This window comes from Aulostomus chinensis, chromosome 6 (assembly GCF_037954235.1).
Source record: "Aulostomus chinensis isolate RoL2024-O1b breed Wild chromosome 6, RoL_Achi_v1.0, whole genome shotgun sequence".
NCBI classification, from domain to species: domain Eukaryota; kingdom Metazoa; phylum Chordata; class Actinopteri; order Syngnathiformes; family Aulostomidae; genus Aulostomus; species Aulostomus chinensis.
This window is the reverse complement of record NC_141325.1, coordinates 27,775,522-27,847,610: the sequence shown is the minus strand read 5'-3', so window position 1 is coordinate 27,847,610 and position 72,089 is coordinate 27,775,522. Positions and strand designations below refer to the sequence as shown.

The 72,089-nt window shown below is 42.4% G+C and overlaps 3 protein-coding genes across 4 annotated transcripts in view; 2 read left to right on the top strand and 1 right to left on the bottom strand.

Annotated features, from left to right (window-relative positions):
* Positions 1 to 9,783, top strand: part of lmx1bb (LIM homeobox transcription factor 1, beta b) — a 45,077-nt gene extending 35,294 nt beyond the window's left edge. For both annotated transcript variants that reach the window (XM_086205489.1, XM_086205488.1), the window contains 6 exons: positions 2,530 to 2,762; positions 5,779 to 5,954; positions 6,389 to 6,466; positions 6,853 to 6,919; positions 8,218 to 8,379; positions 9,428 to 9,783. In XM_086205489.1, coding sequence (XP_086061615.1) covers positions 2,530 to 2,762; positions 5,779 to 5,954; positions 6,389 to 6,466; positions 6,853 to 6,919; positions 8,218 to 8,379; positions 9,428 to 9,585 — 874 coding nt within the window. In that variant the 3' untranslated portion in view covers positions 9,586 to 9,783. The remainder of the gene's footprint in view (positions 1 to 2,529; positions 2,763 to 5,778; positions 5,955 to 6,388; positions 6,467 to 6,852; positions 6,920 to 8,217; positions 8,380 to 9,427) is intronic.
* A 32,398-nt stretch (positions 9,784 to 42,181) lies between these two features.
* zbtb34 (zinc finger and BTB domain containing 34) lies at positions 42,182 to 58,282 on the top strand. The gene is made up of 2 exons (XM_086207328.1): positions 42,182 to 42,382; positions 51,609 to 58,282. The coding sequence occupies exons 1-2, from the start codon at positions 42,365 to 42,367 to the stop codon at positions 53,166 to 53,168; spliced, it is 1,578 nt and encodes a 525-aa protein (XP_086063454.1). The 5' UTR covers positions 42,182 to 42,364; the 3' UTR covers positions 53,169 to 58,282.
* A 12,114-nt stretch (positions 58,283 to 70,396) lies between these two features.
* The window catches only part of angptl2b (angiopoietin-like 2b), a 12,000-nt gene continuing 10,307 nt past the window's right edge, over positions 70,397 to 72,089 (bottom strand). Inside the window, exons 4-5 of the mRNA XM_086207327.1 lie at positions 71,936 to 72,089; positions 70,397 to 71,850 (exon numbers count right to left, since the gene is read on the bottom strand). The exon at positions 71,936 to 72,089 is cut by the window's right edge and continues 117 nt beyond it. Coding sequence (XP_086063453.1) covers positions 71,651 to 71,850; positions 71,936 to 72,089 — 354 coding nt within the window. The 3' untranslated portion in view covers positions 70,397 to 71,650. The remainder of the gene's footprint in view (positions 71,851 to 71,935) is intronic.

Genomic DNA, 72,089 nt, shown 5'->3' with positions numbered 1-72,089 from the left:
CGGCTCTGAGTCCAGACGGTGGACACGAGGGCCGTCGGTCACCGGGATCGAGTAGAAGCAGAAGAATGAAAATGTTCCCGTCGTACCTACGTGTCCTTGATGTCGCTGATGTCCCACTAGTCTGCTAATGTTACCAGGAGCTCTACTCTGGTATAAAATCATCATTTACATCCTCTCCCCGATCTCCTGTTGGCATGCCGGCCCGGCAGCCCGGACCTCAGACCACTAATCAGGTAATGTTGGGGAGGTTGAATGGCATGCCTCCCCCTGGTCAACCTTCACTGCTCACACAGTGGTGTTGTTTTAAAGAGCATTCTTTAGCAGCTGAACTTGGAAAGGTATTAAAGTGGGATTAGTCTCCTCCACAATCCACTGCTTGTGTCATTCAGGGAGTTTGTGTTCTCCTCTCCCCACTGCCACCTCCCCTCTCCTCCTCTGTTTGATTGTGGCTAGCCGCAGGAGTGGGACCGACTGTGCCTTTCAAAGGAGAGGGGTAGGGTTAAATCCCTAGTCCACTGCTCCCTGCTAATTCTCCTTGTTCCATAGAGAAGGATTTACTTCTGCTGCCAGCTTCTCAAAGGCCTTCTCTGCCCATCCGAAAAGTCGCCGTTGCCTTCCTGTGGAGGTGTGGTTGCCATAGAAGGGGCGTCATGCATGGCTATTCCATCTGAACCCTGCTGAGAATGGGGACCAGAGGCTGAAAACAGGCAGAAAGTCCGGATTAGACCCAAGGACAAAGCAGGACAGGAAGATTCCAGAAGGGACGAATAGGAATTACAGCAGCAAAAATAATGCAAAGTGACAGAGAGGGGAAATAGAAAAATAATGGCTTACAAGATTAGACTCGGTGAGGAAAAAGAAGAAAGGAAAGAGGGCTGAATGAGAATGTTTTCATCTAGATGAGAAGATTTGAGAGAGCGGTTGAAGGTGAATGCGAAATCCTGGACATATCAAAACCGTGCTAACAAGTCATTTCCTCCACTTTTTGCTTTCTCTCTCTCGCTCTCTTTCTCAGCTTAAGCCGCCAATCATTAGCTAAACATTAGACTTCGAGCTGGGAACTTGTCTTGACAGATTCATCACCTTTTTTCCCTGATCCCAGCATGTAACACTCTAATCCTTCTAAAAATGTGAAACTACTCCTTCAGTATTCAGTTTATCTTTACAGAAGCCAACTTGAGATTTCTCTCCTGAATTTTTTATTATTAAATTTATTTTTTATTAAACCTGTTAGCATTTTGTTTTTCAGCGACCAAACTTGCTGGTTTGTTTAGAGGATATATCCGGGTTGGCAAGTCACTTAAACGAGAACCGTGCTTGTTTGAGAAACATGCCAACATTTCTTTTTCATGGGATTATCCTTGAGGTTTTTCCATAGTTGAATAATAATCTCCTTAACTTATTGTAATAAATGAAAGATTAAAGGATTTTATGAACCCTGCACGAGCTAGTTTTGCTGCTGCATGACGGCTGGAAGGAAAATAAGATGCCATAAGTGCAGTTTGCTGTGACAGATAATGCTAAAATAACCGATTGTTGTGATGTAATTAACGTAACATACGATGAGTAATAGTGAGGCAATTATTTTAAAGAGATGCACTGACAAGAATAGGAACCGCACTTGTTTGCAGCGTGCATACAGCTGCTCTTACAAGTGTGAGTGCATACACACACTCACACACGCACACACACATGCCATATCAGCACTCAATCAGCACCTATAACAACATTACCATAACAAAACCATCTTTTGGTTTCCCTCTCCTCATATTTACACATTATATTCATCACCCTCGCTCATCCCTGTCCCGAACCAGCAGATGATGTCAATTGCTCCTCTCGTTGCCTCCCCGCCTCGCACAATGAAATAGATGTTCACCACAAATAGATAGGCGGCTGCCAGCTGTCTTCCAGACCGGGGCAAACAAAGAGCCCGCTAATAAATCCAGCTTTACGGCTGGACAAGATCAACCGCACTCCCGGCCTTCTTGCTTCATTTAATGTGGCGTCTTGTGAACAACAGAGGACGAATTAAATGCCTCTCAGTCACCAATAAAACAATGCAAACAACTTCCTGAAAGGGTACAAAAGAAGATGGAGGTGTTGTCAAGGAAGTGGTGATAGAGGCAGCGGCAGTGCCATGGAGGCAAGATATTACACAATGAGATGAGATATGAAGGCAGCAATGAATCATGGTCTCTGATATGGTATCTGATGCATATAGAATATTGTGGATATGAAAGAAAAGTGTTATCACCCGGTAAAGATTTGATTGCGGTCATCTGGGTTTGGTGGTCACTGCGCTACAACATGATTCTGCCCCTTTGACATTGGGGGGGGTTGTGTGTGTGTGTGGGGGGGGGGGGTGGCGGCCCCACCCTAGATATCATGCGAAAAGAGTCCACAGGATCAGCCCACTTCATCAAAACCCCTTGATGGCTGATTCAAGCAAGTCCTCAGAAAATCAAACCACACAGCTCCCTAAAGAGCACCCACAGCTAAGTTCTCCCCTTCTCTTGTGTCCGACAGGTTGTTTGCAACCAAGTGCAGCGGCTGCATGGAGAAGATCGCTCCCACCGAGTTCGTGATGCGAGCTCTGGAGTGCGTCTACCACCTGAACTGCTTCTGCTGCTGCGTGTGCGACCGCCAGCTGAGGAAAGGTGACGAGTTTGTCCTGAAAGAGGGTCAGCTGCTTTGCAAGATCGATTATGAAAGGGAGAAGGACTTACTCAGCTCGGTCAGCCCAGATGACTCAGACTCAGGTGAGCCTCCTGCACCCTCTCGCACCCCAGTGAGACCAGCACCAGGGTGCTATCATCACATGGCACCAGGGTGTTGTATTCTGGACACTCTGTGGCAGCACAGCAGTTGCCAGCATCCCGACTGAGGCTACATCCACACTAAGAACGTCTCATTTCAAAACGCATAACTGCTGCAACATTTGTGTCTTGCATCCACATGATTGAGGCCTGAAAACTGAGATATTTGAATCGTGCTGATCCTGATTCAGTTTGAGAACTCCAGGGTTGCTTTGTGGACAAGTAACACTTCTCAAAACAACGAGGCGGTCAGTGAGGTTGGGTCTTATCACACACAGCGTATCCTGCCCTCATCCATGGACAATGATAAAAGCTGCTAATGAAAACATGTGTGTGTTCAGATAGAGCCTGTTCAACGTTAGCTAAACGCTAAAAGCTTCCCGTTGAAAAACCAAAAGGAGGAAATATTAGCAGTCGTGGTCTATCACCTTGGGATGAGGGAAGACTCGCGAGAACCGCCAGCGCTGGTGGACTGTCCTGGGGCGCTCAGGCAACATCCGACGAGTCTGTGAAGACGTCACCAACTTCAACTGATTTTGGAACGCAGCTTAACTGAACTTCACCAGGTTACATCAAGACCTGCACAGAGCCTGAAATGGAGATCTTGTTGGCGTCATCTTCTACCAAACACGTGGCAGGCCTAGGAGGCACCTGGATGACATGTTCTGCTCACACTAGCGCCCCCCTCTGGTCAGTCAGGGATCCACTTTGGATGAAGGTTACAGCGTGATTCTCCCACATACCACATCCACCAGAAATCGTTGCTGTCAGCAAAAGATTTTGCCAGCAACCCCACAAGTATTTGGTTGGTCATGGTGTTCCTTGAGTGGCAGAGGGGGTGGAGCAAAGACCAGTACTGCTGGTGACCTGGCGATGTACAATGAAGGAGGACACAGGGGAAAGAAAAGATCAGAAAAAGCACGTATGTCTTCTCAGGCTGCTTCCCTTTTGTGAGTGTGTACTTTTCCGTTGCCATGGTTTCCTCCGGCTCACGATAGAGTTCTACATACATTGATATATTTGCTTTGCAGTGATGACCAGTCTGTCTCCTCTGACTTGACCATCACAAACTTGTCCAGCTTTTAATTGCGTTTCCACTTCATCATCTTCCACGTAAAGAAATACCTGGTTTCATTAACACCCCGAGCATTTTCTGTCACCAACCAAGAGGCCAGTCTACTCCCTGTTTCCTGCCCAATGTGTGATCATGTGATGGGGGTTTTGTGGCGTGTTGCTGCGGACAGTGATGGATTCTGAAATGCTGGTAAAAAAAAAAACAACAACACTTGTGTGGACTCCACTTTAGGAGAAGAGCTTTTTAAATGAAACCGTATTAGCGTGGATGAAGGCTGAATCTCGCTGCTGGTGTCGCGATTGTGTATGTTAGTAAAGTGAAAGGAAACAGTGTTCATTTATCCTTCAGCTGGTTTCTGGAGGATTCACTGGACCATCTGAGACTTTTCACTCGTCTTCACGCAGTAAAACTACATCTGCAGCTTTTCAGTGGCTCATTTTGTAGCGTTCTCATTGACGAGGGGAGCACAGCTTTATGATACAGTAGGAAGTGGATGCAGGACGGAGCCAAGCCCTCCTGTATTAATGGCTCTCCATGCGTGGGCAGGCTCTGGTGCTGGAAAGAATTAAATCACTGTATCATGGTGAGTGACAGAGGGATTTGGGGCCTTTCTGCAGAAAGCCTGCGCCTCCACTCTTATCAGCTCTAGTGTTCCTCGCCTGTAGCCTCCACACACAATGAGGCATCTCGCCAAGCCTCCCCGTTCACTACCATCTGGCTCACATTTAAACATGCACAAAAGCAGGGAATTTGTCAAATACATCTGTGCCTGTGTCAACTTTTGTCAACTTGTGGGAATATTTGCTCTGCTTCATCCTTGTTCGCTTGTGTCCCAGTGTATTGTGGAAGCATGTCTTTTGTGCACGTCTCCAAATTTCAAGATGGAGAAAATGTTGACAAGAAGAGAGGTTAACCTTAGTGTGTGGCAGGCAGAGTATAGTGTTTGAGTGTGGGGATTTGGAGCGGAAGCGGATGACAAGCGACATCGTGTGTGCTTCAGCCGCTACGATCCAAACCATCAGGATTCATTAGCAGCTTGCTTTCAGTTTCGCATTGTTAGACTGGTAATTACACTCATGGATGTGTCGTTCATGTGCTGCTGACATGTCTGTGTGACCGTTGTCCTTGGTGATATTGTTTCATTGAGCGACATTATTTTTAAAAAGTTGAAGGGAACTTATTTAACAGTTGGTAGATTATAAAACCTGTCTGTTTTCATATGTGTTTTCTTGACATTCATGAACATATATAAGGTTTTTACGCAGACAGAGTATTGAATATGCTTTTATTTGTAATATCCTTTTGTGTCGTGTCTTAGATATCAGTTATTATTTCATTTAATCACACATTGGGTGATAGAAGCATAAAAATCCCATTGATTTTACTGCCCGCTGCAGCAATATCCTGCTGTGGACAGTAAAACTGTATCAATCCATATTGAAGCGGTCATTATTTTTAGGTCCAAAAATGTAATTTTCTTGCTGCGTCATGGGACATACATCTCCCATATGTTCTTGTGTTGCCTTTTTCATGTTGCTCTTGATGTCGAACTCTTATCAGAGATTGATTTAGTGCAAATCGGACAAAGCTGAGTGTAATAAATAACGAGTGACGCTGTGTCCAGCTCTGTGACAAATGCACATATTTTATTGTGCTCTCTGAGCGCACGCCACAGACTCCTGTAAGTCTCAACATACATGTGGTCTTTTCCTTTTGTAACAAATTGATAACAAAATATTAAAAACACATGTGTCTCCTTTGATAATTCACTTGTGGTGTGTGAATCTTCTGGAATAGAGAAGAACAAAAATATATTTATCAGCAGACTGTCAGTGGCTGGAGGGGTGTAGTTTCAAACTCACGCTGATGATACTCTCTCTGCAGAGAAAAGTGACGATGAGGAATTGGACATCAAGCCGGAGAAAGGTATCGGAGGCCAGGGGAAGGGGGATGATGGGAAGGATCCAAGGAGGCCCAAAAGACCACGAACCATTTTGACCACTCAACAGAGACGAGCCTTCAAGGCCTCCTTTGAGGTGTCCTCGAAGCCCTGCAGGAAGGTAGGCTTAGCACACTAACATCCAGTCCTGTTGCATCATAGGCTGCATGTGGACAAATGGACACATGGAGACTTCAACCGCGAGCCCTGCAGTAGTTCCACAAATAAAATTCTCAAATTAAAAAAAAATCCCAGCTCAGAGCAGAGCTTTGAAGTGGCAGGCAGCAGTATTCTGTTCTGTGTTAAGTGAGGCGGGCTGGTGTAACGCAGTCCGCCTGCACCAAATATCATACTGAGATAGGAGAAGTGCCTCCACCGCCTGGGCTCTAAAACAGGTCCAAAGCTTTGAAGTGGCAAGAACCAAAAGGTCCAAGAAGTCCATGGCATTCATTCAATGAAATCAAAGAGGCAACGTGCCTGCTGGGAAATGTTAAAAATACCCCTGCCAAGTGCTCTGTCTTCTTGTTTGATGCTAGAAACCTTTTGTGTCTTCAGGTGAGGGAGACGTTGGCCGCAGAGACGGGTCTCAGTGTTCGGGTGGTTCAGGTGTGGTTCCAGAACCAGAGAGCTAAGGTGAGAGCCGCTCACGCAGGACCAGCGATTCACGTCCACGCACTCAACAGCCTGGTCCCATCTCAGATTTACAGAAACAAAGAGTCCAGCTCATAAATCAGCACAGCTATGTGTGTTAAACTTATCACTGCATTCCTTTGACAAACGCAAAAAAAAACAAAAACGCAAGGAGTTGCAAATCTCGCTCACCCTTGCATTAAATGTCTACGCCCTCCTCTTTGCTGATGATTATCTTGTAAAATCCTTTGATTCTTGACAATGAAGTGCACTAGGATTCAGATTTTATGCAGTTCATTCGAGGGTGAAGAGCGAGGAGCATCCCTTTTAAATTAAAGAGCGCATGTTAGTTTTGGGAGTTCCTCACAACTTTGACTCTTTCATTTCAGATGAAGAAGTTGGCAAGAAGACAGCAGCAACAACAAGAACAACAGAATTCTCAGCGACTCGGCCAAGGTACGATGCTGCTGAACATGACACGCACACACACACACACCACACACACACACACACACACACACAACCACACAACCACACGTGTTATCCCAAAGATTTCAGGCTGGGAAACTTTTAGCTACGCTCTACTGGATTTCTCATCTCCTGAATGCTTTAAAAGAAGCACATAATAAGTTGAATAAAAAACAAACAAACAAGCAATCGATGATTGCTAATGATCCTCAGTGACATTTCTCAGGTTATAATCTGACGCATTCAAACATCCACATCACGCACAAGTTGTCGTCCAAACTAGTTGTGACCAGTGTTTAAGAATCTGTTGTATTTCACCGCGGAAGACGAAAAAATCTCAATGAAGAAAGCAAGAGATTTCCAAAAAGGCACATAGACTTACTGCAGTGTGTTAGAAGGAGCTAGCTTGCGAGATAGAGAAGTAGATTACAGCCCTCTGGTCTCCTTCCTGCTGGATTACACCACAGACTAACTCTCAGATGGATTAACAGTCTGCATCTGTGTTTCTGTCTCACTTCCTTCAACTCTGGTATTGAACACTTCACTTGTTCTGCATTGGTAGCTTCTCTTTCTGACTGTTGGCTGTAAATGCTGCTGATGGAAAGGTTAAAAAAAAACAATAATAATTCAAAGGAAGGGTATTGAGTGCAGCACATCAACGTGCTTGAAGGTAAAACCAAAGAGTTGAAGTGACCAAATGAGGTGAGACCAGGTTTTGGTAAACTGGTCTGTGTGTTTTTATGCTATGAATCTGTCCTGAGGGTATGAAAATGCCTGAAAGCTGAGAAATAAAAAGAAAGATGTGTACTGTAAAGTTAATGTTCATTTTGTTCAAGTGGATATGAATCGGTATGACAAAAAGCCAAAGCATCGGAAAATGTTTTCTCCCCGGCCCAAGATACAGACACAACAAATTCACAGACGAGAACCATGTCACAGTGTAAACATAATTAGGAAACGATGTTGGAATGAAGGTCTTGCGTCACTCCATGAAGCCACTGCAATAGAACGTGCGGGGGGGGGGGGGGGGCTGAAGCGGTGAAGCCACAAGAGCTGTGTCCCTCTCCCCAGCGTCGGGGTGGGGGCTGTGGGCCAAGCCTCAGGGCTGCAGCGAAGACCCAAGTCGGTTTCCATGGTGATACTAACAAGAGACATGCAGACAATTCAGACTATGTCTTCCTGTTTCCACCCCTGTTTTAATGTTCAGTGTTCGAGCTTATCAGGTTCAAATGTAGCGTCACGTGTGATGCATCCCAACCCCCCCATCTGATCTGGTTTTCTTGCAGAAGTCATGTCGAATCGGATGGAGGGGATGATGAACTCCTTCACACCTCTGGCTCCGCCGCAGCAGCAGCTGGTTGCCATGGATCAGAACGGCTACAGCACAGACCCGTTCCAACAGGGGCTCACCCCCCCACAGATGCCCGGGGACCATATGAACCCATATGGTGAGCAACTCCCCCTCACACACAGACACACATGCACGCACGCACGCACACAAGCAGGCATGCCTGTCCCTTGTTCAACCTTACGGCTCTCCCGCGGTGAACACATGCTCCGGCCGCAGAGCCGTACAGGCAGCAGCTCCTCCTCCCACGTGAGATAACCCATAAGCTATCAAGGTTTGAAATTCAAATTTGTTAAATATGGTTTTGAATCTCCGCCTCCGCATTTGAGACACCCCCTGTTATTGATGATGTTTTCCGATGGTGGTAAAAACATGTGGTCAATGTAGACAGCTGGGGAACAATGATGGAGTGCTGTGTGTCAGCTGAAGAATCAGAGTGGGAAAACAACAACTCTCTTATTTCTTGGTTATAATGCAAACACATTAAATTCCAAACTAAGAGGAGGTGGGGAAATAGAAGTCAATCAAGAATGAATCCACAGGATGTAAGTGAAATAACGTAGTTCTGAGTGATGTCCTCAACAAGCCCCAGAGGGACCATTTCCTCAAGTTCATAACTTCCTTATAATTTGCCTCCATTTAGTTCTTCTGGATAGTAAGAACCCAAATCCCCGGTCTCATCACTCTCCTTTGGTTTGGGGAAAAGAACAATATTGGCAAGGCATTAAAAGATATGTCTCCAAACACTGTCCCCATTTTGTGCAACACTATCATTAAGATCCAGAGTGTAATAAAGTTAACTATTCCCTCCAGAGAAATAACATGTTGAGGTTTTATGAAAGGCGTAAACAGTTGCTATTAACCAGATCTTTGAGGACGATGCCCCTTGTTTACATGCGCCCTCGTAGACCACAATTGTCCCAGCGAGGGCAGCAAAACATGAGCTTTGATGATATCCAGCAAAACAGTGATGACACACAACAGCAATATCTCAAAGCGACTATTAGTAATTATAATTTCCCAGCGCCACTATAAATCTCAGCTTTGATTTCACTGCCAGTGCAGCTTCTCCTATTTTTTTTTTTTTTTGTAAGTGACACCTCCGCCACCGACTCCTGACGGCTTTGTCTCTCTTTCTATCTCCACAGGTAACGACTCGGCGTTCCATGACATAGACAGTGATACATCTCTAACCAGCCTCAGTGACTGCTTCATGGCATCATCGGAAGTCAACTCCATGCAGGCTCGCGTGGGAAACCCCATCGATCGCCTCTACTCCATGCAGAACTCTTACTTTGCCTCGTGAAAGAACAGAGTGGGGAAAAAAACAAACAAACAAACAAACAAACAAAAAACAAAACAGCACAGAATAAACTGCCCATCTCAACCTTAAGCGCCACGGCCAGGAGACGCTACACTAACACGGACACGAGAGAAGAAACATGTCCGCGCTGTAGCTCCGGCTCACTCAAAGATAGTAAAACCACTTCTAAGACGGCGAAGATTCCCGGGTGGGAGGGGGGAGGGGAGGGAGGGGGGGGGGGGTGGACTTGTTAATTGTTAGAAATTATTCAGTAGGTTCGCTTAACTGTCACAGGAGATATTACTCTTTTCTTTGTTCACTTACAAGTAGATAATGAAGCCACTGATTACACCTTCTCAAGCCAAATAACAGTGAATTTATACAGTGCATGATCAATTGTAAACAGGAACTTTTTGTAAGCCCCAACTTCCTGGTCAAGACGTGGTGTTTGGACTGTTTCTTCTTCACACTACATGGATTTCCCATGATCACCGTTAGCATTTTGATCACTTTGAATAGGTTTAGATATTGTGTTAATAGTAAATAGGTGCAGCATGTCTGCAAGAGTGACTGTACATTTGTGTATGTTTGAGAGTTTGTGGTGAGAAAGAATTGCGTAGAGGAGAAAAAAAAAGAGGGAGAATTAGGTGGAAGAGTAGGATCCGTGAAGTGTAAATACTATCCCCAGGCAAATTGGATGTGCATGTTAAAAATGGAAAGCATTCTATTTATTTAACTATAACAGGCTCTTGAAGGTACATATTAAAACTGAAAAGCTTTATTTAAAAAGGAGAGCATTTTTTTTTGTTGAGCAATTAGTGAGTATCACGACTCATCTGTATGCCTTTTTAATATGAAGATTAACCCTTTTTGTTTTTGTTGTTTTGGTTTTTTTTTTTCCTCAGCCAAGCTGTAAATGAGCAAATGTGCTATTTATTTCGTACAGACCATAAGCCTTTTGTTGTCATTGTCATATGTGCATTCTCAAAAATGTTAAAGTTGCTAATTGACCAAAGTTGACTGGTTTGATGAATAAACAATGTCTTTCTCCTGATAACATTATATAAATGCCATCGTTCCCATGGTCACAAGTCCACAAATCGAAACACGCCGCGATGAACCCCGGTCACCTGGTACTGCCTCTAACTGAGCTTTATGAAGACCAGATCCCACAGAAATATGCCAAATACAGTAAATACAGCTGGCTATCATTCCAACATTTTCCATACCAGTACCTTCACTGGTGCCTTGATTTCAATACCAAGTCCTGAAAGGTACATTTCTGACACAAGTAAAACCCATTCTGCCAAAAGTCAAATTACGCTACACATCATGTCACATGTTCCTATTCAGTCAATTTGCTGAGTTTCCAAACTACAGCTTCGTATTGATCAGAAATGCTCAATATTAGCACTGAGTTCCATTTTTAAAGATTAAATTATTCATCACATCCCAAATATTTGGGTTTTAGCTTTCAGCTTCTTGACATTTTCACACATAAATTAGTTTAGCAGGTAAGCATTTAAAAAAATATATGATTAACTGAATTTGTATGTTCCAACTCCACTCCTTCAACCACTAAAAGCACTTTTCCACCACAAAAATGATTCACAACTCGGGGATTTACTCTCCACGTACATCATCTGCTTGAGAGTATTGAAGCCGCTCAGTGACATAAAGGTACTGAAGTCCAGTACCCAGCACTTCTGCCAGCACCAGGCGATATTTTGTTGCAGTTATTGTAGTTTGGTAACATCTTCTATGAAGGAAATTCACTTTTGGAAAATAAAGTTCTAGATACCTCAATATAGAAAAGATCCCCCCCCCCCCAAAAAATGCACAATGATGCACGTCTATCAAAACCTGAATTTCAAGGTGCTTTACACATAAAACACTTTTTTTAAAAAAAAGGAGGAGGAATTATAGAATAAAAATAAATTAAAAATAATGAATGGCTTAATATCAAAGACATAAGAATTTTTTTTCTATTCAAGAAAGACATTTGTCTTGTATCTAACTACGATATTGGTGCAGTATTTGGTAGTTCCTCAGATGGCTCGTTCCACAGCAACACTCAACTCTCAGTTGTCCTGAGAGAGAGAGGTGGGGATGGTGGGTGGTGGGGGCAGCAGGCCAGTTACTCTGGAGCCATGGAACTCTTTAAAACTAATGAAAAAAAAAAAGAAAAGTCCTACAATTATTGCTCAAACAGTTGCGTGGTCTTTTATAGGCTCGTTAAAATTAGGAGATGTGCATTTTGCACAATTCTATTAATGGAGTTCTAAAATCTTCCTGCTAGATTTCACAATAGTCCAGTTTATGAGGAAGTGAAAGCATTAATGAGAATTGGGGAGTGAGGTGGTTGTAACCTGATTGAACTCCAACAAAATACTTTAGTGTTTTGCCTCCTATTTGAGATGAGGGAGATTGGGCCCAAGAGAGGACTGGTACTAGGATGCAGATTTGTACTACCAGTTTTAAGGGTTTCACTTTTCTGAGAGTTTTAAAAAAATTAATTTCCATCTATATTTTTACATTGTCACATTCTGTAAGACTTGAGAGGTTTGAAGTCTCTGAGGGTTGCACTGGGTGATACACATCTGCGTAACATCAGCGTGCAGGCAGCGATGTCAATGTGGTCACACAAGAGGTAGAGGAAATAAAATCGGCCCCTGGGGAACTCCACAGCTCCCTCAGAGGGAGGAGAGACATGGTCATCCATAGAAACGTCTTTTTCTTCTATTTCCTATACATTTTCTAAAGTGAGGTTTTTTTTTTTTTAAATAAATTCTTGCAATTACTATTTCAACACACAATTAGACATAATGTTCCCTCTTTTAAAAAAGTAGACAACAACATTTATCGATTCTCGATCTCACGTGAAGTCTCCACCAAAATCAACTGGCCATTCATCATCAGCCCACACAGGCCAACTAAACACGATATCATCAAAATAACGGCACAATGTAGACGTACAGAGTTAGAAACAGAGTCTCAGGAAGCGTGTTGTGATCAAAGCCGTCCCCTTCGGGTCTCACCATCATGAGAGTCTCAAAAGTTTTGGTTAAGATACCTGGAAACTGCTTAGAAAGTTCTTGGATTAGTCTCTTAAAAAGCTTGACAAACTAATTTACTTCCTCGACAGCGTCGATCATAGACGACGTAGATAGATTTGTTGAGCCGAGTTTGGGACAGCTGCTTGTCTCTCGCTTGTTAAATGTAAATCTTGTTCAGCCGGCGGTCGATCTCCTTCTCTCTCTCTCACTCCACCCAACAAGATAAGATGGACAAATGTAGGTTCAGATGAACGCAGTGTTGTAAAAAGAACATTTCCTTTTGAATGTGGCGGAGTAGGAATACTCACATATAACCCCAAATATTCATACACAGATACCTCAACAGTGTACTCAAGTACAGTACTCGAGTAAAAATTCTTTTCAAACATTGCACGTGGGTCAGCAAGATAGAAATATGATTGACAGGTAGATGTCGAATTCACAATAAGAAAGTCCATTTAAAATATTTAAGGGAACATTCAAAATATTTGTCTTTGAGACGATGAGCTGGAAACTGTGAAAGGGAGATTATCAACTGATGTAGTTGACCTTCCAAGCCCCAGAGACCCACCCATGGGCCCAGAAAAACAGGAAGAATAAGAGATGTAAAAGATGAAAACATGTTGGGGATCGAAGCATCCACCTGGTCCTCTCCTTAAAAAAGCTTCATAGAATCCATGTACGCTCTGGTATTTCTATCAGAAGAGGTGGAGGAGTTCATCAGTGGCGTTGCTGCGGTGGGATCACACTGTTCTACTCTGTCTAATTTAGGGGGGAAAAAAGGCGAAATGGACATTTTTCTTTAGTTCGATCCCAAATGACTCAGACACAGTCACAGTGTCAGTGTCACTGGGAGAAATTTACCAGAGGTTTGACCTCCTCAAAGAGTGCAAGGCCCTGAATGTAGACCTGAAGTCTTTTTAGGCCTTAGTACCTGATCTCCAGAAACGTGAGGGCTTAAGAGGTTCAAAGGTCCAACCAGAACTTAAATCTCGGTGTTGTGTCTGGACCCTGGTGTGACGTTGGTGAACCTGGGAATTCATGTGCCGCCCCGTGTGCCGGGGGCTTCGTTCAGCATCCATGGGAGGAGGTACGGATCCCTCGTTTTAAGCCATGTAACAAGATCAACCTGTTCAACTATGGGCAACACTCAATCACGTCCCCACCTTCCTCAGCTGTGTTTTCTGATTAGCTTTAGCATGCTAAGGCCCTAAATGGTTAACATATGTGCTCAACATCAGTTTGTCAATCTGAGGCTTGGAGCGTCAGACCTCTGTGTGAGAACGATGACGTTGAGGCAGAAACATAGGAGGGTGAGGTCGCAGTGACATACCAAGCTGCACGACTAAGGTGCGAACCTCGCCCATATCCTCAGGGTTTGTCGGGCGGCTCTTTGGAAGTGGCACCTGGGTGATCCTTCATCTGCATGACAGCTTGTCAGTGTGGTCAGGTAAGCTTCCACCCACTGTCTGGCTAGTCACGTGACCACACACATAAACTCTTGCAATTTGAATATTCTCCGTTGCTCATTACGATCTTAACATTACTCTGACAGGTTTGGCTCTCTTTTGCTGCTCTTCTTGAGCTGAGGAACACATGACATGAGCATCTAAAGATTTTAAAATATTTACTGTTTTAGCTCGGTGCTGTATACTGTATATCTGTAATCACGTCTCTGATCTGACAGCCAGGTGTTGGACTCGTTGCCAAGGTTATGCTGCAGTAAATCCTCACGTCACCGTGCTAGGCTAGTATCCCCTGAAGCAACATGACGTCACACCAACTCGTTCTGGAAATTCACCTAACAAACACGAGCATGTTCTTATTTCTTTTCCTCTTTACCTTAAGTTACAATTCGCTGAGCTAAGAAGGAAATATCGAGAATTCACTTATATAATTTATGTCAAACAGGAAGCTGTATGTGGAAGGTGATGACGAACAGCTCCACATCAGGTTTCCAGTATATATGAGGATAAATGTGAGATAGATGCCAAAGACTGAGCACACACGTGTGACAAAGGCTCCCATTAACAGTAAACATGGATCGGGTCGCCTCTGCACACTGTGTTTGTACAGAATAGACGGGACAATCAAAGGAGGGGTGGCCAGGTGAGCTGACAGACAGGTGTTTAGGCTGAGAGCACAGCGCTTCCTGCAGCTGACACTGCTGAGGAAATGTGACGATCCCTCCAGAAAAATGGAATCTTTCAGCACTTTTTTCTCTGCTACACTGTGCACCCCTTTGATTGTTAGCATTTGTGGTCGATTCTATAAAATCAAGTGTATAAATTACAGCCTCCTTTCCTGAAGGACACACAAAATTTCTGGTTGAATTTCTAGAATTTCATCATTCATTAACAGGAGCTTCTTGTCGGAAATTATGATGATAATGACTACTATGTGATTGTGTCTCAATCCAACCTGGGCCCTATTTTCTTAAGTAATTTAGTCTAGGTAGGTGATGGTAATAACTATTCTTTTTTCAGGTTGTTAATTAATTGTCAGGCGACATGGTAGACGAAAGACATGAACATCTATTTGTACCTTCCGCATGTTTTTTGTGGTCTGTGTCCAACTCTCGCTCAGGGAGACGTCTTGTCCAGAAATCTCCCGAGAGTTGAATCGTTGGTCCGGACACAGGGAAGCTGGGGCTAGTTGTGCTAAACAGATGTGAACGCTTCTGTTGATACACTGAACCTGCAGTGATAGTTTGACGAGGAGGACTACTGCCAAAGAAGATACGCACCTTTTCCTAAAGCAAAATGCTGTTCCAGATATTCATTTCCTTTAACTTAACACAGTTATAATAAATATCTGAGCCTGTTAGTGTTAGAAAAATGTAGAGAAAATAGGGTCCTGGTTGAAAAGTTCCCCTTTAAGGTCTAGAGTTAGATTCACAAAACAATAAAATCAAATACTTAAGACAAACATCAAGAAGCCCTTATCAAGTGCCATTTGTGAGAAAGTGTTCTAAAAAAGATTTCTGTTTAGGTTAATGTGGCAAAAAAGTGTTCAAAGCTCTGCCCTCTGCTCTAAATTCCAGGACCCTACTCAAGCGATCCACGGCGGCCGGCGGTTTGCTATGCGTGTGCCGTGCCTTCGGGACGTGTTCAGCTGTTCTTGAGAGGGTGGTTAATTGGAGTGCAAACCACAGGGCAGAGTGCAGCGAGGCCGTCATAAGACACCTAATTATTCATAGGTGTGTTTCGGGTGTGACATTTAACCTACTGTAACGCCTCGTGTCATTTTATTTAATGCTCAGGGTGCGCCAGGACGTGGTGTGCTGCTATTTCAGTTGCATGCACTTCAACTCAGGACAAGTACTTTTCACCAGGTGAAGACACGTGCATGAGGGAGCAGCAGACATCCTCCAAAGCCATCAAAGGTGGAGCAGGCCTGGGAGGACGTGGCGGCCAATGTTTCCGCAGCACGGCGCAGAGGTAGAGTGGCCATCTAGCAACCGAAGGGTCGCTGGTTCGATCCTCGCTTCCCCCAGAGACCATGTTGAAGTGTCCTTGAGCAAGGTAGTGAACCCCTAATTGCTCTCGATGGCCCTGCGACAGACTGGTGACTTCTCCAGGGTGAACCTCGTCTCTCGCCCAATGCTAGCTGGGATAAACTCCACCGCCCACCCCACCCCTCCACGAACCTTAACAGAAAAGTGGTACAGAAAATGGACGGATGGATGGAGCCCATCACCATTGAGTTGGGTGTAAAGTCATGGCTAGTTCTCTTTTCTGTGAGATTGCTGTGATAAATCAAATCTATAAAATACATGAATTAAAGTACAAGACAGCGAGAGAATTATCAGCCCATTTTACCGTCTTTCAGCATCTTTTGCTTTGTTTTCCCAGGCAGGGAATTCGCCGTATCCATTTTTAGCTCTCCCAGTATATTCAGATGTAGAAAGCATCTGTTTTGAAATGTTCTGAAACATGAACGTATACAGCAGCTAAAGAGGTCGATGCTTCTGTCAGGATGAAGCAAAAATACAGCTGAGGTCAAGTGAATATGGAATTTCTTTTTTGAAGTAGCAAGAGAAATGATTTCAGGGTAATATAAAGTCGGAGTGTATCTACCGTCTATTTGTTCTTGATGGATTGTATTAGAGAGCCTGATTTAGCCAGGATGCCTGTAACTGATCCCTCTCACCTCACACCCAACATCCTTCCCTGCATCTTTCATAGCTCCTGTTCCTTCTTTCTGCACTTCAAGCCTTCAAGCTGCCAAACAGTCGAGGCAATGAGTGAATAAACTCAACGTCACCGGTTGTTCACCGGCACCAGGGTGTGAATCGGCCAAAGAAGACTCTGAGAGGTTGAGGTAAGCGTGGCCTCGATATGAAAACAGTGGAGCTGAAACCCGAGCCGGAGCCACAGACACACACAACCTCACGGAGAGTTAAGAGTCGACCCTCTATAAACTGTTCACACATTTACTGTTCTGCTGTTCTGGCACCACCTAGGAAATGAGTCTAGTGACAATATTTTCATTAGATAACTAAAATCCTGAAATTTTCCACCTGAGACACAATTAGAGGTTTGTGATTCGCTGTTGACCGCTCACTCCTGCTCCCCCCCCCCAAACTATGAAAAACATTCGCGGTTTGATTTGTTATTTGCGGTAATTTAAAGTAGGATTCTCACCAGCTGCCTCGTAAAAACGCAGCATGGTTTAGAGGCGGTAGCTGAAGAATCATGGTAAATCAATCAAACCGAGCAACACTTCCACTTTAAAATGTCCATTGTTTATATTTATACGCTGGTGTCATTTCTCAGCAGCACATTTACAGCAGACCACTATTACATTTTTTTAACAAACCAACGCCAATTAATTGTTGTTCTGCCCGGCCAAAGACATTTTGCGGGTTCAATACAGTCTAGATTTCTTCTCATGATTTCAGAGTTCACGGGAGTTCACAGCGAGTCCCCAGTGGGAGCGAGGAGGAGTTTTTTGGGGTGTTTTCGTTGGGCATTTTCCACGGCGTGTGGTTAATTGTTGAGGGAGACTTTTAACCAGCGTCTGACACATATTCTTTGAGCCTTGAGGGCTTGTGCATAATCAAATGACAGACTATGCAGTGGTTTCTGCCCAGAGAGAGGGGGTCACAGCCAAATATTCGAGCTTGTTCTCACAGCAGTGTGTCGCTTTGTTGTGTCAGTCAGCCGCACAAAACACTGCTGCCACTGTATGAGGCGCGGCGTGCTACAGACCCGGCATAGGTAACAGCGGTTCACTTTATTGATCCCCCAAGTAGGAAACTATTTCACCGAAATACCACAAGAGATAGAGAATACAAGCTCAGGACTCTTGCATTAAAAGAAAAACAGGAGGAAGGTTCAATATATCCTTTCCTCTTGGAACAAATGACCATTTCAGCCTCTTCATAGACGTTTCTTGGACATAAAAGCACAATGTGGTCATTTTTAATTTTTTTTTTATCCTCCTGTCTCTGTTCCTATGCTGAGAAAAGACGGTGTGGGATTCACCTCTCAGTGCCCAAGGTGGAGATAGAGCCCCGGATAGGACCCAGTAATCCCCGGCCCATCTGTTTTGGTTTTCATTTTTCTGCATTATTAGTGCTTATTGGTACATGGTCTAGGAATGTAGCCAGGGTGTTTGAAGTCGAGGAGGAAGGTGATGCCAGGGGCATTAGTCGAAGGAATGATGACCTCAAGGTCTAACGCAAGCCGGCGCTCCCTAACCTCCAGGAGCCTCTCTTCATGTTGGAATCCAAGTCCTGAACCCTGTCCTGGCTCAGGCATCCTGGACACAGCTTGTCATTTTATCCAGAAATTAAATGTCATTTTCTGCTTCAAAGATTGAAATGACCTTTTATTACGTCCGTCGTGGAGGTTGGGCTTTCTCTGGCGTTTGTTTGTCTTTCTGTTAGCCAGATTAAGCCAAAGCTGTTGAGCTGATTTTCGTGAAACTTGGTGGGAGGATGATGCACAGCTCAAGGAGGATCACACTCCATCCACATAAAGAGACAGATTCATGATTTTGGAGTCACTTTCTTGGTCCGTTTGCACCGCTTACGTAGGGACGTCCACCCAAGCCAGAGCTAATATCAGGATTCAAACTCACTACCCCCGTGCTGGTAGGCAACAGCTGGTAGGCACCGCACTTTTTAAAAAATTACACAAAAGGCCAATTTTACTGATTTCTTTATTTCATTTTATGTAAACTGGGGTGCCGGGGTAGTGCAGCTGTCTGCTGTGTTGCCTACCAGCACGGGGGCTGCTAGTTCAGTTCCCCACGTTGCCTCTGGTTTAGTTGGAGGTCCGTTCAGGCGGATGAGGGAATGTGTCCTGGTCACTACACTCGCTCCGTGACGCCTGATTGTTGGGGAGGGACACTGAGCTGTGTGATGCGTCTTCAACGTCGGGGGTGGGGGGATGGAGCGACGACTCAACGTGCGGCAGAGGAAACGTGGTCGTCTGCGGTGCTCTGCAGAGCGGCATCATAGGGTGAACTGTCAACATACAATTGTGAAAAGATAGAGGCGTGGGCAGTGCACAAGGTTCAATCAAAATCAACAGTGTGGTTTGTCTGTGGATCAAAATGTGACCCTTTGTTTGTTTGTTACCATCTGAGCAGCAAAAGAGATGATTAACTTTTGGAGGCGGCCTGGATCAAACCGTCAATCCTGGATCCTCAAAATCCTCGGTCATTGTTTTATTGGCGGTGCTTTTGCTTTCTAATTTGTGATTATTACAATTACAGTTATCACATAAAGCTCAAAGAAGTTAATTAATCCCCTTCATTTGTAATGTTGCGCTGCGCTGTAATATCAGGTGTTATACAAGCCTCACAGAGAAATCTAAGTAAACGTACTAATTGTGAAAGGCTCTTTCATCATAACCTCCAGGCTCTGCAGTTGCATAAAGCTTCAGATTATAATCATCTTTCTTTCCTTTAATTGCTCATCCTGTCACTTCATGAATTTACGTGCATTCTTGTTTAATGTGTGACAACAAAGATCAAACAAATTTTTAGTTTATGAGGTGAGTTGCAATTAACGTTGTTATGTGTCCTCGTGCTCACTAATACAATTACTTCTTCGCTACAGTTACCTTGTGGCAAATAGGCAGGAGCAGCACTAATGAAGCAAAGTTTTTTTTGTGTGCTGATGATTGTCAAACTGGAACTGAGGAATAAACCTGTCAGGGAGGCAGATAAAGGCAGCAATCACATCAATCACAGGAGCTGGAGAGTTCGTCGTGCAGTTCAGGTTACTCTGATGATTTACAAATGTTGTCAATAAGAATCCCGTTTATGAGCGTTGCTCCCTTTTCCAAAAGGAAAATGTTTGCATATAAAAGAGAAAATTATACCGTTTTCCTCGCATCTGGAAGTTTAATTTCACAGTAACCCTGTTTTTTCTCATTTGGACGGAGACGAGAGGAAACACTCCTCTGGCTCGGGGTTGCTGTTCTCTCACAAACACTGACTCTGGACGCGGGATACCGGCGGGCACAAGGTGAGCCCTCAGTGTACTCAAGCCCTGGATGTTTCGACAGAACTCACCTGTGAGGCTGATAAATCACCAGCAGTGTACGCTCAGAGCCGAGTGCGGACAGTAAATCTGAAAGTCAACAGCCTCTGAGGTCTAAACCAAACTGTTAGGAACTCTGTAGCTGGCACACTTCGTGTCATGTACTTATTAATGACTCCAATGAGAAGCTGGGCCTTCTGGAGACCGTCATTAGACATGTGATCTCTCAGAAAATAAAGCCTGACCTCTGTCCTTCGCTTATAACAGACATGTTCTATGCCTTTCATTTGTTTGTATAAATTACATCCAATTTATACCACGAAGATCTTTATGAAGCTGTAAATCTGTTCGGGGCTATTGGCGCTGTAGTTAGGGCTCACCTATTGCTCCGAGATCATTTAATGACCGCTGGGCCACATTTGACCTGCTGGATGACCAACAGGATCATCTGTATTTTTAGCAGACGGAGGTCAGAGCTACTCTGCCCTCATGTGACCTTTGTCGTTGCAACAATAAGCGGCATCATTATCAGTTCATCATGACCATTAATAATCCATAATCTTACATATGATTATCATTTGTCAGCCCCCGTCCCTTGGAGCTGGAGCTTGGATTCATTGATTAGCTTCATGTTCTCCTCCTTTTAACAGCAGACAATCATCCTTTGTGCTCTCTTAGTGTGTTTTTGACAGTTTTATTATCAGGACTAAAGCGGCTCGAATAAAGCAGCCTCCTCACGCCGGCTCTCCAAAAGGTTAGTAAATTTCACCATATGGATTTTTTGGTGTCGCTCCCAAATGTCATAGCTTAATTATTAACTGTGGGGCCATTTTGGAGAGAGATTTGCACTTTTACAATATTGCTGTGCCTGGTGAGGTTAAGTGTTAAAAGTGCAAGGAAGGCCATTGTCCTCCTCTGTTTAATGAAGATGGATTTAGAGATGAAGTGTTGGGTGTAATAAAGACAGCGTGACCTTTACGGTTTTACCATCCTACGACATGTTGATGGCGTGAAGAACAGACAAACTGCTTCAACTGTTTCTCACTGATGCGTCTATGAAGTTAAAACACATTACTGTGCATCATCACTGAAAACTAATTGTTCAGCGAGAGTATTGAGTCCTCCGAGTCGAGATTATCCGCAGTCACAAGCACCAAAGGTCACGACCTCCCAGTGTGGCCGTTATGAGTAAATATTGATTACACTACAGTCGGCCAGCTAAGTGGAGCCGCCAGAGTAGAACACAGACATGTACTGTGGTGTCTTTTTTTTTTTTTTGAAGCAGTAATATCTGGCCTCATCCCAGCGCCGGCCCCGCCTCCGCCCCAGCCGGTGCACTTCTCTCCGCTGTGCCGAGCAGCATGTGCAGCTCTGCGCCGGGCTCAAGTTTCTCAGAGCTCCTGCTTGGTGAAGTCAGACCTTCCCGGCGGTGTGTCTGAATAGGCTCCTGAATCTGAAAGTCGTCGTGTTCTCGCGGGCCTCCTCAGGGTACCCACTCCCGAGACGGTGTGGCGGCATGTGAGTTCACGTGTTCCTCACCCCCGCCATCATACATGTCATCGGCCTTGCTGTGCCTGCCTCAACGAAGCCTCTCTGTCAACTTCCTCTGCTGACAAGCGAGACATGAGCAGCTCCGTGGCGTTGAGCGCTCTACCACTGAGAAGGACCTTGAAATAGAATAAGTACAACTCGGTTATGAAATACTGTATATTCCCAACTCCATATGGACCAGACTGATGTTCCCAGGGATCCCTGTATGAATTTACTGTAGTTTGACATCTCTCACAACTACAAACTTAAAGTTTAAGCTAATAATCATCACAGGCATCGTCGCTGCGCCACACACTGGCTACAATTTGCTTTATTACTGTCTTGTTCACTGGAGGATTCTGTTAAATTGTAACCTGTAAAACTACACTGTCACCGCAGTGAAGAAAAGCTACATAACAGCAGTGACCAGCCCACCGATACGATACAACGACGAGGATTTTTCCACTTGCATTCAGAGGAGCGGGAGATGGAGGGTGCTGCCGCCCGGACCCACTGTCTGCTTCCTGGAGGCCGGGCTGCCGGGCCCGCTGGATGAACAGCACCCTCGGAGTTGAGTCTGATCCTGTAGTTTCATCCTAAAATAATTTTGATTTTTATAAAGGAGGGTTTTAGCCAGAGAATGACATCATCATGAGGAAGTCTGCATAACCGTGCTGATTCATTCACCACTTGGAGCAGAATATCTTCAGACGTGATGTTTTATTTGTCTCCAGACTGAGGAACTGAACTGTCACGACAGCTGAAAAAATACACACACCCCTGCAAGCGAAACACTTCAGTTTTTTTGAATTGCTGGTTCATTCTTACACGGCAGCAGCTGAGGGAAACCTCAACGCTCGACACCATACCAATCGCACAACTAGATCACTCAACCACTCAGCAACTAAATCCTGGCAAAAATTTACCTGCCAACATTTCTGTAGTTCATTAATTCAGGAAGCTACGGCTTCCTTGCGTGCTCCAGTATTTTTCAAGTCATGCAGCAGAGGTGTCAAAGTTCAGATCGACAGAATGGCCTGATTTTCTTTTTTTTTCCGGGTATTTTGGAACTGGAGGTTCAGGCAGCAAGCCCCGACAGAGAGCTGCCGCTGCACACGGCAGAAACCTACCCACAAACCCTCGCCTGTGGCTGGCCCTTTGAAGGTGCATGTCTCCTCTTGACGTTTCTTGCCTTGGGAAGATTGGATTCCATCCTCTTGGTCCAACGTTTGTGTTCAAACTGTCTGGAGATGATGCAAAAGATAGACACAGCTTTGGTGCGATTCAAGGGAGGAGCAAAGTTATTAATCCTCCGGTACACATGAACCCATCACAGAGTGAATCAGCCCGATTTCAACACATACAGGTTTGACATCTTTAGGTGAAATGGCTCTGATGCAACTTCACTACATGTTATACAACTGAATCTGGACCACACACTGCCATTTTGCAGAAAAAACCCAAAGTCCCTGATCCTTTAGCGCATGCTCTATGTTTGGGCTGCACATTTCATCCGAATGTAACAGGAACCACAGCATGGAAAACCAACATTTTCAAATCACAGGAAGTTGCAATACTATGTGTAAAAATACCGTTTTAAAATCAAATTTTGCGATGCCACAGAGATGTCCTACCTGCACATCGTAAGACTCAGGAAAACAAAAGAAATTTAGAAATTAAAATTGAGATTCACGCTGAATTTGAAAATGGTGCCACAAAGTCAATATCAGTTAAAATATTTGCAAATAGATTGGTTTTTTTTGTGGAGCTCTACTGCACGTGAGAGCCAACAGAAACACACCGACTGATGGAAACGTATTTGTGTCAATCCAGCAATTGGAAGAGAGCAACATTAATAGACCATGTGGGTTGTAACATGATTAAAACATAAATATGCAAAGTGCAGTGGGGTGCTGCTGCCATGCAGTATCTGCAGAGACAGGTGCCAGCCATCTTTAGTGTTTATAACAAAGATCCTGCAGCAAATGGCATCATGGCGATCAGACTAGATTAATACAGGATGTCTGGTGGCTTGAATTTCACTTCAGCCTAAAACAAGCGGGAGGAGCCCTGCTGTGAAAAATAAACTAATCTGAGGGAGGAGGTGTAGAAACACCTCACCTGTCTGGATCGCTATCGCTAAAACGGCTTTTACTCCATAATGAGAATTCTTCTTCGCTCAGTGAGACAAACACCTGCAGTATCTCCCTTCTCATTCATCATGCAAACCAAATTAGTTAATGATCAGTGTCTGCTATATTTCTTTGACATGAAAGAAGTGCGAAAAACATTTTGCGTGTCTGAACAGAATGTTTTGTTTGCTCCGAGGCAAGCGCAACAGAGAGCCAGCATGCTCCAGAGAGTGAAAGCTGACAGAGGCCTGTCTGCCAAGCTGATTTCAGCCCAGTGACAAGGTATTTCTTTCTCTTTCATCGGTTTCATTCTTGTGGTGTCCCGTCGGCTGATGGAGCAGACTGCCACCGAGCAATTTCTACATGTTGTCAATCAAGAAGTGACTGTTCAGTAACACAGCTGATATGCTCAAGTAGCCGTAGGCCATTACAGGACCATTACCAGTGGAAGCCATGTCTGGACAAGTGGAGGGAAACTAATGTGTTGCTGTGACAAAGGGTCACCACGAAGAGGCCCGCTGCAAGATCTATTCAAGCCAGTGATTGTGTGCTGCATTTTTCTTCCTCCCTTATTTGCTCAGTTATTTTTTTGTTTGGGAGGGGGATAAACCGAAAATTTACAGAGGAAACAAACATCTCAAGACATATACATTTAAATGTTTTTGTTCCGAGCACATTTGAGAGTGAAGATTTACATTGCTGCTCCGACGTGTGTTGAAAGCTGCTGTCAGCTAACAACAGAATTATGGATTACATTAGCATAGTCAATTTGATTAAAAAGAAATCGTATCGAGTTGCAGGTCCAGACATGTACACACTTTGTGGAAATAATAGATTTGACAAACTGTTTTAATCAACACCCTAATGGAATATAGATAGTTTTTCATCATAGAAATTAAATGTCGAGACAATTTCATCGCTGCCACCGTTTTCTGACAAGCGTTATTCCACATCTGTCTTTATTTTCCTTTGGGTTTGAACTGTCTGTTACAGTGTGGTTTCCAAAATTTGCCGGGTGTTTCTGCCCACACAAATCTTTCCGAGTTCAATGATAAATTTACTTTCCTATTTTTTCTGCGGTTAACCGTATAGCTTTCTTTTGGGTATTTTTTCAATAGAAACATCCACAGCAAGTAAACAAATGTATCTGTTCTGTTTGTGCCAAAGCCATGAAATACACCGTTAAGGAGCTGGCAATGAACTTCTGATTGGCTAATACAGGATTCACTTTCAAGCTTGAGGAGAGAGCCTGGTTCAAATCAGATGAAATCAGATTTAATCCAAGTGTACAACAATGTATGAACACTAAATGACCATGACATTTAAGTGTGTTCGCTGCTCTGTGGAGTGAAGCAAGAATCTTTGTCTGGGAGGGGTTTGTGTCTTGGATTAATTAGGCCGAGGAACTCCCAGTTTGGGGAGCTTAGCATGTGCAGGGTGATGTTTTCTTCTGAGTCTTTTCCACAGGGATAGGTTTGCACTCATCTTTGATAGTTAACCCTATGTGACCCTTCCCTAGAGCCAGTCCCACTCCCACCTCACCGCTCCTGCTTCTCATTAGAGCTTGTCCACTAGTCGAGGTCTAAGCAGGCTGCCACCCAGGCCACTGACGCACCGGGTCCACCAGGAAAAAAAAAAACAACAAAACATTCAAATCCGTGTGATGTTCAACGTGTGACTGTGTGAGACGCCGCACGGTCGATTTAGACATCAGTGACTCAACCAGATCATTTTCAATCAGATTAATATGCATGCATGCAGAATTTAGTGACGTTTGACTAATTAAATAGTTTATTCACCATGAGGCAACCATGTAAAAAAAAAAAAAAAAACCTTTGTCGAACTAATGGATTGAACAAAGATATAAACTGATCCAATCTTCTTAATGATAAGATAAAACAAGCTTATTTGAAGAGGGAACTTATCACGTTACAGCTGTTCACAAAAGTGGGTGAGCAATATTCCGAATACAAATAAAACCAGGAATAGAAATTAGAGTGTCTTCTTTCCATTCAGTCGTTAAAATAATCTGAAAAACATCAGAATATTTGAAGAAGTATAAAAGGTAAAAATCTGCAAATTAAAAGAGGGATAATTATATTTGATTGGGTTCTGTAGCCCAAAATATGAATTAATTGAAAGCAGTCAAAAAACACACTCATGAATGACAAAATTTTGACATTTCATGAATCAGAATGCTACATTAACCTAGAATCAAATATGAAAGCTAGAATTCACATTTACACAAGGACTTTACACGATATGCACCTTTCACTGATATTTATATATATGATCAAAAATAGTTGCTGTTTATTTTTTATAATAACGTGTTACATAAGTTTGTTATTTTTTTTTAAATTCAGAGTTTAATCGGTTGATACGGTGGAGGGAAGGTTGATGTGTAATATTTCAACCACAACGTGTACGTTAGCTGACTGAGCCACCTGAGATGAGCCGTTGTGATGAACATTTTTTGCAGCGTGGAAACTGCAGCTGAGTCATTAGCCGTATCGCCGCTATCTCAGTGTATGATGAGACGTGAATTTGTCTGACCTCCCCGGGGCAGCACAAAGGCCTGAATTCAAAAGCGGGGCACCTAGAGGCCAAACTGGCGGCGGTCCCAGCTGAGGAGCACCAGCCAGCCACCACCTGCATACTGCTGCTCGCCCAGTCTACCCCCCCCCCACGCCCCCACCCATTTTGCCCACACACACACACACACACACACACACACACACCCTCCCACCATTTCACCCCCCTCCAATCTCCTCCTCTGACAAGCCTCATCTGCATCTCAGTCATATCCTACTCCCACTCCTAATATCAGGCCGGTCCATCTCATCTGTCCATCACGGCGGCCAGACCCTCGGTGGCAGTAACGCCACGGCCTCAGCTGGGAGCTCTCTCTCTGTCACCGTGCTGTTGCCAAGCAGATTTTTCAGATCAAGCACTGACAATGACGTGCCCAATCTCTGTCTCGCTTTTTTTTTTTCCCCCCTAACTTGTTTGTTTCAAAATTTGGAGGGTGGAACTCTCCCCTGGATATTTTGGGGGAAATGGTGGATGATTTGCTCATTTTTGTGTCAATTCTATTTATGTAATAAAAATCAGAATTTTTGGTCGCAGACAAAGCCTTCCATTAAAACCCTGCTAAATCTTCAAAGAATAAATGTCTCAGCATTTCTAATTGCTTCAAAAACTTAATCACATTGTCACGCTTGTCAGAAAAGCTTATCTTATTAAGCCTGAAAGTACAGTCACTTCATTGTGTAATGAATGCACTTTATCTTTCCCAGAAATATTATATCTCACCCAGATGTTTTACTTCACAAACAAAAGATTCTGAATAAAAACAAGTCAGGTTTCTATTACAGCAAGGTTATTTCTTGTCACAAAATTCTCTCTGACACTTATTTCAGCTGCTGCATTGATATATAAAAAAAAACAAAACCTGAAAGTGAGAGTTATCAATAAGGCTTTGATTATTTGACTTTAACTTCCATTTGTACACACACTTTCTGGCTCAGCCATCACCAGTGTGTTTCTCTCTTGGTTCAATAGTGCCCCCTGGAAAAGAGTTTCTTGTACTGCAGTTGACAAAGCTGTGCGTAAAAACATGGCAGCCCCTTGGACAGATCATTTACGCCTCCACTGAAGCTCTAAACTGGCAACATTAACATCAGAAACCTCAAAAAGGCTGTGAGCAACACTTGCAGCCAGAAAGCTCATTATTATTCACAGCAGAGATCAGGCTGATGATTAATAGTGGCGTGCTGATATCCTAACGATTAGCTCGCACAACAAAAAAAGCTATCTTTATCCTCTGCCGCCATCTAAATTCTCACCTCTGTTATGATGTTTGCAATTCATTTCCCGTCAAACTCAGATGTCACAACCCTCGTGACCTTTGCCCTTGACTGAAAACAATATCAAAACATTGTGCTGGGAAGACTGCAGAGCCAGACGGGGAGCACTGGGATGCCAGCTCTAGACAATAAGAGAGATGGTAGAAATCCTCCTCCCAGCTGTAGACCCTGTCCTATCCTTCTCCTGAATTCCTGAGCTGTCTGGAGGAGCCCTCGGGGGGCTGGCAGAATGGCAGGGCGCATTGTGGGAGTCTGTCGTGTTTCTGTAAGCCCGTGCGGGGGTCCTGGTAGGGGGGGGAGGGGAAATAGGTTTGCTTTCTTGGGATTGTTTGATAACGCTGCATTTCTGACCCCCTCATGGTCCCACTGTCTCTGCTGCAGCGTCTGACTCATGTGAAGGCATCTGCGGCCCTTTCGACCTGTCTTTTAGATCCATGCCAAGACTAATTCACGGGCGTGTTGTGGGTGACAGAGTTTGACACCAAGAATCGGCTTCCAAGGTGCACTAATGGGAGGGTTCACGTAAGGTTAGAGGGCTTAACTACTGCGCTAACCTTGATCACCAAAGTAATTATGAGGAGGGAGGGGCCCAGAACATGCCTGAGGCGATAGACGTGACAGAATAGAAGAGCCAAGAGTGTATGTGTGTGTGTGTGTGTGTGTGTGTGTGTGTGTGTGTGTGTGTGTGTGTTTGTTTGTTTGTTTGAACGGCGTGGGTGTGTGCACTTCCAGTCAGACATAAGCACCATTTGAATATTTCATGTACGAATCGAGTACAGACTTTACTGAAATGAAAGGTTAAATATTTTGACTTTTTTTCGTAGATGCCGATGATGAACCTGTGGCTCTGCTGAATTTGCTACATAAAATGAAGCAGAATGTAAATCACTGAGCGGTCACAGATGTGGAGTCTTTCTTGAAAGTGAAAGAAATATTTCTGATGGAAACCAAATCTTTTGCATTTGCTGGTTCAGCAGAAATACCAAACAACTGGAAGGAAAAAACTTGGCGATTGTTCTGTTTCTTTGAAGTTCAACAGATTCCTGCAATGAAATAAATACACAATTTGTTTTGTTTTTCAGCAGATGATTAGAACAGAAGTGTAAGGTGAAGTGTGAGTGTGTGATGCTGTCATACCGCGTGAGAGTTGACTTGTCGTATCGCGTGTGTTCATCAACACGGCCAAGCTCTCCTCTGGGTGCAGACCCCCGGCTCTGTGTGCAGGACTAGCTCGGCCTCTGAGGGGGCGGTTCTGGAGGCGATCCATTATCAGTAATGGGTCAGGGTCACACAATGGGGGCACTTTGTCAGATCTGTTGGGGATGCACTGCGGTAGGCAAACGGGGGGCTTTGATCTTTGTGCGTATGCTCAGCGGAGTGTGCCATGTCTGAAAACTGATCTGCTCTCTGACATTTCCCTCCCATAACCATCTGAGCACCCATATATCTTTGCTAAAAAGAAAATACATTGAAAAAAGATTGATCTGGTCGAGGATTGACTGGCCTGCTTACAGACTCGTGCTTCTAACAACCAGTGCGGATAATATCTTTGTTCTTGCTTTTGTCTTCCCATTGAATTAAAGATAAATAGGCTGTTAACAGTTGGTGTGTGTGTGTGTGTGTGTGTGTGTGTGTGTGTGTGTGTGTGTGTGTGTGTGTGTGTGTGTGTGTGCGCGTGTGTGTGCCTGTGCGTGCATGTGTGTGTTTCGCAGATCGGAGCCTGGACAGCCTGGTGTTTGTAGTTTTTGTAGTCCTGAGGGCCCCTGGTGGGTGTGCTCACTTTAAAGGGCCCAGTGAACTGTGAGGACTTGAGACATGAGACCGTGCCGCCCAACTGGCCCCAGGACACGGGTTCACCCGGAGAATGTGAGCTGAGCAGGGGAACTGGGCCGAGACGGGCTCCCACAAACCTCCGCTCCATTCCACAAGACGACAAGAGCTACGCAGCTGTAGTCAGAGGTGACATTGTTCTGATGCACATGAGAAAAGTGTCTGCTGATTAGGATTGTAGATTTAATTATGAGTTATTAATTATCAGCTCCTGTACCAGAGAATTCAATCAATTATTGAATATGTGGAAAAGCCAGCCAGACTCCTCAGGCTGCTTAAAGTCTATTATTACATATTTATTTATATTATTGATGTATTTTTCTATGGTGTGGGTAGCTAAAGTCGCATTTAGGCTCATAACAGAATTGATTCAAAGTACATCCAGGGAACAAATTTCTAGAAATCGTACAGAACTAAAAAGGAACATTTTTATGGTTTGTTTTCTCTTAAAAGTTTTGTTTAAAAATGGGACAAAATTTAAAAAGTCGCCTCTGTTTTCGATATCACGCTGTCCATGAAACAGAGGCAATAAATAACATCATAAGCTAAACCATAAGGTTTGTTTCATTTTGAAAAAAAAAAAAAGTCCCAGTTAATCTTTTTTTTGAAGGAGTGCCTTTGACAGCTTGTATTTTGTACATACTGTATAAAGATGACCAGCTAATTGTTTTCAGATTAATCTCCAGCAGATCACTTTCTCAACCACTAACAGCGTACGTGTGATTTATTTTTAGCCGGGGAGATAGATTGAGGAAGCTCTTGTAGATTGCACCATCCCAGGAGAGAAAAACCGAGAGTGCAGGAGTAAAGCAGACCCCAGCTGAGAGTCGATATCAGGTTATGATGTTTGCTGTTTCAACATGAGCCTCTCTTCTTCTCTTCTCTCCTGTTGTTTCTTCTCCCCTTTCAGGGTAGACAGACAGAGCCTGGGGGTTGTATCTCCCCAGCTGGGATCTTAAGTTCAGCTCAGAGGAGGAAAAATACCAACATTGTTGTCTTTTTTTGATGCATTTCCTTCAATTCACCTCAATTTCACATTATCCACTGGACGATTCCCATCACATGGCTTTGTTGTTGTAATTTAGACTGAGGTCCCTTTAATTTAACCTTCTTTTTCTTTTTTTGTGCTGGTTCATTCATAGGTCAGAGGTTATGAAAACAATGTCCGCGCAAGTTACTGAACTGGGTACAGAAGCATACTCATCGTGGGGTAAGAGGCAAAAGGTACACAGCATATTGAAGAAGCACGAAGAGATGGCTTTGCAGAATAGGTCTGATGTTGATGTAGTAAACCACAGATCTGAGACACAAACAAGCAATCTGTCCAAGACACAGAGTAAAAAAAGCAACAGCAATATTTCCCTTTTTTGTTCACAAAGCAGCATTCAGGTTGCGCTCTGGGTGAGGTCTGACGGATGTCAATTAAAGGGCTATTTAAATATTTAAGCAACAAAGTTTCAAGTCATCCCTTGGGTGCAGTTATGGAGGGGGGGTAATGCAGCCTCAGCTCTCCAAGGAGCAGCTGAAAGCCAGGCAGGCAGGCAGGCAGCACGGATAGTTGGGAGGCATCACGGCTAGAGTTACAGTGTGAATTAAAGCTGACACTAAGAAGCGCTCCACACAATGACCTGCAGAAAACAGCAGACAAAAGAGCCTATTTTCAGGCAGGACAAAGGGGAGGTTAGTGGAGATACCTGAGCCCGGCCTGGCCTAGTCAGCGTGTCTGTGGACACATGGCTGGTGCCGCAGGACCACCGCAGATAGACCCAGCAGAAGAAGAACACAATGAAAAGCACATTCCTGCACAGCCATAACACCAGGACAGACATGTGACACACACACACACACGCGCGCACACACACGCACACACACACACACACATACACACAGTAATATACTCACATCCTGAGCACGCGCTGTAATTTGTAAAACATCATTTTTGATATTCGTATCAGTGTTGTCAGTGCTTTGACTGATGGTGGGCTGGGTTTCTGGTCTCTGTCTCATATGTGTGCAAACACTTGACAGAGACACACACACACACACATATACACACACACACAACATGATTTCATAGCAGCTAAAAAAAGAGAGACGTCAGCGGTCTCTTATGTCCCTGGAGGAGTTAGTCATCTGAAAGGATATTTAACCTTTCCAAAATATCGTTTTCTCTGCAACAAAAGTTACTCAATCATCACTATAGACAATCTGTGATGGAATTTACATGACCAAAATACCTGCGAGAACACCTCAGCACTCTCCTCGCAGCGCCCAAACCCACCCGTCTCCGCCCGTGTGAGTGCTGGGGAATTCCACGAGAGTTTGCGCTATCACCCTTCATCTGTTGTCACTCCGGCCCTCAGCATGCTTTCGCCTCTGTCCTAATCCCCCACTTCATCTGAAAGTCAGGATGACAGCTAGGGCTCTTGTTCTCACTCACTGTTGTGATTTCAACAGCATCCACCTGTTCTTGAAGTGGGGAGGCTGCAGGTACACATGGAATAGAGGAAACTGGAATCTCCATGCAGGTGAACTTGAAAATGTCTATTTTGTGAATATAATATTCCTCCCCTACAGCTTCCAAACTGAGTTATCTAAATAATTGATATACCTTTTTTTTTTTCATCATTTGATCCCAGCCAAGCTGACGGTGGCTGAAGTAATTACTTTCTGTAGACATGTCCCAGGGTGTAAAATGTCCAGGCTACATTTTTAAATTGTCACTCAGCTCGCTCGCCGGCGTCTCTATCTCTCCAGTCCAGTTTGTACTCTCTCTTTCAGCTGTGCAGGAGAGACTCCAGTAAAAATGTTGAAATTACTGCCGAACGCTCTCAAGCTCACCACTTAGCCGGGGTAAAAGTTTGCAGTCAACATGTGAACAATGTGGCAGCAAACAATGGTCAATAGAAACTACAGAAGCCTTGGCTTTTAAATTTTAATTAAATTGGAGGCAACAACACAAGGGTTTTAAGCTGAAATGACACATTCGTCGCTTAATGAGCTGTCAGGATTGACGAAAAGAAAACCAGAGGATGACATGAATAGTGAATACTGTTCACTGCTGTTAAAAAGAATTGCAATGACAATAAAGCCTGTGCATTACCTCTTTACATCGGCTAAGTAGAATGAGATTTATTCAGTTATATGGATGGAAAAATAGTTACATGCCCAAGACTTGTAAGAAATATTAACTTTATCACTAATTCTTTATCAGGCTGCATAAGAGCCATTCCTCCGTTATACACAGGCTTCAACATAAGGTTTCATGTTAAATGTAAAGCGTGGCAGTAGCGCTGCAGCCTGAGGAGCCCCAGCAGGAAACCAGCAGCTTATATGTCTCCGGTCTCCACTGATTAACATGGATAACTTTGACCCAAAGAACGGGTGAGGATTCCTGTCTAATTGAATTACTGTCAGTCTCCTCGCTTCCAAATATTGTCTTGAACTTATACCCCTCTCTGTGTCCAGAATCTATTTACATTGAACATACTATATATGCTAGAAGGGTTTCTTCACCCTTTTACTTAACTGCAGATTTATTTTAGGCTCTGGCATAGACAATTATTGTTTTACTTAATCTAGAATAAAAGAAAATGGCAGCAAACCTCCCACACGAGACGCCTGAATCGTCTCAACATGTGTATAAAGGCACAAATTTATTATGATAAATGTTACGAATTACAAATGTTACAAAAAATACTGATTAAGGATTAAATGTACAAAAGGACATTTACTCCTTCGTACAGAACAAATGATGATGCAAATATTTTGAATTTCATCAGCTGAGGCACTGGACAATTCCAGTCAGTGTTTGTGCAGTGGAAGCTTCAGTTCTCTGCATCTTTCTTGAGTCTGCTGAATTCTGGTCTCAGCCTGGAAAATATCTGTGATGTCACAAATCATGCGCGCTGGCCTGCCTCTTAAACTCCGTGAGCATGAAACCACTTTATCTGTCAAACTGCACATCTACACGGTGAAGCTCAAATATTCTGTAGCAACACGAAGAAAAACATTTTCCAAACTGAACATTAATATTTATGTTGCATGCAATAAAAGTACCGCACATGCTGCTTTTTGGAAATAAAATCAAAGTGGGTTTCGGCTGAAGATGCAGCCAGCTTGGAAGGACTCTCGCCTGAACTAAGCACCTGCTGAGTTTGTGAGTGAAAGACGCTGCTTTAAAGGGCAAACAATATGTATTCAATAAAAGTTAACATGAGGCATGCGGTTCTGAAAAGTAAACCTCTGATCTGGAGGACAAGGAGGACAGAGTTTGATGGCAGAGGGCCTGTGTTAAATCCACAGTTATGTCACATATTGCATTGCTTAGGAATGAGGTGCAAAAACATGTCTGCCGGCTCTCAGAACCCAAAAGCAGGAGGACTTATGTGCCGTTTCACGCATGTTATCCATTTTGCATCATAGGCAAACACAAGATAGAGATCTCTCAGCAGTAAGGATCCCCAGTGGATATAAAGCTTTGTTCTCGTTTCCCTCTTTGCATTTCACATGGACATTGAAGTCACAGTGAATGTTCTATTAAATATGCACCTCCAGAGTGTCCGTGTCAGATTCCAAAGTGGACGGTCCAAGATTTATGGCCCCATTGACCATCATTTCTCTGCTGCTTCCTCAAGAGAACCTGCCACAGGCTGCACGCCAAATGCTTAAAAATTTAAAGAGGTGATGAAGAAACTATCCAGAGGAGACAAAAACACATCAGTTATGTCACAATGAGACTTTTCTCTCGCTTCCTTCCAGCATCTTCTTTCTTTTCACCCTGAACACATAGAGCAAACCATTTGAACTAGATTTTATATTAAGACAACACACAGCGGGGGTTATGAAGCTGGGGAAGATCAGCAAAAACATTCTCTGTAAAAATCCCCAAAAGACCTCCTGCATAGTGTTTGCATGAAATGAAGAGTTTTACATGCCAAGGTTACAAAGCAGAGATAGTGGAAATGTCATTGTTTGTGATGTGAACTTCTGCCTGTACAGGCTGCAGAGAGCGCGAGGCTCCAGGGCGGCGAAGCGAGGACAGACTTGTTTTTCCTCTGGTCGTTTGCTGCAAGCTGAACACCTGCATTCTTTCCAGGTTCTCTGGAGGACTCAGAATTTGACCTCCATGTACGAGCAAAAGGGTATCCAGATCCTTCAACGTGTCAGGATGCCACATAATTCTGTTTTTTTCTGACATGCTCCCTCTCTCTCCGTAGAGGATTGGATAGAAAAAAAAAGCCTCTCTAAAAGTGGTGAGGCAGACCTACTAGACTTTCTAAGAGCAAGAGAGGAAGTAAGAATTCCCACCACAGCGCTCTGATTTGTCCACACTTACTGCTAAACAGATAAAGTGCTGTGACAACACCTCTGGAGTGTCTCATAAATGTTGTGTATTGACCTTAAAGCATTTGCTGACCACAAAGATGAACAGGAGGGTATTTCTCCAGTGAGTAGGAGATGAATTTCTCTGGCCGGCACACAGGATCACTGTTGGGCACTCAGGGCTGACCTTCCACTACAGCACCTTCCATTGCTCCAGGCCTTAATGAGGAATATCTCTCCTTTGCAGGATGGATAGAGTTCCAGCACCCTCTCCTCTCCAGGGACTGACCCAACCTGGGGAACAGGGGGCTTTCATGGAAGATCACAGGTGCTTATATACAAAATGGCAATTTTCTTCTTCCATAATTCCATGTTACTGCATTACCAGATCTTATCATAAGGCCAGTATCTCATTCCTGAGGTTTTAGACGTTAATGAAAGATGCTTTGCCTCTGGCCACTGGGGGCTAAATCAACAAGCCTGGGATTCCTGTTGGCCTTTGTTGGGGAATACCAAAGGCTGAGCTGAGGTCAGAGACAAAGCATGAAGCTGAAGATGGAAATGCTGTGACCAAAAACAGCTTGCATGAAATCCTGAGTAAAGTTGCAAGCTGCAAATATATTGTTTGTTGTATCTTTCCGAGCAGGTCCTGTCAGAACACACAGTTACATAAACAGCCAAATATCAAAATGAATGACCTATAACTGTCCAAAATGAATGGCAACATTATTCTTGTCAATGCAAAACTGAAACATTTTAATAATTACTGCTGTGTCCTCAGTGTGCCCTGGAATCAAACTAAAACAACCTGGACCATATGTGTTGAGGATATGTAATTTCAGCCACTTAGGATGATTAAAAAGAGATCATATTGAATATCACTTCTAGGGGGGGGGGGGGGGAGAGAGAGAAAGCGAGAAAGAAATAAAGAAGAGATTTGTTTGTCAGTCAATTCCGGCCCACTCAATCTCCTTAGCTCTCTGAATGAGGGGGGTGAGGGTCAGGGTCAGCTTTCTGTAAATCTTCTGATGAAATGTTGACAAAACAGCCAATTTTCTGTAATTTTCCTGCAGCCCTCTTTCAGCAGCTTACTCACTCAGAACCCCTTCATTTTCAACAGCAGCACACTGCGACCTTTGACATGTATCCCGGCCCTGACTTCTTTGGCCTGGCAGAAAGACGTAACAGTTGTGCCTCTTAGATCAGGTGGACGCCGTTTAAGAAGCCCGCTTCATAAAGGATGCCTTTGTCTCTCAAACCTGCTCTCTTGGGCCCCAGTAAAAGGATAAGAAATGTAGTTAATAGCTCAGGAGTGGCCTAATCATCAGCTGCCATTACTGGTCCAATATCAGCAGAGATGACAGACTTATCAATAACAAAGGCCCAGCTGAAGCCTCCGCCGCTCCGTCATTTTGATCTTTGCTCCACTAATCAGAGCTTTCATTTGAGCTAAGCACCGGGCAGCACACCTCTCATTCTCTTCATGCTGTGCCAGATATCACTCATCTTTACAAGCCACTCCGTATTCCCTCAACCCCAGGCCACCATTCCCACAAATTGGCTTAATTTCTCAAGCAAATATATGACACATCTGAGAGCTCATTATCCTTGCAATGTAAGTGTACTTACTGGTAAGAGTCTCTGACTGGAGCCCAGTTGATTTCAAAATGAATCCAAGATAAATCAAACTGACCATCCCCGTCATCCTCGTGGAATCTAAATATTTCACTTGCTTGCGTTGTGCTTGTTTTAATAGTTTACTGTCCGTCGAAGCATGAACTGAAACATGAAAGTGTATATGCAGTGTACAATTATTAATAAAAGACTCTCAACCCGGATAATTATCATTAGCCTCAGAGAGCAAATCGCCTTTATTATAAGATCATAGAAGGAAAAAGAAGATGATTTAAAGGGTAATAAGCATAGTTTAATCTCAATATTTCTCTTGTTCATTCTTCCACAAAGCAGACACAGAAACCTGAGAGGACCAGAGAGGTGCTCCCGCACCTGGACGGGCAGCCCCTTTCATTTACAGTCACGGTGAGGAGCAGGCACTGACTGACTCAGACACCTGCTACTGGGAAATATGGTCTCCATCAGTGAGCGACGGACTATTTCTGGGCAGGAACACTGGGCGACCATTGTTCTCCCGGGCACTGACAGCCCAGGTATTCTGGGACTCTTGGCACACACGGACCACAATGTGATATTCATGTTAAGCTTAAAATTCGTTCTGCTTATTCAACATTACACCAGAAAAACACAGACCCGTGTTTGTTGACTGAAGAGCATTTCATATTGCAACAAAAGTGCAACAAAAATACTGTTATACTATTATGTGCATTCTTGGCCTGTTATCGTTACTATTGTTGTCATTATCATGATCTTCGTTGCTATTAGTGGTCAGTCCCACAGGTTATATAACTCTTTTGCAGACAATGACTAAATTCATAAATATATCCAATGCTCTCAGGCTCAGAATCAAACAGTGGAGCTCCTTATTCCTTCAGTTTGATACATGATACATGCACACAAATCATCTGGTCTCTGCTCCTATAGTCTTATACTGGGCCAAGGGGTTTTAGGATTTTGCAATGTCATCTGGGATTAAAAGGGAGCAGCACATCAGAGCCCCAGGCCATACCACCTGGACCCCCTAAACAATCCCTGGAACTGCCCCACTCAAAATCAGCCCCATTAACGTACTGCCCAATAATTCCTGGTCAAGCAAATGACGCCGGGCTAACAAAGCCCCATTTGAGGACAGATTACAACTTCAACAGGAAACCCTTTGATTGTGAGTTTGTTTGAAATGCTATCAATGCCATGATCACTCCTGCAGTGGATCAGCAAAACAATCTCTAATCACCATACCCTGGCTGCACCTTCAGCTGTGCATCAGCCTCCTGAAAGGGAAAAAAAAGCACGTCAGGTTGGTTGAGAATAGAGGAGTAACTTGTTTAACAGGGAGCACGTGCAATGACGAAGCGATTCCTCTCCCTGTGTTGATCATCCACCTGCACACAGATTAGGTCAGATATTCACCTGAGCTGCCAACCTGTCACTCACGCTCAAAAAAAGGAGGGAGAAAAAAAGAAACACACACACACAGCACACATTCATCCCTCTGCACTACAAGAATCACTTATAAAGTACTATAACAGTGTAAGGGACAAAAGTTTGCTTGTTCTTCCCAGCAACAGAAGAGAAAATCCCCTAAAATACAAATATACAAGGACAAAAATGGAGATGTGTGGCCAAGTGACTGTTTGAGATTACAATACATCGGCAGTTCTGCTTTTACTTCAAGCCCCACCTATTCATACTCTTATGTTTCCTAAATTATTTTGTGCAATCATTTTATTCTTCTCTAATAATCTCTTTGAAATGCATTAATGAAAACCCAACAAAAGCACTCTGTGTTATACAGGCAGGGGCACTGGAATTGAATAAGTCAAATTAAAGCAGCCAGGTCATTGAACAGTTTCAGGATGTGTCTTCAAGAGTTGTCGCTACAACCAAGCCTGGCATCAGCTTGCCAAATGGAGCATCTCAAACAGGCAATATTGTTGGTTTTTACAGTATCAGTAGGTCATTATTTTAGTGTTTTTATACACTACATATGATTTAAACAGATTCTTTCCATCATAGTTTTAGATTATTATTCTAGTCCTCTAAAAAAAAAAAAAAAACCACTTCCCTCACAAAAAGTGAGCTTACACTTGAAAGCATTTTGTAGCCCAACAGAAAGCCCTCATGACTCACACACGGGCCCTGAGCCAGCACTTGAGAAACAATGCTAAACAGTATATTCATATATAAATAGAATGAGTTAGTTAAAAAAAAAAAAAAGCATACACAGGTGATGTAAAATGATATAAAACATCACACGTCCAATTTGTGCATTCGTGCAAAGTGCTTATTCGTTAAATAATAACATCTTGAGCGCTCCAGATTTTATTCTGAGAATATAAGAGATTATCACAGCAAACAAACATCTTGGCCGACGCTGGCCGACAGCCAAACAATATGAAGCTAAATTTAAGCACTGTTTTCTCAAGATCCTGCCCCACTTGCAGTATTTTCCATTTATTGGTGGGTTAGATCAGAATACTTTTCCCACAAGTGTTTTCAATATTTTCCTCGTCAATTTCTCAACTGTTTAAAAGTTAATCTGCATAATTAATTTCTCTTGTGGTGAAAAGCAGAAGTTTTTATGAAGATGAAGATGGATGAAAAAAATGTAAGGAATATTTGAGTGGAAAAACACGACTGCGGATGCTTCACACAGGAATACTGCATGATACTACTGAGCAAGTCACACCCTCTCGTGCTCCAGTACAGAGGAACAGGCCCAGTTCAGCTCAGACCTGAACCAAGATGGCGACTATGGTTGTTGAGGATCAGACAGCAGGAGCTGAAAACTTCATTTTCACTGTGGGGAAAGATTTCAACAAAAATGGTTGGTTGTGGTCAACAGTACACAATTATTTGTGCATTAATGCCAAATGTAAGGAAACACAGAGGAGCAACTTTTCCTCAGGGGGGCGCAATTAGACGGTCGGCCAGAAACGGTCCATCGACCACTGGGTTAGTCATGAGGATCCCTGTCCCGTCAGCTGGTCTTTCTGAGGTCTGACACTGTCACATCTTAACCACACAATCAAATATTTTCACACAACTTGCAAAAACCCTTCATCAAGTCAGTAAACAGAACGCAAGAGGAGAGGAAAGATAAAACAGCAGGTGAGATACATCATCCTGAGTTTGCTCCTGCAGTGACTGCTCTTATTTTGTCTTCAGCTCTGGTGTTTGTTGTAATGTGGTTTGGTTCTGTTGAGTCCTGATGTTTAAAGTCTGTGTAACTAAAAGTAGATTCGAGTGGATTTGTCTGAGTCTATTGGAGGTAACAGATATTTCTGGTGTAGACCACTCAGTTAGAAAATGCTGGAGTCTCTTGTCAGGCATCCCTGGAGAGTATTGGAAGTCTGGATTGTAATCGGTTCCCCACATGAAGCCATGAGAGATTTGAAAAACAGTACTGTCATTAAACAAAGGAGACATGATCTTTCTTAGCTGCAGATGACCTATTTAGACAGTAATAAAGTTGGGACAAAACTAACAAAACCATGGATGACTTGGTACAGGGTGTTTGTTGCAGTGCTTAAACTCAACATCTCTCCGGTCTTTTCACTCAGCGCCCATCTTGCCTCCAGCCAGCTCTCTAGCCTGGTATGACCGGACTCCCACCTGAGTGACAGGATAGAGCCGTAACTACACTTTCTATCATCACTGCAACATAATAACTGCGTGGATGTAACGATAGCCAGCAGGTGAGGCGCTGTCGGTGAATGAGCTACATTCAACAAAATAAGAGCATCTCCATCCTTCAGTGTTTTAATAGACACTTGTCACACTCTTCTTCGTTCCATCCGAATGTCGTGTCTTCCAAATTATTCAGGAAGACATTAGCATCACTGAGCAACATCTGATTGTTGTTGCTGAATCCTTCAAATTGACTTCTGTACAAATCATCAATAGAAAGCACACTTAGAACCAAACATTACCTCTAAGATTAAAAAAAAAAAAAGGTCTGCAAGTAACTGTTTGAACTGGCTGAAAAAATGACATTAATAAAAAAAAAAATTTCATTAGAAAAACTCTGAGGTAACACTCCTTCGGGTGACCAACGACATTCTCAGGCAATTAGAAAACCAAATAGCCATTTTAGATATATAAATGTAAATTAAAAATGTCCGTGCAATGACAGACAACTTCAAGCAGCTGTCTTAAATAACCCGCACAATCATCATCATCATCTTGGACTGATCTTGGACATTAACTTTTAATCAAGACATTAAAAAGAATGTAAAATAAATGTCATTTTGTTTTGAACAGTAATGGTGGAAATTATTCTTTTTTTTTAATTTCATAAAAGTGCAAGGAGTTTTGCAGGACAGAAGCCAATATGCGAGTGCTTATCGACCAACCATCACTAATGATGGCTATCCTAGCCACGTCAGCCAGGATTTCAGCCAGCGAGCAACACTGGCGTTCACGTCTCTGAGTCACCGAGAGCAAACCAATGCTGCTAATGTGTCATTGATGTAGACTGAGGAGCTTTCAATGATTTAGAACCCTGAACATCGCGTCAAGAACACCACTTATTTACTGATGACAATTCTGTCATGTTCACTCAGCTGCAGACTAAAGAGGAAAAGGAGCAATATTAATGGCTATGGATGACATCACACCAGTCTTTGTAAAGATTTTAAAATGGCAGGAAACTCAAATTTTACTTTTTCTTTTTTGTTTTTTTTCTTCACTTGAGGGGTGGGTGGCAGACTGTCTGGCAGATTTGGTTCTCCTGATGTTGACTCCATGGCTTCGGTCTTGGTGTAAAACCACCTGATTGGTTGAACAGCAGATGTATTTTGCAGATGTATTTTCTTTGTAACTGTGACCAACCTCAGCCATTTGAGAGCTGTTCATTACAGTGAACAGGAGGACCAAACACGAAAGTTGGTTTCAACACTGATTTAGTCTCTAGCGCCCCTTTGTGGTGTCTTTGCAGAACTGACAGCAAGCGTCTTATGATAAACCTAAATTATGCAAATCATTGAAAAAGGGATAGCAAATGGCTGACAAACCAAAGTTAGTGGCTATCAAAGCCTTTATAGAGATCAGACTTGACCCAATGCTTTTAATGTGACAGAAATCAGCTCAAACCAATTTGAATGTTAAGGGGTGCGAAATAGTTTTTGTTTAAAATCAAATTATTATCCTTGTATAGACAGTTTTCAAACATATTTTTTTTCTATAAAATGTCGGGAAAAAAGTCATTAAATTCCCATCACAACTGTCTCATCTTCAAACCGCTTCTTTTTCAGCCAATAGCCATGAATCAAAGTTTACCATATGCGACCCTCCCCTAAAAAATCGTATCTTCCCCATTTAGACGTAACCTTTGTGATTCAAGAGAAAATTACACTATAAATTAGTTACCAAATAATATTCTGTTGATCAACTATTTGACTGGTTGTTTAAAAAAGATGAGGGTCGTGGAGCACAGCTGGATGAACCCTGGTTTAAATGAATTATTTATAATAAAACAAGAGGACAGACACATAGTTTTAGAACTCGCCCCTGTGCGTCTTAGTGTTGCAAAGTAAAAGCAAATAAAATCTTAATTATAAAATTGCACACAGCGTGAGTGTGGTCAGGAGATAAGCGTCTGAGTTTGGCCATAGAAGCGTTATTCTTTGAAAAGAATTTGAAGACCGGCTACTTCTCATTTATTTTGGGGCGTGTATATCTACCATCACGTTGTGTATCAAGAACATAATGTCTCCATACATAACACTGACATGAGCAAGGGAGGGGCTGCTGCAAAACACATTGATAGAATGAATGCAAAGAGCCAAAAGAACACTTCCTGTTGATGCAAAAAATTGCAGCAGCAACTGTCTGACACATCTGGACTGGAGAGGGGGGGAGGCCTGGCTGTAGTGTTAGCGAACTACTGAGGGGAATGGACAACGTTTAATGCTCATCTTCAAGACGGTGAGTCTGGAGGTTCAAGCTCAAATTAGACTGGTGACCGTAATTTGTTTGTAATGTCGGTGTTGCTTCTCTCTTATCGAAAGGAATTGGGGAAATGACTGCTTGGGATCGTACGTTGGTAACTAACTACTAGCTAGCGTTAGCCGCTAGCGCAAGCTAACACGGGATGGTTGCTAACGAGGCTAGCGCGAACTGTTCACTGGGGCTCGGCTAACTAGCTTGAGAGCTACTTTCATTTGACAGCCGACATTTGTACCATCATTCGACGTTGTAATTAAGCTACAGAAAGCTAAAACGTCACAAGGCTTTTGTGTATCTTACGAAACGCGACAAATATATAAACTAAAGAAGCTGCCATGCTTGAACATAGTGAAGTCTGTATGAAAGTGAATTGCTCTATTTTAAGCTAGCAAACATAGTTAGCTGGTGTTTGTGGGCTGCTTCATGTTGGGATTGGTCGGCCCGGTGAGCCGATGCAGATATTTTAACTTCAGCCTATATTTGTAAGAAATGTAAAATGGTGGAGCCATTCACCAGAAATCAGGTGGATGATATGGTGGAGCTCACGCCTGCCACTCTACTGTCAGTAACGTTAGCTTGCTACAAACGTTAAAAGGAAGGTTTACAAAGTTTGACTCACCATACATTTGCCCCCCATTTGTAGTTAAATTGTGTGTTGGTATAAACAATTACTTTAAAAGCCTGAATGTTCATGCATGGAGGAGTCGACACGGGGAAAGTGAATTGAAAAGTGAACGCTGCAAATGTATTTTGAGAAGAGCTGGCAGCAAGTCGTACTGTATTTCTCCAGCGCTGCACCTCAGCAGGGTGGCAGCAGGCCTGGGTACATTCACTTGTCATTCTCTACCTGCGCGTATTCATGGATCTGTCGTCCCGGAGAACTGATGAAGGTCCTGGCATTGTAGCAATACTCTTGGAAATTAATGTACATGTGAACTCTATGATGTTACGGCAGGAAAGAACAAAGTGCAGGTACACAGCAGGTTATTCAGTACACCTGAGTTCACCCAGGACACCAACACTGTTTACAACTACGGTACTTCAGTGACATAGATTTCCTTGAAATGTCCCAGATTATGTTTTAAGTTCCATTTTTTAAATGTCAGCATTTTACCCCCCCCCCCCACACACACACACACACACATACATACACGCACCCGCATACACTACTGCATTTTAAACCAGGCAGAGTATTTTAACTATAAGGCATGTCAGAACAGAGCTGAGCCAAACCAATTACAACCTTTGCATGAGTAGGCATTATGGTTTTGCACTCATTCAACCATCTTTTATTATAGTCCATGCTCTGTTTGGGATATGCAGTAAAACTGCCTTGGGTTGAGCTGCCTGCTGGATTATGTAGTGATTGTACTTTGGAGACTGTATATGTTCATTAAATGACCTCTCCAATCAAAAGAGGATTCTGGTGAGGTCTGTCCTGTTTAACTGATTGTGGAGAACTTTTGAGGCTTGAATGTACAATTAAATCTGTGGTAAGCCAACATTTCACTTTATATTTGCATTTTCCCTAAATTACTAAATGGCTGCTTTTTATATTTGCATGGAGTCTCGTGATATTGAAATAAACTTGGCAAAAAAAGGAAGGAAATTTGTATTAGGTAGATTATTTCTTTGTTGTATCAGTGCTTCTTGGCAATAAATATTATTCCATCGAAAAGCCTGTTTATTTCCCTTTTAAATGGTGCCACATTTGTAAGGAACATGCATTTGAGGGATGAGCAACAGAGCTGAGTATGTGGGTTGCACCCATGAAAAATTTGCCAAATCTTCCCCGCCAATACCAAACAGCTTATTTTGCTGTTGCTACTCTTTGTTGTTTGTTGTTTTTCTTCTAAAAGAAGGCACAAATTTCCATATTTTTTGTGCTAAGTTTATCACTGTGAATTTTTTATGGTGTCATTGCATATTTTACATTTTCAAAAAAGTTGCATTTGCAGTCAAATTGTTTTATGCTGATTATTATACATGTTTAAACTGTGGAAGCAAACATACATGTTCCCTGAACCACAAGGGGGATAAACCCACACTGCATGTACAATGGAATGTTTTCCTAAGTTCAACAGCAAATGGCAAACCATTTGGCCACCAATCATAAAACTGGTTTTAAGCTCACCACGACAAACCTGTCAGTGTGAGCTGTGACGACACACTGCAGATTGATTCTAGGTGAAAAGATGTTGTGGTAGTAAGTAATTTGCTCTGGTCACACGGCAACTAAGATACATTTGTAATGGCTGACTGGACTGAGAAAAGATGTGGTAAAGGAGAAAGGGGCCCGCTAGGGAAGAGACAGAGTGCTGGCATTATGGATCTACCACGTTCCCTGTTAACAACTTAGATTTATTCCTCAGTTATTGCTTGCCTTGATTTCAGATGTTTGAAATACGGAGTATCTTGTTTATGCCTTCTTTTTGTTTCTTAGCTCCCTTTTTGTCATTAGAATTCCAAAACACACCCTTGATGGAGTCTTAAGGCTTGTTTGAAATGGGTGAGGTTTTGACAGTTGGGATCACAAACCTTCTTACTGCATCGTAATGTGGGAAAAGACTTGCTCTGTAGTCTGTGAGAACGTCTGTTGGCTCACAAACACTGTCATCACCCACATGGAGGTTATGCAACGTCTATCTGATAATCAGTATTCCAAACTTCATAACTGCCTGACACCCAATTGTTGTTGATACGAGCACTGATATTCACAGTTAAGTGCTTTACACGTTTCTCACAAACACTGTCTTAATAAATGTCCGTGCACTTAATTTACATCAAAGTTATAATCAAAACCCATGAATAAAATATAATGAAAAAGTAATTTGAAGAAGTTCTTGTACACTAATTACATATCCAGTAATAATAAATGAGGATTCACTTCACATACATTTGTAATGAATGCTATATTATTTCTTGCTCTTCTTATACCCCCCATACACACACACACACACACACACATGAATTCCAAAGAATATCTATTTGTAAAATTAGTGCAAAAAGTAAGGACATTTGTAGATGATAGATTTTTTTTGTTGTTGTTGTAACAGTGCTTCTTGGCAATTAATCTTATTCCGTTGGAAAGCCTGTTTATTTCCCTTTTAAATGGTGCCACATTTGTAAGGACCATGCATTTGAGGGATGAGCAGCAGAACTGAGTATGTGGCTTGTGCCCATGAAAAATTTGCCAAATCTTCTCTGCCAGTGCCAAACAGCTTATTTTGCTGTTGCTATTGACTCTTGTTTTGAGCTTCTGGTACCCCCAGGTGCTCGCCCCACAGTGCGGGGTTTATCAGAAATGACCTCCAGAATTTGGGAGTGGAGAGGATGGAATGGCCTGCCAGCAGTCTTGACCTCTACCCCCACTGAACACTTGTGGAATCAGCTTGGGCGTGCTGTTCATGCCAGAGTGACCAACACAACCGCGTTGGCTGACTTGCGACAAATGCTGGTTGAAGAATGGGATGCTATCCCACAGCAGTGTGTGACCAGCATGAGGAGGAGGTGCCAGGCTGTGGTTGCTGTGTGGGATTCTCCCACATGCTACTGCTCCTTTTTGTTAAATGGATACATTGTTAAATTGCTTGTCTCTTCAAAACTTCAATCATCCAGTCCACCAAACACCAAACAAGAGTCAATGGCAAACTGAGCTGTTTGGCACTGGCAGAGAAGATTTGGCAAATTTTTAAATGGGCACAAGCCACATACTCAGCTCTGCTGCTCATCCCTCAAATGCATGGTTCTTACAAATGTGGCACCATTTAAAAGGGAAATAAACAGGCTTTCCAACAGTATAAGATTTATTGCCAAGAAGCACTCTTACAACAATCTACCAATCACAAATTTCCTTACTTTTTGTGCTAAGTTTATGTGATTATCATATGCTTACTCTGTATGTGTAACATAAATAATTTTTTCCCACCTTATCCAATTTTATTCAGTGTGTATTGCATCATGTGTCACTGATCAGTTTATTGGTTCCAGTGTATTTTGTTGTGTCTTAATGCTACAAACTATGTTTCCATGTGTGAAACAGAAAATATCAGAGTTTCAGCATGTAGAGGAGGACCAGGAGTTGATGGTGCACTTAATTCTGCCACGGCAAGATGAAGTGAGCTCGCCAGCCAAAACAGAAGTTTCGAACGTTCTGAAACCCCTCCACCTCTTGCCTGCATTCCAGACAGGGTGAAAATCATCTCAAGCAAGCCTTTAGCCTTGGGTGACACAGTGTCATCTGCAAGAAATTGATTATGTAATCATGACATATCTATTTCAAGTCACAATGTGTGGCATAATTCCATGAATTATCATTTCTGTTAAGCATCAGTGGATGTTTTTATTCTGCACCAGCAATTTTGAGAATGAGTACATTGTTGGAAAAGGGTAACAAGGAGGAACTAACTCTGCAAAGACATTCACTTGTGTTTTCTGAGAAGCACATGAGTTGGCTGGAAAGAAAGATGAACTTCTTCTGGTTTTCCAGTTATATACTCTTTACAAAACCCAGAGGCAGCACATACAGACACTACTCAGCTCCTCACATTGAGCTCCCACCAAACTTGACATTTTTCACAATGCATGGAGTTTCTCACATCTTCTCTTGCTTTAATCTATTATAATCTATTTTATTTTTTATCTTATTTTTTTCTTACCATCTGTTCTAAACTGCTCTACCAACCAACGTTTGCTTGTTAAGCAGTTCTGTCCTGGGTCTGATCTGCCCCACAAGCTGTTTTTCCACCCAGGTAAAATGCTGCTGATGTTGAAGAAAGCATACAGTACTCTCTCGCTGACTTTAAGTTTTCTTCCATTTTGTTATGCTTGACATGCCCAAGTCATGGATTTGGAATCTGTAGGTGAAGTCTCTTCATCAAACTCAGAGAGCTTTGTCTGTACGCATATGAAGGAAGCAGCTCCCTCAAATAGGTGAATTTCCAGCAAGGCAAGGAACTTCAGCCATAGATGGAATTTTTTAGCTCAGTTTAAACATTGAAGGTTTTCTCACGTGAGTCAAGCATGTGACCTTCACCCAGCATGCGCATCTCAGCCACTGAGCATGCATTCTTTGGCTGCCCTTACAACTTGGCTCCAATCACTCTGCATGTTGCAAGCAGCCATCACTGATATGTTCTGGTGTATGAACAAGCTGTACTTGGAGGCTGGTAATAAGATGGTGAAAATAATGTACATCTTCTAATGATTAGCAGGGTTTTGCTACATCTTTCCTTGTCCCTTGCCAAGATGAGAACACATGATTTGGTAGACAGGTGTCTTGGCAAGCCTCGGCAACTACAGAAATTGTTTCCAAAGCACTGACTATGGTGCAATACACAGAAGATTGTGCTGAATTACCAGCAAGGCTGTGTGAGGAAGTTGTGGTGGTAGAGTTGAGAGAAGGAGATGAGAGCTGGCATGTATTTGGTATTAGAACCCAACAATCAGCTCGACAGTTCTATCTGCTGGTTTGGACTTTCTCAAATATACAGGAATCTATATATACACCTGTGCTGGCCAATGTGGAAACTTATATTCTCCATATCATAGTGCAGGAAATATGCAAAAGGTGGCACGGTGGTGCAGTGGTTAGCACTGTCGCCTCACAGCAAGAAGGTCCCGAGCACGGGGTCTTAATATGTGGAATCTGCATGTTCTCCCTGTGCCTGCGTGGGTTCTCTCTGGGTACTCCAGCTTCCTCCCACAGTCCAAAGACATGCAAGAGGGGACGAGGCTGATTTGATACTCTACATTAACCGTAGGCGTGGCTGTGAGTGTGAATGGTTGTCTGTCTGTGTTGGCCCCGCAATGGACTGGCAACTTGTCCAGGGTGAACTCTGCCTCTTGCCCGAAGGCTGCTGGGATAGCCTCCATCCCTCCCACGACCCTTAACAGGATAAGTGGTAGAAAATGGATGGATGGATGGATGGATGGAATTTGCAAATGATTTAAGAAATGGTGTAGTTAGTTTGTCTACCAGTGCAGCTCCATCTGAACTAAGCAGCAAGTGAAGATGTGTCTTCAGCAGGTGCCCTGATTGCCAGGGACCAGAATTGGTCTGTTTTCAGCATGCCCGGCCTGACCGATGACTATGTCGGTGTCACAGGTTTCTGTTTCTGCTCAGTGCTCACTTGCCATGGTGGGTCGCTTCACTGGGAATAGTGGCAGGTCTTGATGGAGGGTGCATCTACTTGCACAGCCAGACAGGAACGTTCCCCCCACAAATGGCATAGTCTGTCAAGTTTACTGAGCCGGTGGGCAGCTGGAGATTGGAGGTGTGTGGAGGACTGACACGATCTGCATTGCAGCTAGAGAGTGTCGCAGCCATGCCAGTGGAAATTTGGGGTCAGTGTGGAAGTTCTTCACTGTGAGTAATGAGAACATAAAGCTCACGTTTTGTAAAACACATAAGGTCAAAAACAAACAAACCGGATAAGACACTTCAAACTCCCAACACCTCATTGAGGAAGCTAGCAAAGGGGAAGCGGCTAAGCCTAGAAGTCAGACTTCAGATCCAAGAACCAGCCCACAGCCTCTCCTCCGTCATTGGCTGCTGCGTTCAACTGCTTTTGTTTGATAAGTAAAAGATAAGTCAGACACAGCTGAGTACACAGCCCTCCATTTTCAGTATAATTTTATTTGTAAGAATTTGTATTTTTCCAGTAGGAGAGCATATATATATATATATATACACATACATATATACACATACATATATACATATATATATACACATACATATATATATACACATACATATATACATATATGCATATATATTTATATGTGTGTGTGTGTGTATATTTATATATATGTATGTATGAATTATGTATATATACATATGTGTGTGTCAGAATTGGCCAAGAAAAATACAGTCAGTGCATCTCTAGTCCCATAGTAGGTTGGTAACAATTACAAATAGACAGAGCAGCTGTGGGTTGAATCTGTTGAGTGTTGACTTAAGGCTGCATTTCCTTGTTTGGAAAGCCCCTATCTTCATATCAACTTATGACAAACAACCTGTCTTACTTTTATCTGCTACATTAGTTAGCTTGTGAACATGTAGCTACAACCTTGACAGCTGAGTGCAAGCTAATGTGTTTGCATCTAGGTTATCTAATTATTTGTTGTGCAACTCAAATAAATATCACCTGTATTCACTCCAAATCAAAGCAGTTGACTCAAATAAGTTAACATTTAAAAGTCTGGTTTTCAACCAGAATATTGGAACTTTTTACTTTGATACAGTACCTTGGAAAATATTGATGGCTGTGACATGATGAGGTACAATTGTCTTTGTTCGTAGCAGTGAATATCAGAATAAATACGGTAAACATTGAAAAGGAATTGATACTCTTTTTAGAGAAAATGTTTGGGGTTTTTGTTGATTGAGTCTCTGGAAAATCTCAGTATTAAATCACTGAACTTAGAAATGACCAACGTAACAGTATAGTGTTTTTAGCACCCAGCATCACTTCATGCATGTTGACTTCTTACTGTTCACTGTAAAGTATTTTCTTCTGCACTGAAACTCCGTTGCCTGAGGTTGCTCAGGCCTCTGAGGGGATCAGTTGAGCGCCACAAATTTCTGGGTCAATAATGACAATACTCTGCCTACATTGTTGGGCCAACAACATATCAGATTACTGGGCCATCTTGGTTAATGGTTGGTGATGTTGAAAGGGGAGCTGACACCTACCTTTAAAGTCTCTAGAGAGGTCAGCATGCTGGTACCTTGGATGCCTGTTTGTAGAGACATCAAAATGAGGGGATAAGTTCTAGAACGCTGATGTACATCCATCCAGTGGGGTTTTTGCATCTATGTTAAGGAAAATGGATGCTGTTCTGGTGGCTTGTGGTGGCCCAGCCTGAAATGGACTCATTTATATTAAGTTTATTATTAAGTATATTAAGTACTTTTCTACATTGGCTTGTACTCAAAGCACTTCACAGTGTCATCTCGTTCACCCGTTCACACATACACAGTGGAGGCTGCCATGCAAGGTGCCAGCCTACTCATCAGGAGCATTTAGGGGTTCCGTGTCTAGCTAAAGGACACTTTTTGACACAGTCAAAACAGACACTGAGTGAAGCTCAGAAAGAATGAGGAAGAGAGGAGAGACATCTTTTAGTCAGTCTTCCTGCTTGTTCTCCTCACCCCACTACTGCTGTCTTTTGACAACAACTCCATTTAAAGCAGGTAGAAAAAAAACAGGTTTTTGAAGTCCTCCTCATTTTACTCAAGTTGATGTTTCCTTTACTTCACCTGGTTCTGTGCCTTCACTGTGACCCCTTCTCCCTGAACATCTGTGTGTGTGCAGGATTATTCAGATGTTGGGCTTCACACTTGGTCAGACGCGCAGAGCAAACGCCCGATAAGCTTATATGTACATCTGTAACAGCATAAGGGTGGTACTTTCTAACTTCTACGTAGGTTGTTTTTTTGTTTTTGTTTTTAATTCTCTGTCTGGTTCTACACATACAGAGTTTCATACTGTTCAAATACCAGTTGCCCCGTTGGGCCAAGTTTCAAAAGTTAGTCACTCTGTCTGCCGAAAATGGCTGTAACACGACAGAGTGGCTATAGCAAGTAAATCACGATTTTCTAGAAGACCTAGTGACAACACCTTGAAGAACCTGTGGCAATTTTTTTTTTAATAAAACCTCCAAAGACCTGAGGGTTTTCTGAAAACCTTGATAGAATTATTAAAATATAGAAAATCCTTTTCTCTTCGCTATGCATCTGAAAAAACATGAAGTATGATGTGGCTTTGACATTAGGCTTCTCTGTAAAATGACTCTCCTTTGCCCTTTATCTTTTTGAATCAGTAAACCACACCCAAAATGGTGATATACCACAAAAGCTCTGAAAAGGAGAAGGATGTAAACATTGCCTCATAGGTAGAACAACCAATATGTTACAGCAGGCCTAAATGGGTTAATGACTTATGATGGTTTGTCATTCGGACAGGGCTTAGCAATTAATCAGTTGTGCAAAGAATACGACTTTTCAATCGTTGATGTTTGGGGGATATGGTGAGATGCAGTTAAGCCCAGAGACACAGATGCTCATTTTGAACAAGCTTCTGTCTCTGATGTACAAAAGTTTTATGTTAATTATGTACATGACCATGTAAAAATGTTGCAGTTGATTTCAAACCCACTGATACAAAACCTAATGTTATGTTTTGTCTTTTCTCCTTAGGCGGTCAAACTGGAGAAACATATCCAAGACATGGACGACGGCAGCTACATCGAGTTTGATGTGCCGGAGTTCAGCAACACTGTTCTGACCCAGCTCAATGAGCTGCGGCTGCAGGGGAAGTTATGTGACATCATTGTTCACATTCAGGGCCAGCCATTCCGTGCCCACAAGGCAGTGCTGGCAGCAAGTTCACCCTACTTTCGTGACCACTCGGCTCTCAGCACCATGAGTGGCCTTTCCATCTCGGTCATCAAAAGCCCAGAAGTGTTTGAGCAGCTTCTAGCATTCTGCTACACAGGTCACATGTCCCTGCAGCTCAAGGATATCATCAGTTTCCTCACCGCTGCCAGCTTTCTGCAGATGCAGACAATTATTGACAAGTGCACCCAAATCCTTGAGAGCATCCACTCCAAAATCAGCCTCCCAGTTGGTGTCTGCAGCCCAGAGAAGGATGACTCGCAGACTAGCCGCAATGGCATCAATGATAGTAACCTCTTTGTGAACCCTACCCAGATCTCCCCCCCTTACTACTCTCGGCAGAGTCAGCCAGGACAAGAGGCACGCTTAGAGCTGGCAGGAAAGAACCTAGGCCGGGGGCGGCAGCAGCAAGAAGAAGGCCAGTCAGACCGTGGCAGTAGCGACAGTGTGTCAGAGCATGATGCTCCCATGGAGGGAGAAATGGAGCAAGTGGAACTGATTGGCAAAGATGGGCAAGTAACAGATGTGCATGTGAAGGTGGAGAAGACTGACAGGCCCACTTACTCAGATAGTTCCTCTGCTGGTGATGATGGCTACCACACAGAGCTGGTTGATGGAGAGCAGGTTTTGGCTGTTAGTGTGGGTTCTTATGGTCCTGTCATCCAGTCTACTGCCTATTCTTACTCAGGGCTGTCGTCCCCTTGCTTTGTCAACCTCAGCAGCTCCAGTCCATCCCGCTCCATGCTCAGTGGCTTCAGAGGTGGTAGAGCTCGGGCAAAGCGCCCCCTGGCCATCCCAGCAGGGGTGCTGAGTCATATGAAACCAGGCTCGGAGGACAGCGAATCTGCTGTGGGGCCCACAGGGTTGGAGAATGACGTGCGAGAGCGTAGTCTGCGGAGCCAGTGGTATCCCTACAATGAAAGACTCATTTGCATCTACTGTGGTAAGACCTTCAATCAGAAAGGGAGCCTAGATCGCCACATGCGCCTCCACATGGGAATCACCCCATTTGTTTGTAAATTCTGTGGCAAGAAGTACACAAGGAAAGACCAGCTGGAGTACCACATCCGTGGCCACACGGACAACAAGCCCTTCCACTGTCAGATCTGTGGAAAATGCTTTCCATTTCAGGGCACCCTTAACCAGCACCTGAGGAAGAAGCACATGGGAGCATCAGAGGGCAGCAATCATATGGACTCTCCGGAGAGGACGGATGGAGGCTCGGTTCAGAAGGACCAGGAGGAAACGTCTGAGGGGATGGCCTTTGAGGCACAATATGCAGAAGAGGCACCAGCCAATGATATGGAGGAGAGTTCCAAATGCAGTCCAGAGGAGGCTCAAGCATCCAGATGTGATTTTTAAAGTCCTGCTTCGGGTTAAGGAAGCTTTAAGAAATGTTTATTTCAACTCAACCTAAAGGACTATTTTTAATCAGCTCCCTCTACTATGGACGTTTCTTGCATCAAGGGGTTCTGTCAATTTTGTGAAAGCTAAGCATTGACACAGAGAGTTAAAGGGTGCTTTGTAGAAATTTGATTCTTTCAAGCAAAGGGAGTTACCAAGGGAGCTACAACTTACTATTTTTGAGGCGGTCCCAGTAATCAAGACCCCTTAAATGATTTCTCTTTTTATCTTTCCATGTTTTTTAAAACATATTTACAGAGTTATATAGGCATGTTGCAATAATTGATAATGTGAAAGCTCTGGTAAGATGCTTGTCATATCACCTTTTTACCTGACCTGTTTTTGCACATATGGCCACAGGAGGTCACTTACTCACAAGGAATGATTTTTCTGCCAGTGCAAAGCTTCGTGTGACATATCCGTTTAATACCTCATGATGCAACTACACACTCATAACACAGTATTTAAACTTAAAGCAACCTTACCAGGTTCTACCTCATAGCCAAGAACCTACCAGGCACAGATGTGTTCACCGTCTGAAATCCGTTTTAGGTTGTATGTACAGTATCTTATTGCCAAACCCTGTAAAGAATATTCTCTCAACACAAAGCCTTGATACCTAGAGAAAATATTCCTTGCTGATTGTATGGATTAAGTCCATGTCAAATGTTTCATGATCAGCCAGGTTAAAATGATGATTAAGAAGGTGCTATGTTAGGAGTGCATTAAATTTGCTAGCTTACTTGTGTGTTTGGCAGATGCGGAGCGTAGAAAAAGAGAACAGCCCTGTATACTTTTAAGATTTCGCTTTTTTATAGTGGGGTTTTTGTTTTGTTTTTTTTTTCCTTCTTGAAAACACTCGAGGATTCCATCGCTCACTACAGTTCTCAGTCTGTCGGCCAACGCGTGGTTTTAGACGCCGTCATCCTCGAACTGGGTGAATTACGTCCATACATTGAAGTCACTTGAACTCCTCTACACTCTGGTGGCAGATTTCTACTAAAGTATACTATATGTGTAACTTGTTTTGTCCTGATCCAGGCGAGGTAGGGTTGAAACTCAGCGTCTTAACGGAGACGAGAGTGTTGATTGTTAACTCAGCACAGTAGAAAAAGCTCTGGGTCTGCTCACATAAATCAATACTGGGTTCTATGATATGCAAACAAGAACAAAGGAATCTCAGCCATTTTGAAATGGTTTTTCTTCCATTATTTGAAAGAGCTATTGCTTTTTTTCCCTCATTGTTTCCATTCTGTCCTACCTTTTACGATAGAATGATTGAGCTTTGTTAGTTGAGGTCAAATTTTTTGTCAATCCTACTTTTACGGAGTGGTATTGATGTGACCAGAGTAATGAGTAAATGTTGTTAGAGGTAGCTGGTGATCTAATGTATTGATGCACTTTGCAGAGTTGGTGGGCGGGAGCGGCGGTGTCCCGGTGATACAATTTACTCATTTCTGTCTAAATCTGGTCATGCAGTGTCACAAGAACCTCACAGCTGTGATTTTGTTTCAGTAAAATCAGCACCACACATGAGACTCTAGTCACATGAATACTGTTGGCCACAAGTCATGCATATGGCAGCGTTTGTATCTAATCTATACTATTTGAACCGTGGGGGTGAGGGATTGGGAAGTACTTAGTATATAGAGTTGTTTTTATTTCCATTGTGATTTAATATAATCTCTAAAAGGCACTTATAAGGCCGATCGATTATCCTGTCATAGCAAATTTAAAGCTCAGCTGGGTGGTCTCTCCTTTTTCTTGCTATATTGCTGTCTTATTTGCCATCCAACTGTTGAATGCCTTTCTTAAAGAGCACCTGCTATATGCTTTTATTGTGTCCCACCTGGTCCATGCTGAAAGATTTGATGTTTTCTTTTACTTTTGTGCTTTCTGCGGAAGAATATTGTGTTTCCTTGGTCACGATACGCCAAGAGTGCAGTCCTTTAATTCCACTGAATGTTTGAGTTTTGTTTTTCCTCGTCATATAGCGAAAATAGCAAACCAAATCGTATGTGTTCTCATTTTGTGCACGAATTTATCACATTTCCCATCATCGTCACCACCACCTATACAGTACTCTTTAGATGAATGTTTACTCTTTCTGCTGATGTGACGCGTTGGCTTGACTGCTGATCTGACCTCATCTGATTCAGCGGCTGAATAATTTGAATCTGCCTGATGATGATGATGTTGATTCGTTCCCGTCATGTTAAAGAAAGGAGGAGGTGCATACCTTCTTGCAATATTGTAGATAATGTTTTGCAAGTGAAAGGTACAAAACTGCTAAAACAAATTTGTGCCAAGAGTTCACACCAAAGATGAGTAGGTGATTTTTCAGCGGTGCATTTTTGACTGTATTTCTTAATTGAATGCTAAAAAAAAAAGAAAAAAAAAAAAAGAACGGGCTCTTGATTTTAATGTAGGCCTAGTTCATTGCTATTTGCAAGGAATGTACGTTCCCAGCTTCAAACAATCATTTGTGTAAAATTTGAACAATTAGCTATGAAGGCGTTAAGCAGCTAAGTCACAATTAGCATCATTTGTTAAGCCATAAATAGGTGACATTAAAAAGTTGTGCAATAGGTAATTGTTTAAGCCAATGCAAACAAAAAAAAAGACTTAGCATCTTAAACTTAGTGCCTTGCCACAAGCTTTACATTTTAGATTTTGGCACTCAGATGTCTGTGCCTCTTTCCTTTTTAAATGGATTGATTGAAGAGATTATAATGACAGATAGCCACACCATTTATTGTAAAGTGGTTCTGAGAATGAATAGAAATTATATAACATCATCGTCCTCCATTTTGTACTTTTTTCGGCTCAAGTCCTGCCCACGCCTCGACCGCTTTTTCAGTTGGTTTTGTTTTTGCCACGGGACAGACAGCTGACTATAAAGTAGAAGGTGATTACAATCAAATGAGGCGGACTTGTTATCCCCGTGTTCAGAGACGATACCGTATCCCTCCTCTCCAGCCACTGAGGACAATCTTAGCGATGTGCCGTCATATTTAGATATTTCAGAGAAGGAAGGAGATGCATGTGAAACCCACATCTGCTTCCTCCCTGGTCTCTCCGAGCATCTGGCCAAGGGAACAGCTGCTTGGGTATTTAGCAGATAATAAAGTGAATATTTGTGCAGGAAAAAAAAAAAAAGAAGCTTGCCCTCATATGCTATAGCTGAATTGCACGTTGCTCAAACACAAAAATGTATAAATTGCCAATGGATAATTTTTAAAACTTGAGTTTGAATTTGTGTCATTGATTGTGCACTTACAGTTTTTTGTAATAAATCCATCCAGGAAGTCACGTTTATCTCCAGTCACCCTTAAGCGACTCAGCTGTAATGGCCTCAATCACTTCAGTAGGGACCTTTTCCTCTTAAAAAGGTGCTTTTTAGACGTAGTCTTTTATTTCTGTATCAAACGACTATATAAGTCCATGTATTCATCATAGGTGAACGGAGGGGAAATTGTTTAAAATGCTTTTCATGTAGCTCTATTTACTTATGTCATAGTACACACATCAACACACCAACTGACCTTGACACACACACACACTCACACTCTAAACTCTTAGTTCCACTCATGTCGGAGGAACAGGAGATGCATCATGGGCCACAAGTAATCAAAAGGAAGTGTTTACAGGGAAGGCTGTCAGACTACTTTTTGAAATTGCAGCTCGTCCTATTCCTCTTAAACTCATTTCAGGTAGTTTACAAACACTGATACAGGCTTAGAAAAAAAATCTTAAGTCTTCCATAGCTTTTCTGTCAGTTTCTGTCCACTGTGTATTTAAAAAAAAAAAAAAAGAAGAAGAAGAAGCAATAACCTTTTTTTAAAGTGGTGTATTGGGATCATCAAGCCTATTGAAATATTGGCCGGTCGTATATCAAACAAACTGAATGTCAGGGAGCTGTTGAATTGAAGTAGGACCAGGATAATTTGATATTGATTTATTTTTTATATATTTTCTGAAACTTTGGACAGGTTTAGTCCCTCTTCAGAAAAAAAAATCTATATAAATATATATATAAATGAAAAACTGATGTTGCTTTCTGGTGACCTAAAAGCTCATGGAAATCCAGTGGTAGTCAGTGAACTGCAACACAAGAACTGAGCGTGTGATTTTAGTCATCAACTCAGTGGCACTGTTCAGAGTTGTACCTCCAGCTGTGTCAAATTATGAAAGGGATTTTTTTGTTTTGTTTTTTTTTTTGGGCTGCATAGCCACTGTTCTGGAGCGGGCTGTGTGTTGTCATGTTGAGGTTCGGTGGTCGTGTTCAGCTCCTCGGGCACTGAGACTGTAGTTGTAGTTGTTCAGGATCAAGGGGGAGTTCTTCAGTCGAGCTGTTGTTGCTTTTTCAAACTCCCTAAACTGCACTATCATGTCTGGCTCATACGTATTTGGTGACAAGACAAAAAAAACAACAACAAAAAAAACACCTATCAAACTTAGAACTCAGGGTATATAGTGTTTAAAAGTGGTCTCATTGGGCATGCATCTCATGTCTGAAGTATAATCGTGCACTTCTCTTCAGGTGGGGAAACAAATCCTCAGTCAGCAGTTCCCAGACATTCTGCCTCAACGTCTCAATGAGCCCGTATTTCCCTCTGAGCTGAAGCTTGAGGAGCACTGAACGACCACGAGCTGAACCATGACAGCACGCCTGCCCCAACTCCTCATTCGCCCACTCTACACACAACCTCACAACCCAACTGTGAACCTCAGAACTCTACTGTTTTGTACAACTATGAAGTAAATGAAGCTAGCTAGAGCTGGTGTATCTATTGCCATTTATGAATTTTATTTTATAGCATGGAATAAAATATATTTATTCAAATTATATATTTTACTCATAATCATTCTGTGCAGCTTCATTTTGGTTCTTAAGCTTGTAAATTGCTTTTTTATGAAATAAAACTGTCAATAGAACAATGCGTTTGTAAAATAAAGACGCTGATTTGGCTCCGACTTGTCTTTTGTGTCTCTCACAAGTGGATTTATTGATGCTAAACTTTTTCATCCTGTTATTTGTTGCCTGTTAAAAGCCACCTTTTTAAATGGAAGGTTCCGTGGTATTTTTATTGTCAGCATTCATTTATGTTCAATGTGTAATGATGGTGTTGAACTCACCATCCAGAGTGATGTATGTGCAGCTCTGACCCTCTAGAGGGAGCTAGAGAATAACAAATACAACCTCATAGGTCATTCATCTCTAACCCATGAGGAGTGCAGAATGGGCCAAGAACACCCTTCCACTTCTTCTAGCAATGCACCATTCATCTTTTAAAAATGTTGAACTAAAGAACAAGGATCATTCACCACCCTTACACACGTGTCATTGGTTGTGAAGTACGACAACAAAACAAAAGAAAAACTGAATCCTTGCTTGTTCTTGCGTAGACATTATATAAGTGTGCGGGCGATATAAGTGATATCCTCATGTATTGAAGCAATCCTGTTTAATTACTTTCACAGGTGTTTTCAGTTTTAATCCATCAGCCAGTTGCAGCGGAAAAAAAGTTCTCACTATGCTGTTTTTTGTCATTCGGTATGGAAAAAAGACAGAAAGCAGAGGGCTGTCTGAGGAGGCGAGAAACTCCAACCTCTGTCGCCAATGTGAAGTTAAAAGCACACGGGAGAGTAGCCAGCGTCCCTGGACATGGCACTGAGGAAAAATTGACCTGAGATTGAAGGTTGATTGAAAGGTGGGGAAAGAACCAAGGAAAACTTCAAACCAGCTGATTTTCTAGTTGAAGGTGCGACATTCGTAGTAAAGTAAAAGGTGCTCCGGGAAGAACGAGACACCAGAGAGACTGACTGGAATTTGCAAAGGTGCATGTCGACAAGCCAAAAAGCCCTTCAGAGGAGTACCTTTGGTACACATGATTGGAGCTTTTTTATGTGTAAATGACGCTGGCTATGTTCATGGGTGCAGCAGTGGTGCTTTGCATTTGCTGACTTGAATCTCTGAAGCGAAATGATCTTTTTATTGAAACCTACAGCTCAGAGTCAAAAGACTATGGCTGAGCAGCAGGAAGGTAATACACCGTAAGAAGCAAGCAAGAATGGATGAGATTAAAAAGTTGGACTGTTCTGAGGTGGCCTGCAGTGACTTCTGGGTTAGATCCCACTGAACATCTGTGGAAAGAGCAGAAAATCACCTGGGAGAAGTTTCCCATCAAACTTGAGAGCTGGAGTAACTCAAAAAACTGGATCGAACTCCCATTCAAAGAGAGAAGACATCTCACTCAAGGCTACAGAAAGAGCAGGACTGCGGTTGTGGTCTCCAAAGACTGTGAAATATCAGTTCAAGAGTTCCAAAGTTTTGTACATTGTTTTGACATTTAAAACAACAAAATAAGTCATTAATCAAAAGTCCATTCACCGTCTTGTCCTTTTTTTTTTAATGTGAAATGAGGAATTTTGGATGGTTAGTGACAGCTAAACAAAAACAAAAAAAAGATCTGAAACTGGTGGCTGAGTCTAAAATGCAGTAATGTCAAGGTATCTACTGTTAAAATCCTGTTTTGGCAGATTAGAAAATCAGATATCTGAGCACATCGATTTTTCTTTCATGTTGTCATGACTTGAATGATTTCATTCTGAGCTGTCGGACCCAAAGAACCTAGCCCATACACAAAAGTCCCAACGGCCAAGTAGTAGAATGTAAAATGGTAATGTGTGTTGGTCTCCGATGACAGGTCTCAGAATTAATTTAGAATTTAGGAGGTTCTATTTTCTGGCTGAATATCCTCTCTGTGTCTAATCCTCCACGGGGTTATTGCCCCTCTCCCCACTGTTAAGATATTCACACAAAGAGAGAAATATAATGTGTCGAGTGGCACAGCTGTGCAACAGCCCTTTCATTACGACTGCGTGTGGGTTTTTACGAAAATAAGACATAAGGGAGCCAAATGACTTGTAAACCACCAGATTGGCCGGTTATGTGTTCTGCTGAAGTTTTCTTGAATTCGTTTCTAGCTTTAATTTCAGACCGAAAGGTGCAGATCGTCATCGGCTTCAACGATGTTCCAGCGTGTCATGACTGATTCTACTTCTCTTGAATAAAGATAAATACATTAATTAATAAGTCATAATACTTAGCAACACAACGTGACCTCAGCATCTCTTCTCGTTCAAAATCCAACTAAACTGGATGAACTGCAAAAATGACTGCAACATAAGGCTGCAAAGACATCTGATCCTAAAATAATTTTCTGAATTGCTCTGTACAGTGGAATATGAGAGTAATAACCACAAAATACATGGCCAGGAAACCCGAGGTTGTCTTGTTTCCACAAAAGGGTCTTAAACCGCATTCTAGGGATATAATGTATCGAGGTTTCGGTGTAATTCTACCACTTGGATGGATCTTACTGATATGTGTAATGGTTTCGCACCATGTTTTTGGGGTGATCCTTAGTTTAAACAGTTCGGCAATTAGAACATGACCAGTGGTCCTGTTACTCCTAATGTAGCAAAAATAATAATAATAATAATCTTCCATCATATGGAGCTTTTACTAAAAATGTCAATAGAAGAAGAAGAGTAACAGAAAGACAAAGTACATAAAATAGACAATAAAATGAATAGGATCAAGTAAGTAATGAAATAGTATGTCTGAAGTGAAGGGAGCTGCAAATGTGGCCACCCCTGCTCACCAGTCATGACCTGGGGGTAACCTGCATGGCTCCATCCGCTGATCTTAAAGGCCAAGAGGGCACATACCAGGTCAAAAGGCTGGAGACATAAGTAGGTGACAGGCTGTTTAAAGCCTTAAAAGTAAGTGAAAAGATTTTAAAATCAGTGCAAAAATTTACAGGGAACCACTGCAGGGAGTTGAGCATGGGGGTTATATGATCATGCCTCTTTGTCCTCGTAATGAATCGAGCAGCAGTGTTTTGTACCAGTTGAAGACAGTGGAGGAAACCCTGGCTGATACCTAAGTAGTGTCAAGAATCAAAAGTAAAGGGACTAATTTTATAGAGTAATTTGAGTTGGATCAAATGTTAGCCCCAGAGTCCTTGCAGCCTGCTCAATTATTTTTATTCTCATCAAAAATCCTGATGACATTTGTGGGATCAAACAGAATGACCTCAGGCTTTTCATCGTTAAATTTATGGATATTTTGAGACATCTAGGATTGAATATCAGAGAGGAAAGTACTAAGATTAGCTAGATTGTTGGGCAGATATATCAGAACGTCATCAGCATAAAATTGTTACAGGACATCAAGCTTCTTAATAACATGGCAAAGAATCAGCATGTAAATAGAAAACAGAAGAGGGCCAAGAATTGAGCCTTGAAGGACGCCATAACTCAAGTGAGCCATAGGGGAGTTGGAATTACCCTGAGCAACAGAAAAGGTTCTGCTGGAGACGTAAGCTGAGACCGTCGAGGCCTTCCCATTTTTGTAAGTGCTGTAAAAGGATTCTATGATCAACTGTCAAATGTGGCTCTTAAATCTGAAAGGTAAAATCGAGTAGACAGCTCTGTCTGCAGTCAGCAGCGCGCCACTGGTAAACGTGACAGGAGCTATATCGGTACTTTGAAGCACTCTGCATCTGGACAGTAAACACTTAAAGATACAATTCTACTCATAAAAGAGATTAAGTGGTTTGCAATCAACTTAACCTTGTGGAAAAGAACAGACAATTCGGAGATTGGTAGGTAGCTACAGGGGGTCTGAATTAGATGTCTACAGTTGAGACTGAATAAAAGTCTCCTCTTTGGAAAAGAAGCAGAAGCAGAAGCCTGGAAATTGTTAAACATGTAACCAAATAAAGGGCTGGCGATGGAAAAATCTCTTTAGTTGGGTTGGTGTCTGAGATACAGGAGGGAAATATCGAGATTGTGATGGGCTGAAAATTGGGAAAATGGGCAGAATGAACGTGGGAAATGGAAGGGCTTCAAGGGTCAGGCTGGATTTGGCTCTTGATATTCTCCTTATCGACAAAATGGGCCAGAAATTTGTGGGGCAACAGAAGCTGGGAGCACAGAATCATATCAATTACATTTAATAGAGCTTTCAAACTTTAAATTACCGGTGGTCTCACTTTTAGACCTGCCACAAAACAACCTTGTGTTATTTTCAGAGCAGACATTCCTAGAAGTTTTGTTGATAAATGATATTTTCTACCCAACTACTGCCTGCTGGCTTGCAGAGCACTCAGCAGTAAAAGACCAGTGTACATCAGGCAACATAAAACCCCAATGGATTTGCCCTCACAAATATTTTCTTTGTCATTAAGTCCACTTTCCAGTCTCTTAATGAGATCATGCCGCCACCTTACTTTGGAAAGAGAAGTATTTGTTGGAAGGAGGAAACAGGGAGAGGTTCAAAATGAAAGTGCAGTCATGTGGTCAAAAGGTTTATTCCTTATTCCTAGAGGATTCTCATCTCAGGGGGGAAAAGGCCCTGGAAACTCACTTTAAGGTACCATAAAAGTGATAAATCAGTAAAGGAAATATGTAAAGTGACAATTTAGGAGATGTAAACTTTGACCCCCAAGTCTGACACAAGATCCACCGCCTGGGATGGCTGCTGGGCCCAGGTGTGCTCCACATGTGCAGGCTATCAATTCAGTGACAGTTTAGGACAGAGATAGTGATTGAAACCAAAGAGCAGTCAAGGTGATATAAATTTTCTCTCTATAGCGAAGCGTTGACTAGGTTTGATTATTTATGTGATTAAAAAATACATGTCAATTAACCAAAATATGACTCAGGCTAATGCTAACTAGCTAGTTTAGGGGATTATATTGATACTTTGCTCAGCTTGGGAACACTGAGCAATTATTAAAATGCCAAATGACTTAATTCCCGATGAGTTAGCTGCTCAGTATTCCTGTGAAATGAAGTGTAGCACCTTTCCTGATTTCCTCTGGTGCTTCAAAGAGATAACATCAGTCATTCCACAGCGAGTGGCTCAGCATTTTTGCAAACACATCTTGTTGCTGTGCCTGAGTAATAGCAGATTGTATTGTTTTCAACAATCTGTGTCCAGACTCCTGCGCGGCGTCTAAACATGGCAACTTCATCTTGTTTACAGTAGAAGACAATTTGACATGTCACCTGGTATTGTAGCAGGCTCCCCCATACCAATGATTGGAGCAACGAGGTATGTGATGAGGAACACCTGGGCAAGATGGCTGCCGCTCTACGTGTTTGCCTGATAGTATTAGTTCCTCTGCTCTGATGTGGAGGGAAAAATCCACTGACACATGTGAAAAGGAAATGGTATTATCGTAAATGATGCTTTCCTCTAGTATTTTGACCTTTTTACTCTAAATCTGACAAATGAATTGGACAGATTGCAAACGGCCTGTTTGCCCTGGAATAATTTTCATCAAGTTATTGAATGAACACCACTCTTATGATTATTGAAGACTAAATGCATTTTGTTAGAACTTTTTCCCTGGGAGAGCCCAAACTGCCAACTAAATGGTGGACTGAAGGTGAAAAGCAAATATTCTACAAAGTGACGTTTAAAAAAAAAACACAAAAAAACGCCTTCTGCGAGTGTACCAGCATCTCGGTCTGATCGTTGCTGTCTTACTCCACCAAAACTGACCTTCTGTGCAAAATCATCATGTGCTACCTGTTCAAAATCTGATATAACGACACGGGAAGAGCATTTTAATCTTAAAAGATAAAATGGCGCAGGGAGTTACAAATGTATTTTTTGAATTTATTTGATCATTTTTATAATTCACTGATGTACATCTCTGGCAAATCAAACCTTATGGCCTGCCAGATGTGACCTTCAGGCTCCGCTCGGGCAACCCTGCTGAAAACGAACGACACCAAAGATGAACTCCTCAACTTGCTTCATGCTCCAGTGGGATCATGTATAGTCTCCTTTACAACATCTGCATTCTCTAATAGCTAGGTGTTAGCAATCACCTTTAAAAACAAACAAACACATAAATAGCTTATTGTGAGTTTGTTTCAAGTATTTTTTATTTGAAAAACATTCAGAATAGGCACTGACTTTGCAAAGGGACAACTGGATGCTCAGCTGTGCAAACTTGTTTAGGGGTTTCAAGATAGTTTATCCACTCCGGAGCTAAATCTTCGACGAACATTTGCTGCTAAGATCATTTCTGTGATTTACTTGCAAAGTTTATTTTCAAAAAAGACAAAGTCGTATTTTATTTTGAAAGACAAGGCACACGCTCACTGCCTGTACGCCAACAATCCTTCCTTCCTGCAGATCTGACAGTCGAGAATATAGCTTGCAAAAAAAACATATCTGTTTGTCGCGTACCTAAGTGAACTAGCAGTACCTGGATCTGTCTGAGGCTCAGTTGAGAATAACAAAGCCACTGAGGAACAAAAAGGACCATTGGTCAGATTCTGAAGAAAAAAAAAAACAACTTCCCAATATAAGTTGTTTTTTTCACGTTGCTCATATTTTCCATTATTAAATATGAGTCCATTTCTTGTACTGGAGTTGTTCCATGTTCCAGTAATTTTGACCCACAGACAAGCAATGGTTCGACTCTTATGGCTGTTTTTGCGTTGATCTGAAGTCGTGTTTTTTTTACTGACAGAAGAAGGAACTCCATTAGAGGCAAAAAAAAAAAAAAGAAAAAGATTTTGGCAGATTCAACTCTATTTTGTCTTTTGTTGTATTTATTACGATGAACATATTCCCACATCAACAGTACAAGTCTTCTTAATCCTTTAATGACATGTTTTTACACGTGAATTATTCACAGTAATCCTTACCTAGAGTGTGATTAAAGTATCAGTTCAGTGCAGTTTTTCAGGATGATGTCTTACTCAACTCTGAGTATATTTTGGCTGAAATCGGCAGTTATTATCCATCTGGTGGATCAATTTGTGCACGTGTCCTTCTGTCGTATTTATCAGGAGGCAACTGAGCACAATTACTTACAAAGAGAGAGGGATAAAACCCCTTAAATGCGGTTTAACTCTCAACAGTTTAGTGTGTATGGAGGGGAAAAAAAAGAAAAAGTGACGCTAACAAAGTCTTGTTGAAGCTGTGAAATGCAGCAACACTCAAACATACACAGATGCTGTTGTACCTTAGAAAATAAAATTGACATTGTGCTCGCGAAGGAAAATTCCATTTGTCGATCCCTGAGAGATTTCCTGTAAGTTCCCTGTAGAGGACCAACACACACACACGCACACACGCACACACGTTTTGGAAGAACATGAAACGGCGGTCATGGCATGTGGCTGTAAGGCTATAAGCAAATCTGCACATCCCCACAGTTGGAAATCAGTTCAAATGCTGAGCCTTTGGAAAACTAAAAAAAAAAAAAAAAAACCTAGAAAAAAAAAAGAAAACCCATGAATTCAATAGTTCCACTATGTGAGTAATAAACAATGAAGTGACTATTCTCCCAAGGAGACGCTTCACCGCATGATGTGTTTCCATTTTTAAGCATCTCTAATAACTCCCATATGCATCGCAGTCATTTTACAGCAGCAATGGACAGTGGTTTCAATAAATTACTTAAAAAAAAAAAAAAAAAAGATGACGAACGGTTACCAATTAATTTTGCCGTGCTTGTTTGATTGGTTCGCACCATTTGTTAGCCCAGGTTTTTGTTTTGGTTGTTTTTTTGGCCTCTGTGGGACAATTAGAATGATGGCGTTTGCACAAATCACTGTTGTGTCACCTCAGTGGAATGTTTCATTAAAGAGAAGTGACAGGAAAACAAGCCATCCCCAGGAAAGGCAGCAGGTTCGCTCTGCAGACTCCCATGCTGGTAACATCCTTTCAACATGAACTTTTATTCAATATATTAAAAGTGTTTTTCAATCTATCAATATCTGAATTTTTTTTTAACCCCCAAGTATTTACCCTTATGATTTGAATGGAATAATCACGTTGAATTAGAGAGGGGAGAGGCTAAAAGGATTATATAATATTTATTTATTTTATTTACTGGCTACTTGGATGAAAATCATGGCTGTGGTTCACATCCACTGGAAAAAAAAACGAAATGGAAAAGGTCACCTCCCCTCTTCGGTGCTTTCACTGAGGTAGATGTCAAAACCCTTAATATATCCTCCTGAATGAATCCCAGCGTCTTGAATCCATTACAGTCTGAATGATTTTTACATGAGTTGTTAACCGTGAGTCACATTGTTGTGCTTTTTGAAATAGGATTTGTCTTTTTTATGTTCTAATGTCTCCTCTGATTTATCAGTTTGGGGCAACCGATTACCTCCGCGGTGGTTATTTACTTGTACGCAAGTGTTTAAAGCCTCAGTAACAAATTTGACCAGTGGTTTCTGGTATGATGAGATTTTCCATGAAGTGAGAAGGGTTTGATGGAGCCCAGGTCAGTCAGAACACCTCTGGAGAGCAGCACAAGGACGTGAACTCTTACAGATGTGAAACAACAATACGGGGCGGTCTGAAGGTTCAGGTCTGAAGGCTCAGGAAATGTGGTTGTCGGAGTGCTGAGTAAGCACTGTGTCAGCTCTTGGTTTTCCATGTTGGTTGAGGAGTGGGGTCTGCACAGGCCACCATCACGCAGGGTTTTCCATCGCGGTGAGTCCTCAGACGTACGCAACATCCAAAGAGTCTGTCACTTCTGTTTATAGAGAAGATGAAACATCATTCTTCTACCAAGATCACTTTCCTATAATTAAGTTAACTGAAAAAGCAGAAGTGATTTAATATGTAAAAAATAACCCAACATATATTAATCTATCGGAGAAGACAGAAGGATTTGACGCCATGCTCTGTCCCATGATCCATATTTATTAAACTCTCAGTCATGAATGTCTTTTTTCCATTAACAGTTGTTTTTCATGGCAGAAAAAACCTTTTTAGCATTTGAATTATGAGGGGTTTGCAGCAGCGAGCAAGTGTATATGTCAGTGTAATATAGGACTGGTGTGTTGGCTACTGCCGCGTAAGCTTCCATCTTTACTTTGGCATCACCGAACGCAAACACAGTGAGTGAGGGATTTCTGACCGAGCGCACGGCGCTTTGTCTCGCTCTGTTCGTGATCGGTCTCTTCTGACGATCTCCAATGGCCTTCGAAGTCGTCAGCCATAGGACTTGGTATGAGAGTGATGCTCAAGTCTGGCGGCTGAGCATGACATTACCGGAGCTTTGTTCATCGCCCTGTTACGACATTTTTTTTGCTTCATTTTCCAGCTGTACTTGGAAATCTCATTGACACATAGTGAAGTGGCGGTGGTTTGTGCTGTCTGTGGACGCGGCTGGTGGATGCATTAGTTTCACAAGCCTGTCACATTTCATTTGTCAGTCTCTGGTGTGCTAAATCTATAACATGCTGCTTGATTTCAGAAAGGACTTTTCATGACTGACAGTAATTGTGATTAAGGTCACTTTGACTGGAATGGAACCTTTCATAATCACGTTATTATTATTGTACTCTAAAGATGTCAAAAATATGGACATAAACACGATGCCTAAAAAAATGGAATTCTGATGCATCACCTTAATTATGGCTGTATGTTATGGTTACACTCTGGCACACACTGGTGCTGGAATGCCTGACAAAATCCAAGATGGGGTTCATGTCACATGTTTAGGGTCGAGGTTTTGTTTTGTTTTGTTTTTGTTGTCCTTTCTTTTTTTCCGACATAGAGTGCAATAATCCAACACTTACAAGAGTTTGACAATCAGTTGTTCTTGGAATGTCATGCATTCCAGGGACGGGCGTTTAAAGCGGAACTATTTGATATTCACCATGAACAATGTGTTAGTTCTTCATAGGTAGTGCTGAGTGTGTGTGTGTGTGTGTGTGTGTGTGTGTGTGTGTGTGGCAGGTACACGCTATCTTATTGAACTTTCATTGTCTGTGGAACCGAAACATTGCGGTGTCCATGCATGTTGGACCTTTAGTTTTGTTCTTGTTTTGTGGGTTCTGCGTGCTGCACTCGCCTTTTAAGTACAACAGTTTTGCGAAACACAGAAAAACACTCAAAAGCATTTATTGTTACCTTGTTGACGTATTGCTTTGTCTTGAATTATTTTTACCGTGATGATTGGGCTGTGAGTCTGATTTGATCTTGTGAAAGCCCTGTCAGAAGTTAATGTTTTCATTGTTACTTTTTGTTATTTGTATTTCTTTTTTTAAATTTACAAGTGACAGTTTTAATGTAATGATTTTTTCTTCTTTATTACATCTTAAAAACAGTCGTTTCAGCATCCACTCTAAGCTGTGATTGGCTTTTATGCACCAATATTGAACAAAATTGACCATATTGTAGTTTTTGTACTATGTGAAATTAGTAAAGTCCAACCATCCATCCATCCATCCCAGCAGCCTTCAGGTGAGAGGCGGGGTTCCCCTTGGATGGGTCACCAGTCCATCGCAGGGCCAACACATAGAGACAGACAACCATTGGCTCTCCCAGCCACGCCTACGGTCAATTTAGAGTCTGGATTAACCTGGTCCCCTCTTGATGTCTTTGGACTGTGGAGGAAGCTGGAGTTCCAGAGAGAACCCACACAGGAACAGGGAAAACATGGAGACTCACCCAGAAAGACCCCGTGCTCCAGCTGGGGCTCGAACCAGGAACCTTCTCCCTGGGAGGCACCAGTGCTGACCACTGCTCCACCGTGCTGCCCAAAATGAACAAAGTAATTTTTATTTTTTGCTGAGCTGCCTGCACCAACAGTACAACTCGAGGGTCCACTTGGTGACATCAGAAGATGTTTGCTGTCTATCACATACATGTTATAATCCACGTGTGTATGTCTCTGTTTGTGTCTGAATGTTGCACGTCATATAACTTTGCTCTGCACGCGTGGCATCAAATACACGTGTCTCTCCTGTGAAAAGGACCCCCCCCAGCAGACTCAGATTTGTGATGTTGGGCCACATAAATAAAATTGGACTTGACTTGACCATTGGAGTGGAAAACCATCCTCACGAGGGAACATATCTGCACCATGTGCACAAATACAATCACACAAGCACGGGACTGTGATGAGCTCAACACATGCACACTCACCCCCCCCCCCCCCACACACACACACACACACACACCCCTAAATACTGCTGTCATTACAGCTTTTATCGAGAGACGCCAAGATGAGAGAAATTTTCCAACTAGTTAAGAAACGTGACAACACCGATGCTGCTGATTACTCAGGGACGTTTGCACTCCTCCAGCATGTGTAGCGAACGCCACTTGTTTGGCTTTGGCTGTGCTGTAAACATTACACCCAGCTAGACACGTTGCTGCTCACAAACCCTGCAAACACACGTGTGACCTGCCTGGCACGGTGCTGCTAAGTCAGGAACTCTGTGACTACGACTTCATTTTCATATAGTCAACTGGCTGCGCTGCACGCTAAAGCTGTTGATGCATGCTAGCTACCTGCTAGCTCCCGCGCAGGCACGTGGAGTGAGCTGTTGTCAGGGCTGCAGGAGTGAGCTCAGCTCTGAGACTAATTTGAAAAGGGCACATTTACCAACGATGCATTTCACATGGAGGCTTCAACACACGGACGGTGACACAACCCAATATGACATTATTACAGGGGTTGACACGTCTGGAGAGGGGCTTCAAAAACCTGTGAATGCACACAAACTATCTTTCAAGTGAAAATGATAACAGCGCCAAGCCTTTGAGGAGACAGCGAATGGTGGCGGCCGAGTTATGAAACGCAAGGGCACTCGATGGATGCTGGAACGCGTGGAGCACTGATAACAGTCTAGTTGGCTGATGTCATGTAGGAGGTCTGTCAGCCTTTTAGCCTTCATTCACAAGGTTTATTCATTTCTTTATATAACTTATCTATTACATTTTCTTTAAATCTTTATCACGTTTCAGTCCTTAAAGGGATAGTTCACCCAAAAATGTAAACATGGTCCTGTGAGTTTTTTCAAAAGAATGTGGCCTGTTCAGGCCTTAGGAAACTTGGATTCCTTCAGATGAACAGTATATAGGAATTTGATTGTTTTTAATGTTTGTTTTTTTATGCTTTAAAATTGGTCTCCATTCACAAGAGTAGTTTGGGAGATTAGCCGAGCAACTTTAACTGTCAAACTCAAGCAGAGGTCTCAAAAAAAATTCACCTGACCTGTAGTTTATCACTGAATTTTTTACGTTTGGGTGAACTATCTTTTTCGTGCTGAAATTTTGACTGGAGTTGAAGTGACAACTTTTCAAAAATACACAAGAGATACCCAAGGGGGAGAAAGACACTGGCTGTACATATTTTATTGCAATTTTATACTGACATAATAGGTTTTATTACATTATATTACAAATATCTTATGTACAAACACAATGTTTCAGCTCTATTGATATCAACAAACCACTAAATTTATACAGTAAATACAGTGCTTGGTTCATACAAGCAAAATTGGTGGATACCTGTTCAAGCAATTGAAGATTTCAAGACAAGTACTTAAAATAAACAACAACAATAACAAAAACAAAACAGCACGTTGAAGAGACTTTATCTCCTCATATTTTGTTTTTTGTTTTTTGCGCATGAGTAAACTTTGTTGTTATTGACAAAGATGATTTGTTTCGTATTGTGATTTGCCAAAATAGCAACCCTGGCTAATACTGAGCCTAAAAATGTTACTGTTCCTGTAAATGATATACTTGATGAGTCTATTTAGAATGAAACTAAAAAATAGTCACTGGATACATTTCCTGTGTCATTGCCATTTGCTTTCTATCCCAAAGTACATAGATACCAAATATACATTGTCGGGTTTCTATCTCAAAGCCACTGAAATGATTAATTGATCTGCTTTTTTCAATACAGACTGATGCTTTTACGCTTCAGTGCCACGGGCAGGGTGACGCGTTTGGGTTGTCCAAAACATCTCAGGTACAACCGGAGAGAATTTTGTGCAAATTTGGTTCTCATTTAGAGTTTGCTGGTCAAAGGTCAAAGTCCCTGTGACATCACAAACTCATTTTTGGCCATAAATCAAGTATTCAGATGCTAAGTCTAACAATATTAGCGCAAATGTCACTGCATGATGAAGTCATGAAATCTTATATTCACAAGGTCAACTTCAAAGGAACGCTACACTCCCAGAAAAATCAAGTACATCTTTATACATTTAGGGGTACAATGGCTGCCCTCTCTAGGTCCAATAATCAGACTTTTAGCACAGAAAGAGAAGCCTGCTGTGCCCCTGTTTCTGAGAGTGCATTCTTTGCCATCTCAGTAGAACCTTGAGGGAATAATAATGAGTTTCATTTTGCCAAAAACCACATTTTACATTTCTTTATTCCATTCCTTTCACTATCTGCACCACATGAAGTTTATCATGAGTCTGAGCGGACAAACTTGGATGTAAACGGCAACTAGACTGGTAGGTGAAAGTACAAAACGCTAACTAGTTATATTGGACTCTTTGTCAGCAGGTATAGTATGTTAGCATGAATTTTAGAACCTTTCTTCAGAGAAGTAGAGAGTTGTTTTTACTGGCTAGTGGAAAGTGTTTGGGTTTGGACGTATCATCATGACCACTTTCTTTAACGAATAGGCTCCTCCTCTGAACTCAGCCCAGTAGACGCCATCTTGGTAACGGCTGCGGTAGTGTCCTCCACGGTACCAAACGCCGTTCAAATTAGAATGAGCGCAAGAGTTGTACCACCATCCTCCCTTCTGGTAGTGGGCGCAATTACCTGGAAAGATGGTGAAACAAAAAAAATATTCAAATTCCGTCCATCATTGGTTTAAAGTTGAACTCTGGATCAGTAGGATTTCTACCTGTGTAGACATCGTGGTCTCTATCCAGTGTTGTAAACTGTTTTCCGTTGTGCCAGGTGAGAGAATCACCAGCGTTGCCGTGGTAACGGCCCACCCTCAGCTTGTAGAAATCTGCTTCGTTCTCCACTCTGAAGCTGGCATACTCAGCGAAAAC